General features: G+C 42.7%; 1 long non-coding RNA gene across 1 annotated transcript; it reads left to right on the top strand.

Annotated features, from left to right (window-relative positions):
- The first annotated feature begins 40,296 nt into the window (after nucleotides 1–40,296).
- On the top strand, nucleotides 40,297–66,958 carry LOC142827151 (uncharacterized). The gene is made up of 3 exons (XR_012901610.2): nucleotides 40,297–40,495; nucleotides 40,780–40,910; nucleotides 66,499–66,958. It is a non-coding gene; the product is annotated as an uncharacterized LOC142827151 (long non-coding RNA).
- The last annotated feature ends 5,131 nt before the right edge of the window (nucleotides 66,959–72,089 follow it).

Genomic DNA, 72,089 nt, shown 5'->3' with positions numbered 1-72,089 from the left:
CCGCTAGGTCGAACTTAATTTGAACTAACAGAGCGCTTAGTTCGAACTAGGTAATCCTCATTCCACGAGGATTAAGCCTAGTTCGAACTAGCTAGTTCGAATTAAGGGCTTTGTAGACCCTTAATTCGAACTAGTGGGAGGCTAGCCCTCCCCAGGTTTCCCTGGTGGCCACTCTGGCCAACACCAGGGAAACTCTACTGCCCCCCTCCCGGCCCCGGACCCCTTAAAGGGGCACGGGCTGGCTACGGTGCCCGTGCCAGGTGCAAGCCTGCCAGCACCCAGCCAGCAGACCCTGCACCTGGTATGGCTCGAGCCAGCCACCCGATGCCCCCCAGCCCTCCCCTCTTCCCGGGACCAGGCTGGCGGCTCCCGGGAGCTTGCACAGGACCACAAGAGGTGTGGCCGTGAAAATCAAGGGGGTCCACTGAGACCCCCGACCCTGAGCCCTAAGCTTACAATGGCCGTCCTGGGTCAGACCAAAGGTCCATCTAGCCCAGTAGCCTGTCTGCCGACAGCGGCCAACCCTAGGGACCTTGGAGGGGATGGACCGAAGACAGTGACCAAGCCATTTGTTTCATGCCATCCCTCTCCAGCCTTCCACAAACCTTGGGCAGGGACACCACTCCTACCCCCTGGCTAATACCACTCCACGGACCCAACCTCCATGACTTGATCTCACGTCCCTTTAAACTCTGTTCTAGTTCTAGCCTTCACAGCCTCCTGCAGCAAGGAGTTCCACAGGTTGACTCTTTGCTTTGTGAAGAACAACTTTCTGTTACTAGTTTGAAGCCTGCTACCCATTCCTTTCCTTTGGTGTCCTCTAGTCCTTCTTTATGGGAACTAATGAAGAACTTTTCTGTATGCACCCTCTCCACCCAACTCTTGCTTTTAGAGACCTCTATCCTGTCCCCCCTCCGTCTCCTCTTTTCTAAGCTGAAAAGTCCCAGTCTCTTTAGCCTCTCTTCATATGGGACCTGTTCCCAACCCCTGATCATTGTAGTTGCCCTCCCCTCTCCCAGCCTCTCTCTTCCCCTCTCCCACCTCCTTTTCCCAGTCTCCCCCAGTTTTGTTCAATAAAGACAGATTCCATTTTTGAACACAATTGTTCTTTATTTTGTACGTCAAGAAAAGGGGCTAGGGAAGGGTAAGTGGAAGGAGGTGAGGGAGGAATGGGGCACGAGCCCCCGATGGGGAGGACTGGCCTGGCTCTGCGGGCTTCTGGGGGTGGAAGCTCTCCTGCAGCCCCCCAATTTCCCCCTCTCCCCAGATGGCAGCCTGCGGCAAGTGCAGCCGGTCTGATGGCCGAGTGCTGTGATGTGCCCAGTATGGGCAGTCCGGGCACTCCAAGCCAGGACTGTTTTGCAAGTGGGGCACCCCTGAGAACTATCTGTCCGGGGTGGGGGTCAGGACTCTTTAAGCGCAGCCCTTGGCTAGCCTGAGGCAGCATCTCCACGCTCTAAGTCCTCCTCTGATGCCCTGCCGGCACTGCTTCCGGCCATCCTTAACCCCGGTTCAGGGTCCACTTAATGTGGACATGCTAGTTCGAATTAGCAAAACGCTAATTCGAACTAGTTTTTAGTTCTAAACGCGTTAGTTCGAATTAGCTTAGTTCGAATTAACTAATTCGAACTAAGTTAGTTCGAATTAACGTTGTAGTGTAGACGTACCCGGAGGGAGCCTGGCAATGCAAATCTCTGTCACTCTCACACACTCTGTGTGTGTGTGTGTGTGTCTGTGTGTGTGTGTGTGTGTGTCTCATTCTCTCTCACACTGTCCTTCACTCTCATCTCCCAACCCAGCACATATGTGGGGGATTGTTGTTACTACTTTTATTGCTTGCAAAGTGGTATTTGTGGCTTTTGACTGATTTGTGCATTTCATAATTTTCATTTTTTTCTTATGTGTAAATTTAATTCTTTGAGCAGTGAGCTCTAAAATGTCTAACCTGTCATGGCTGGAGTAATTATCCCCATGGTAATTGCTGCTCCTGGACATGGCTGGCATGTCCCTGTAGCTCCTGAGAAAGGCAGAGCAGGGGGTCTCCACACACTGTCCTTGTCTGAGACACCAGACCTGCAGCTCCCATTGATCAGTATTGGGGAACTGTGGCCAGTAGAAGCTGTGAGCTCAGTGTCTGTGGATGAGGGGCAGCACAAGGCACCATGGAGCCATTGCTGTACATGCCAGCTGCTTTCAGGAGTGGTGAAGGGCCAGGGCAGGAGTAAACCTGCCTTAACCCCACTGCTCCACCACCCAGAAACCATCTCAGTTAAATGGTGACCAGACAGAGCCTGCTTCCTGAACCCCGGTCCCAGCCCTGAACCTTCTCCTACACCCAACCTCCTTCCCAGAGCTTGCATCCTGAAACCCCTCCTGGACCCCAATTCCCCTCTCCCCTGGACTGAGCCCAGAGCCCCTCCTACATTCCAAACTTCTTAGCCCAAGACCAGAGCCTGCACCCCCCGCCTAATGTAAGTGAGTGAGGATGGAGGAGAAAGAGGGATGGAATGAGCAGTGTGAGGTCATGGAGGAGGGGCAGGGCCTCAAAGCAGGGGCAGGAAGGAAGAGTGAGGTAGATCTTATACTGCACTTAAATTGAAAAAGTGATCTTGTGGTTAAAAAGGTTGGAGACCACTGGCTTATAGAAACAGCTTAATCATTTGAGGCAGATTCACTCTTTCTACTTTCTGCACTGGGATAAAATTTGACCAAAGCATAGACGGTGTCCCCTGCTGCAATTTCAGTTATATGGTAGCACTGGCAGCCAGAGGAAGTGAGAGCACCCCTCAAGTTGCTACTGCACTCACTTGTGGTTTCTCTTTCTCACCCACACTCATCTATCAGTGTGTCTGCCTGCCTGTATGTCTGTCTGACTGTTTGTCTGTCTATCTACCTAAGGGTGTGTCTAGACTACAGAGTTTTGTCGACAAAAGTGGACTTTTGTTGACAAAACTATACCTGCGTCTACACTACTGCTGAGTTCTGTCGACAGAAGGCGTTATTGCATCTAGGGTTGTGTCTAGACTACAGGGTTTTGTCGACAAAGCAGCTTGCTTTGTTGACAGAACTGAATGTAGTCTAGACGCTCTTTGTCGACAGAAGCTTTGTCGACAGTATCTGTCGACAAAACTTCTGTCGACAAAACCCTGTAGTCTAGACGTACCCTACCTAAATAAAATTATCCCTGTCTCCAGAAAAATCATGATCTAGGAGGGCAAATTGAAGCTTTATGTTGGCCTTTGTCTCCATTTTGGCCAGATCTGAGGAGACCCTTTTCACCATTTGAGCTGGAGCTGAACCCGAAAATGGAGCACAAAAGCCAAAATAGCTCCCCACTCCAAATCCCCATTTACATTTTCAGTCATTTTTGTTTTCTCAGAAAAACTGTCACTGGCATGATGCCTGAAAGCAGAGACATGTAGAATAAAAGCAGTGACTATTTGGTCACCTTCTTTGCATCACCATAATCAAAAGCATTGTTGGAACTCACCAAGAAGTCTCCAAAGTGCCTGGGAGGAGGGGGCGGAGGACGATAATTTGATTTACAGTGTGCATGTGCCTTTAAATAGATCCCTGTCACAGTTAAAAGGTGAATACTGATGGCAATGGTGAATGGTAATGATGGACACTATTCTGACTGCACCTGTCACGCCTTGAGCTGTACCTGTCTGTTTATGCATGTCATGAATGTCATAACAGCCGTTGTCTTCAGAGAAGCTGGCATAATGAGTCCTTTGCTAGGGTGATCTCTTGAAATGGATTATTGTTTACTTGTCAGCTTTTAAAAATGAAGTGCATTCAAAATGGCTGATGACTAAAATGGTATACTTTGGGGGTTATTAGCCATGCCAGAATAAATAACTCATTGCTGTATCAGAGCAACAACAAAAGAAAAAGGAAAAATATCGGGATAGTCAATACCTATCTGCAGGACTGAACTATCTTCTTGCTTTCCCCCTACTTGCTCAGAATTGGGAGCTACAAAGTACTATATTGTTGCTACTGCCATCACCTCAGTCTAATAGCTCCCATTATTCATAGGAGGGCAGCTGAGGTCACTTCCATGTGCTTTGTGCAAAGGACCGTACTATTCATCCTTTATAGTCCTCTAGATTGTAAACTGTGCCAGATGGATTAGGGAAGCAGTCTATTCCAACTGTATGAGATATAGATTTCACCTTGAGTTGTCCTTGTGTTTTCTGGCATGATCTTACATGCTCTATGAACAAGACTTTTCACCAGCCATAAAAATAAAATGGCTTTTTTTTTGTCTTTTAGATTAAAAATAAAACTAAGTTTAAACATCTGGATGATTTAAAAAAGCTTCTAACATTCTGATAGATGCTTGGGGCCTCCCCTATTGGAAGTGTGATAGAATTTTCCCTAGTAATTAGAAAGAACCCAGACACAGTTCAGACTTAGCTAGCTGACATAGAAATGAAAGGTTCTCTTCAGTAAACTGACAATACAGTTTGGCAATAGCTTGTTTATTGCAGCTGCGTACTATGTTGTTTTTCTTGTCACTGTCTTTTCAACCTTGATACTTGGATCAATAAATGCACATATTTTCCTAGCTATTGTAACAAAAGACAGTCATTTCCCCTCAGGTTCCTGATATTTACTAGTGCATCAAACATTAGCTGAATTCTGCAGTATCTTCTACTCAGTTGGAGACCAACCTTTTACGGTCCCCGTACCCCCTTGGCTTTTAGTAAACCTTCCCGTACCCCCTATTCAATATGAAAGGAAATAAATTCTAGACTCTAGAATCTACAACTTTTTTCACTAACACTACTACTTTGGGAATATTTCAATTAGGATAATCTAGTTATTTACCAAATATTCCCCGTACCCCCTTGACAAGCATCTCGTACCCCCTGGGGGTACGCATACCCCAGGTTGGGAACCCCTGATCTTGAGCTTTGAGTTCACTGGCTGCATCTTAGTGAAGGATTTGGGGGCTGGATGGGGTAAATTAAAGGAAATATGTTAAGACTCTCTTGAATGGGAATGTTAAGAAGGGAGTACTCTCTGAATGCTTGGCTAAACAAATTTAGGAATCTGGTATTAAAAAGTATTGGACTGAGATATGTGTTTTCTTTTAGGGGTTATTTTGAATAATTTGCAAATGATGTGAAAATGTAACCAACAAATGTTTTTATTCAGGAATGGAAGGTGTCTGGATTTCAACCTACACAATGAAATTAATGACAAAGGACATACAAGTGACTATGAAAAATAACAACCACAGAGGAACCTGTGGAGGCACTCATTGAAGCTGACTCTTTGATTTTCCTGGAGCTGTTCAGATACCTGTATAGGCTTTGTTGCTTTTTGACCATTCTTTTTCAGATCTTCAGTTCTTTGCAAGTTAAAGCACATGTGAAATATTCATCAGAGGGGTGTGCAAATCAGCCACAGAGGCATTTTTAAGAGCATAATAAAATCTTGTTACTTCAAGCTCAATTATTGAATAAGTAATAATATTGGTACATTAGACCTAAGAGTGAGTTTCTACATTTCACTGAATAGATATGTAGATTTCCACATCCTTTCGCTTAAAAAAAAAGTAGCATTCCTTTTAAGGAGCTAGAAATAAAAGTTATTCTTAAAAAGCAATTTTAATCAATGGAAGAAACAAAAGTTTCAGATTGGCTTCCGCACCGGCCAGCAAAGGAGCAAATGAAAGGAGAGTGAGGCCAGGTCTACACTAAAGGGGAAGGTCTGATTAAGATATGCAACTCCAGCTATGTTCATTACCTAGCTGGAGTCAATGTACCTTAATTAGACTTTCTGCTCAATCTCCACAGTGTGAGGCTGACAGGAGTGTTTGCTCCCATTGGCTTCCCAAGGAGTGCTGGCCACTAACTGGGATGCCCTCAGCATTCAATTTAGTGGGACCTTACTGCATCCGTTAAATTGAACCCCATGAGATCGATTGCAGAAGCATCAATCTTCCCTGTAGTGAAGATATACCCTCAGACAATTTGGGGCTATAGCAGAGGGAACGGTCAATATGCAAATTCAAGCTGTTGCTGTATACTTCCATTAATGGAACAAAGTGAGACATTAACGATAGAGAAATAAAAGGAGTGGTTCTCATTTCCTGTTCTGATGGTGCAAAGGAGCTTTAATATGAGTGCAAATACAATCGGTTTCTGATTTATGTCTGCTTTTTGCACAACTAGTGAGATTCTTTGTCTTGAAGTCTCATGTACACTAGGGAACACCGAGATCTCTTTCCACAAATGAGAACTCCGGCTATAGAATCTATCTGACTCTTTGTGCAATGCTGTAATGTAATGGGAATGGAAATGGGAGATTCTTTCCTGTCCTGTGCGGTGATCAGTTTATGCCCTGAGATGTGAAGGTCTCATCATTTAGGGTGTGTCTAGACTACGTGCCTCCGTCGACGGAGGCATGTAGATTAGCCAGATCGGCAGAGGGAAATGAAGCCGCGATTAAAATAATCGCGGCTTCATTTAAATTTAAATGGCTGCCCTGCTCTGCCGATCAGCTGTTTGTCGGCAGATCGGGGCAGTCTGGACGCGCCGCGCCGACAAAGAAGCCTTTCTTGATCGGCACAGGTAAACCTGGTTATTATTTTAATATTATTAAATTATAATTATTTTAATCGCGGCTTCATTTCCCTCTGCCGATCTGGCTAATCTACATGCCTCCGTCGACGGAGGCATGTAGTTTAGACGTACCCTTAGTGATAAAATACCACTGTGATGATTGCATTATTAATACCTCAAGAAGACAGATGAATAAGTAGCTAATCTGATCAGAATAGTGCAATGGGAAGTTATATATTGTATTGTGCTTCTTTTTATTGTGCTTCTATTAAGTCATGTGGAGAGATATCATTATGTGTTTTTTCTTGATCAGGTGTTTTTACAGTGTATAATTTAAAAGGTGTTAATTTTCTTTTATAAATCTAACTCACAGATCCTATAGTTGTGACTTATTAAAATGGTTGAAAGAAGGCTAACAGAGAGCCTTGTGGAACTATCATTATTCAACATTTTAGATACCCAAACTGATGTTTAATGGCACTTGACAGTCCATGTTCTTGTTAGACTCATTCTGTTAGGCTTATAGCCTGCAGTATTCACACATGAGAGTGTTATCAGATTAACCTGTTACTGGTGAAGGGCTTGTCTACTCTGGGAAATGTACTGTAGTATTTTGGTATAAGCCAATGGATGGATGATCTTTCCAGAATAAGTGTGTCCACAAGGGGAGTTATTAGAAAATAACTATGTTGGTCAACTTCCAAGTGTAGAGTAATCCTAATATGTCCAAATGCTATGGTGTTTTTTGAAAATCAGGACTTTCTGGTTACTGAGGGGCACTACAAGGCATTATCTTAGGGTATGTCTACACTGCCACCTTAGTTCGAACTAGGGTGGTTAATGTGGTCAACCGAAGTTGCAAATGAAGCCTGGGATTTAAATATCCCGGGCTTCATTTGCATCTTGCTGGGCATTGCCATTTTTAAATCCCCGGTAGTTCGGACTCCGTGCCCACGGCTACACGCGGCACGGAATAGGTAGTTCGAATTAGGCTTTCTAATTCGAACTACCGTTACACCTCGTTCCATTTAAAAATGGCGGCGCCCTGCAAGATGCAAATGAAGCCCGGGATATTTAAATCCCGGGCTTCATTTGCAACTTCGGTTGACTACATTAACCACCCTAGTTCGAACTAGGGTGGTAGTGTAGACATACCCTTAGAGTCTTTGGAGAGAAAATGACTTGCTTTCTATCTTTATTTGTGTCAGGAGATAACATGAGTCACTGAGATTACTGCCTCCTCCTTTTGGCAGAAAAGGGGATTTATATACATTTTTAAAATGCTCTTTACCATATGTGGCCACATATCAGCTTGCTGCTTTTTACTGAGCCTGGGAATTCATACCATTTACAAATACAGACTTCAATTCAGAAAACCGGAAATGTGAGAGTACTGAAAATGCATTTGTCTGGCAACTCTAGACGACTGTGTCATATATAGTCAATTTAATGAACAGCCTTTGTACCATGGGAAAATTAAGGCACAATAAAAACTTTATAGTAATCATCTGCTTCCAGAATGAATTATAGATAGCCTGGTCCCAGTAGTAGTTTTAAGGCTGCTATAGGATGTTAAGATAATAGAAAAATCACAGAGCCTTCTTTATTTTATGTGGATGATGTGATAATACTCACCTTATTCTAGCTGCACAAGTGACCTGACCCTTAATACAGATCTGAATGTTAAATATATCGTGAGGTTCCTTTCTTGGATCATGGAAATAAACCACTTGTGAGTCAGTCTTGAGAATGGTTTTGGGCTTTAACAGTACAGATTTTCCTGGATTTCTGGGACCTTGATGTTCTTTGAAATAACAAATTTATACAAATAATTAGCTAAATAAACCATGCAAACATGCTGCATTCTGTCCCGTTTAGAACTCTTCATGTGGGCTGTGACCAAGGTACTCACTTTTTTTTCTCAGCAAATATTCAGACAAAATTTCCACTCAATCAGCAGCTTCCTTCACAGCCATGGGTCAACCACACTGGTGCAAAGTGCATATTCCCATTGACTCTGGGAATTTTGGCCAAGTAAAAGGTGAAGTAGGGCACCAAGGTCTGACTCTAAAGGGCATGTCTACACTAGGAAATAATTTCAAAATAACTTATTTAGAAATAAGAATTCCTGAAATAACTATTTTGAAATAGGATGTGCATAATACAGGGAAGCTCGAAATTAGTCCGAAGCAGGCTCCCTTAATGTAGACACACTACCTCGACTTGGAGCCCCAGGAAGTACTGGGAAATAATTACTGTGAATGTTTCTGGGAGTTTTTATGTCAAAATAGCAGCAGTGGAGCATCCACATAATCACCGTTTCTAAATAAGCATTATTCCTCATAGAAAGCAGGAGTTATTATTTTGAAATAACCAGCCCCTTATTTCAAAATAACAGGCTTGGCAGTGTGGACACTCTGCCTGTTATTTCGAAACTAGCCCATTAGCCCATCATAAGAAGGGATTTTCAGGTCTCTCCTCCACCTTGGTCTTCTGTCCTGAGCCTCCGGTCTCTCGCTCCGTCTCTCTCTCTCTCTCCTCCTACTGCCTCCCCCTCTCTCTCTCAGCTCTCCTCCACCTTCTGCCTCTCTCTCCGTCTCTTTCTTTCTTTTCTCCCCCTCCTGCCGCTCACTCTCCCTTTCTCTTCTCCTCCTCCTCCTGCCTCTCTCTCCCCTCCCTCTCTCCATGCCCCCGTTCCCCTTCCCCTCCCGCCATGGCGCTCGGCTGAGTGCTGCCTGCTCAGCTGGGCCACCACGAGGGAGAGGGGCGGGGCAGTGACATACACGGCCTGGGGGCTTGGCCATGTACGTCACGGTGGGACCCGCCCCCTTCCCCTCCCCCTCCCACCGTGGGGGAGCTCAAATGGCCCCTTGCGCTGCTGGCTCCCCTGCAGCGGCCTGGCTGAGGGGCACAACGCTCAGCTGAGCACCACAGTGGGAGGGAAATGGGGGGCAGCGACTTACACGGCCCCACCTCTTGGCCATATACGTCACCACCCCACCTCCTTCCCCTCCCTCCATGGCAGCTTAGCTGAGTGTTTGGCGCTCAGTCAGGCTGCTGCAGGGGAGGAGGGGCAGAGCGGTGACGTATACGCCCAGCGGGTGTGGCCGTGTATGTTACCGCCCCGCCCCCCCCCATTCCCCTTCCGCCATGGTGCTCAGCTGAGTGCTGAGCGCTCAGCTGGGCTGCCGTGGGGGAGCCCAAAAGCTCCCCCATGGCAGCTCGGCTGAGGGGCACAGCACTCAGTGCCATGGCGGGAGGGGAAAGAGGGATGGGGCGGTGACATACATGGCCACACTCCCTGGCTGTGTACGTCACCGCCTCACCCCTTTCCCCTCCTGCCGTACATGGGGAGCACGGACCCCAAATGGCCACTTTCCGCCGCTTGCTCCCCTGCCGCGGCCCAGCTCAGAGGCAAAGCGCTCAGCAAGGCGCCACAGGGGGAGGGGAAGGAGGGCGGGGCAGGGTGGTGATGTACACAGCCAGGGGGCATGGCCGTGTACGTCAGCATTACAGACTCACAGACATTGGGCTACTATATATTTCGAAATAAGGGGAGTTATTTCAAAATAACTCCCTAGTGTAGAACAGGGCTAACAGTGAGTGTTATTTTACCAGCAAATCATCTGCCAACAAAATCATAGCATAAGACTAGACTTCAAGAGAAATAATGTATTGGTGACTACTGAAAGGACAAAACTCTCTCAATCTTTAACCGTGCTAATGTATGCCAGAAGTAACTGAAATATGGAATTACTGTGGTTTTGTGGCACATGGCATGATGATCATGTTGTTTTAATTAGGAAACTTGTTTTGAAGGATGTCTTCTCACTCTATTCATTCAAATATACCAGTTTAAAAAGAAAAAAAAATTCCCTCACATGTAAACTAGTGGATTCCCACCGCAGTAGACAGGCCCAGACCCCCATAAATGGCTTGAACCACCTCTTAGTTAATGTATTTATAAAATGGAGAGACTAATAATGGCTTTTCTCAGGGATAGGAGACCGTATTTAAAGGCAGCAGTTTTGAAACAGTAATATAATCAGCTGTTAGAGAAGATGAGCTTAGAACCTCTGGCTTCCTTGGCCTTCAGCCCAATGGTACTCCCAGAGGAGTACTAAACTCTGGGAGGAGCTTGCACACATGCTCTCTCAGATTAACTCTTTCCCTTGTATGTCCATGGGTAGTGCTTGGCTTGGCACTGCAATAGAACATGGAGGCTGATTCACTCAAAATACATAATGGATAGCAAATCCAGCATATTTCAGAAGTTTGGTGGGGAGGGAAAAAGAAGTCAGCTGATAGAAACTAAAACAGAAAAGATAACTGAATAAAATAACTGATTATATGAAATCCTGACATATGGCAATATTGCTGAATGACGCTACCCATTGCTTCAGTCCTGATCTCAGGAGTTGCAGGGTGCCATTAACACCGTTTAAAAATCAACTTCCCCATTGAAGTTGGGAACACCCAGGACATCCCAGGAGAGGCTAGACTTTGCAAAATTGAGCCCTTGGGTTTTTTCCATTTCCATAATTATAAACAATGGACACATTTTTTCAGAGTAGAGTATTTTACTGTGGTTCAGGAAATGCACCTAGAATACTTTCAGTGAACTTCTTAGTTTCCTGTGATTTTTGGTATCAGAATAACTTTTTCCCCTCACAAAGGGATTTTACTATTTCTGAAATTTTGCTAACCAGCATTAAATTACTGGCTTACTGGCATACTTAAAGATGCATGATTTGTTAGTTGGAGTTATTTGGTATAAACATGATTTTGCCTGGCTTTGTATTTCTACAGTATATTATATTATCCTGTGTATTGTTTTTTTTACTGTTGGTTGATTGAAAAAAAATGACAAATAATAATAAAACAAATAGCTCTAGCTGTTTATATTGTCACGCCACAGAAAGCCACTTTGCCAGCCTCAATATGAATCAGCAGAAATGGTGCAATCAAAGCACAATTTTCCTTTTGATAGTGGAGCCAGAGCTGAATGTCGCCTGTCTCACACACAAGCTGTCTTTGCTAATGTCACTTTCAAAAATGAACAAGTTTAATTGCTCCTACAAAAATGTAAGTGCCTACAGCCATTTGAGAAGGGCCTGTGTTTGGAGCTAGTTAGACTTTTACTTGCAGGGTGAATAAGTTCCAAGAACAGTCTGTCACTGAGCCTTTAAGACTTAAATTCTAGTCTTTGAGTTTGTTCAGGTGGTATATAAATATCACCAGAGCTGTACTGAGCTCAAATCCAATGCAGATTCAAACCATGATGAAAAGCCCCTGGAAGCTGATTTGGGAAATAAAGGTGGCTTTGTTTTTCATTCCACTTTGCTCGAGTTTACTTGATTACTTGATTTAGATGAGGAAGAAAGGCCAGTGCCATGAGATGTGGCTGAGTGCCTCCTCTGAGGTAGCATTCCCATCTGTGCAGAGAGCAAGCAAAGGGCCTATACTCCACTTAAACTAAGCCTTATTTCTAGCACTTAAGTGGTGCACACTGATTAGTCCCAGGGAAACTGATACCGTCCCTTGCGTGCCTCGTCCACTTTCATTCTGAAGAACATACCTGAAACTGACACGAAGGCCTGGTTGTTAGTTTAAGAGAAAAGAGCCCAGAAAGAGGATGGAATTTTTTTTTCTGCGAGCTAACATTAAAAGCCAGGAATTGGGGATGGGAATCCACAGGTGGAATAAGGGAAGGAGTAGGAGAAACTTGAAATAAAATCCTTTTTATATCCCCTATGATGTACAGCTTGCATCTATCATAATGTAAGCTGTATGGCCAATAAACATGCACAATTTTTCATAGGAATGCAAGATGCACTACATCAGATTAAGCAACAAAGAGTCCTGTAGCACCTTATAGACTAACAGATGGATTGGAGCATAAGCTTTCGTGGGCAAAGACCCACTTCGTCAGACGCATGCATCTGATGAAGTGGGTCTTTGCCCATGAAAGCTTATGCTCCAATACATCTGTTAGTCTATAAGGTGCTATAGGACTCTTTGTCGCTTTTGCAGATCTAGACTAACACAGCTACCCCTCTGATACTTGTACATCAGATTAATGGGTCTTAATATTTGATATATGCCTCTGAGAGTGGTCGATGCCTGTTGTTTCAGAGAAAAGTCTTAAAAGGAAGATTATCTTTTACATTCCATATCCATGAGCCATCTAAAAAGCAATGCTCATTGGGGATTTCATCCTTGGTGAAGCTGTCAAGATCAGAAGGCAAGATACTATAGTTGGATGGCATTAGATTATGAAACACCCTAAAAGAAACAGAGGGTATGTCTACACTACCCCGCTAGTTCGAACTAGCGGGGTAATGTAGGCATACCGCACTCGTGAAATGAGGAGTAACGGTAGTTCGAACTAGGAAGCCTAGTTCGAACTACCTAGTTCGTGCCCCGTGTAGCCGCGCTGCACGGGGTTCGAACCAGCGGGGTTTTAAAAATGGCGGCTCCCCGCTTATGCAAATGAAGCCCGGGAAATTCAAATCCCGGGCTTCATTTGCAAGTGCGGTATGCCTACATTACCCTCCTAGTTCGAACTAGGAGGGTAGTGTAGACATACCCAAAGAAACTAAGCTAAAGATTATTCGGGGCACAATGTAAGATACCTCCTTTAAGTTTATTTGCTCCTCGATCAGATAATTTCAAGGATTTTTTCCCCCACAAAATCCATGTCCTCTTAGTAGCAGCAACCAGTTGTGTGGAGTGTGGTGCTTTATGACAAATTAAGGGGTGGAGGAAGGAGAGAATTATCTCCCTTGAGATGTTCAAAATGTGAAATTCCAGCTGTAGAGCTGAATGTTGCAAACAATCCCTAGCTTTATAATGGGCCAAACCCAAACCAAGATCCATGACATTTTAGGGTGCTCATAATCTGGATCTTGATGAGGGCTTGACCCGTCTCTAAAATACACTGCCCATATTGATGCTCAGAACTGGAATATGTCAAACTTTGAAGTGTGGAGAAAGGAAAAGAAACAATGTTTTTTTGAGATGTATCTACTTGTCCCTAGACAGAGAGGGAACCCTCCATCTGGTAGATGAAGTAATAAAAAAAGTGTAGGGAATCTTGAGTAATACAATGGTAAGAGATTTTAATTAAGGCTTTCCTTAGGCTTGCAAGCTAAGAGAAACTTCTATTTTTTTTGTTTTCATTTTTTAGATCTCTCATTTAGGAATTTGAAATAATAAAGCTGCTTTGGTGCTTCCTTATCTGCCCAGAAGTTTCTGAAGTTCATGTCAGCTCTTTGTTTGGGATGCATGCCCAGGATAAAGTCGCAGTGCTTTTATATTTGAAATCAGAAGTTCTTCTTTAGAGGAACACATTCTGATCTACACATTGAAGATTATATGATACTTAATTATTAAGGAGGCTCTAGCATTGTTATCCTTAGAAGTTTAATTGTATAATGTGAAAACCTTCCCATCCCCCTTCATGCATCCATAACAACAACTTGCAAAATATTTAAGGAATTGGCTGTACAGTATTATTTCTCCAGATTTCCATTGGTTCTAAGACTAGTGAAGAAGTTTGTGAAACACAAGTAATCTAGATATAGGAATTTGCTCTTAAGCCCACATCCACAAATGTACTAAGGGCTTAAATCCAAGTTTAGGCTCCATTAAGATCCATAAAACTCTTTCCAAACACTCACTTGATGCCTAAATTTTCAGCATAAAAGTTCCCTATGTCTTTGCCTATGAGCGCGCACGTTGCTGCCTCCATCTGGATGTCCAGGGGTATGTCTACACTGCACATTTATTTCGAAATAAATATTCGAAGAAATATTTTGGAAGAAAAACTCTGAAATAGCTTATTTTGAAATAGCATGTCTACACAGCAAATACCAATTGAAATAGCGCTGAGCTATTTCAAAATAGAGTGTCCACACTGATTGCAGCTTCAATCGCATTTAAGGCCCCCCTGAAGCACTTCAGGCAGGGCATCAGGACAGCAGTCAGGGTATGTCTACACTACCCTCCTAGTTCGAACTAGGAGGGTAATGTAGGCATACCGCACTTGCAAATGTAGCCCGGGATTTGAATTTCCCGGGCTTCATTTGCATAAGCGGGGAGCCGCCATTTTTAAAACCCCGCTGGTTTGAACCCCGTGCAGCGGGAGTAACGGTTTGCTAAGCCTACTTCGAACTACCTAGTTCGTGCCCCGTGTAGCCACGCTGCACGGGGTTCGAACCAGTGGGGTTTTAAAAATGGCAGCTCCCCGCTTATGCAAATGAAGCCCGGGAAATTCAAATCCCGGGCTTCATTTGCAAGTGCGGTATGCCTACATTACCCTGCTAGTTCGAACTAGCGGGGTAGTGTAGACATACCCTTGCTTCCTGTTGCTGCTGCTGCTGCCTCAGTCTATCTAAGGCTCATGCTTGAAGAGACCCCCCCAATATAGTCATATCTCAGGCTCCTCCCCTTTGCCTCCCTCCTTGAAGGACAGCCCTTTCATTGCCTATTCTGGTTGCCCTTGTGGTACCACAGCACATCTGCTGTGGAGCTGGACCTGCCTCCAAGCAGTTGAAGGTTTTTAGACCCCGTGCTGCACCTCCTTCAGGCTGCCCTTGTGATCCTGCAGGAACAGGACCTCCAGCTCATTGTGGGGCATCTCCTCTCTTCTTTCCACACACTGCTCATGAAGCACGACCCCTCACGCCCTCCTCTGCACACTGTGCACTGCTGCATTTGGCGATGGGACACAAGTTCCGACTGGTGGGACTGGATTGTCATGGAGCAGTAGGATGACCAGCAATGGCTCCAGAATTTCTGCATGTAGAAGGACATCTTCATGGAGCTGTGTGAGGGCTCGCCCCTGCCCTCAGGACACCCACATGTGGCTCATCCTCCCACTCCAGAAGTGGGTTGCTATTGCTATTTGGAAGTTCGCCATGTTGGACAGCTACTGCTCCATCAGAAACCAGTTTGGTGTGGGGAGATCAACTGTCAGGGCAATGCTCATGAAGGTATGGCGCACTTATGCTATTGTCCCAAGCGGGTGGTGAACTGCTGGAATGGGTTCCTTAGGAAAGGGCTAGGAGTGGTAGAGGCTACCCCCCTGGAAGGTTTTTCAGTCTCATCTTCACAAAATCCTGATGAGGGATGGGGTAAGTTGGGGGTTGGTCCTGGTGTGTCCGTGGGGGGAGTGGTTGAGCTTAGAGACCTCCTGAGAGCCCTTGCAATCCTGTGATTCTCTGTTTGTCTCCTTTTATAGTTAGCAAGGGCCATCAACACCATCCTGCTCATCATCCTGGGCGACGTGGACCTCACTGGTTTTGCTGCCATGGGCTTCCCCAACTGCGGCGGGGGGTGGGGCATTGATGGCACCCACATCCCCCTCTGGACCTCCCGACCACTGGGCCTCCAAATACATCAATTACAGGGGGTACTATCAATTTCTGTTATTTCCACTCCAATTCATCTGATGAAGTAGGTTTTGCCTATAAAAGATCATGATTCTATATATTTTGGTTAGTCACTAAGGTGCCACGGGATTACTCGTTGTTTTTAAAATTACAGACTAACATGGCTACCCCTCTGAGATTTCCCTATGGGAGCTGAAGTAGTGCAATTTAATTCTTGCACTATAGTTTTAACAAAAATACCTTAGGCCTGGTATAGTTATTAATAAGTGGGAAGTGGCTATAAAATGCCAGAATTCTTAGACAGGTCACATGTAATTAGCGAAGTTGAAATTTGACCTGGCATGAGGCTAACACGCCTAATTAGAGGGAATAAGTAGGATGGAATCATTAATGTTGACAAGGGGCAACAAGGAGCTCTCCGGCAAAAGGTATCACTCCTAGGAGCATGGTACTCTCTAATACTGTGGATCACAGGGGAAGTGATTTTTGTATACTCATCAGAGGGAAAGTTACCATGTTGGGTGTGCCTAAAATCCTGAAAAAAATGGTATTTCAGGGGAGACTGGCCCAAGTTCTCATTTGCTGAGTTTGAGGCATAATGAGAGTACATTTTCCTGGCACGTTAAAATTCTGCCTTCCTCACAGAAAAAGAGTATTTTTTATTCCCCTGGATTTGATGTTCTTTGGTGCAAATGCCCTTCAGGATTGATGGAACTTTAAGGCCCAGGCCTGTGTAGCCTCAAATGGTAAATTGATCCTAGCAAATGCATGTTTCCTGTTTGCTACCATAATTCCAAATCTCCATGGATGCAATTTCAGATGTAGTAAGCTAAGTCTGAAGGACAGCAAATAATTTGTTAGCCAATATACATGACTTGTGTTACTCACAGTGATGCCTGAATGTATTAAATATGTATGACCCTTTAACAGGGAACTCCAGCAGTAAGTGCATCAAGCTTCAGAAGCAGCAAGGAATGGTTTACAAGTTGGCACTCTGAAATATTTATTTTGTCCAATTTAAAATGTTTAGTCTGGAACATTTAAAATTATACTTTCCCAGGACAGATGCTTGTCCAAAGTTTCAGCAGTAGTAGACTTTTCAGGCCAGCTACAGACTACAAGTCCACACTGTGCTTATTTATTGTACAGAAAATCAGTGCTTATTTATTGTACAGAAAAAAGCCACAATCCCCTTTGAAAACAAGAGGGTGAAAGGATCAAGTTAAAAAAAAATGTGTGTGTGTGTGTGTGTGGGGGGGGGGGGAATGACAACAGAAACCCTATAAGCTATCCCTGATGTGTATGTGTGTGTGTGTGTGGTGGCGGTGGTGGTGTGTGTGTGGGGGGTGTAATTTTCTTTTAAAATCCAACCATAGTGAAGATGAACAAAGAATGCCATAGATATAGATGTGCATCAGCTGATGGACAAAGAAAGTCTTCTACTGACCCCATCCGAGTCCAGCTATAAAGTAAGGTATCTCATTTATGCTTCAACCATTCCCTGCCCTGAGATTTACCCATCATTCGTGATGTATATCCCCTAATAATAACGGAGCTATTAACTCATAATTACCTAACAGCCTTGCCCTTTGCAAACAGTGGGCATTTAAAAATCAATCTCTGAAAAGATTAGTGGGGGATTTACTGTCTCCAAGAAAAAATAAAGCACTGCAAAGGTATAAGAAATAATTATAGTTTAATTACCTATGGTAGATTGCCAGAATATGTGAGCAGGTATTGTAGCATCAACACATATTGCACTAGCATCGCTCATGAAAATACAGTGTAGCCATTTTTGCCTTTTTCGGATGTGATGGATCTTAATAAAAAACAGGACTATGTAGCACTTTAAAGACTAACAAGATGGTTTATTAGGTGATGAGCTTTCGTGGGCCAGACCCACTTCCTCTGAGGAAGTGGGTCTGGCCCACGAAAGCTCATCACCTAATAAACCATCTTGTTAGTCTTTAAAGTGCTACATAGTCCTGTTTTTTGTTTCAGTTACACCAGACTAACACGGCTACACTTCTATCATGGATCTTAATGTGCATCAAGCCTCACAATATTACAGGTGCAAAAACTGAGTCAGAGAGAGAGTAAATAACTGTCTTGAGATCACATAAAGAGTCTGTTGCATGTGTAGGAAGACACACCTCATTTTCAATTGTTCGCTTTAGTCCTAGACCTTGCTCCACCACTTTCTCTTTATTAGAACAGGCCCAGGTTTTAGTTGAATTTGCCTCAGTCCCAGCTGGTAGGCTATTATCTCCTACAATTAGCCCTGAAGCCTATAGAAACCATTTCTGAATACTTATTAGATAAATTAAGAAATAGTCAAGAATAGTAACCATAGTTGAGTTACATGTAACCCTCTTGTGGAGCATGACCACTCCTTGAGCTCTGGACTGAGTCTCTAGAGGGCCCTATAAGTAACATGGCTACCAGAGCTCTCTGAGAATTCACAGCATGCTGGGAGCTGGAGCCCTGGTACAGAAGGAACCAGAAACCTCTACTGAGGCTAGTACTGGGACTTCTGCAGGGAGTGATCTGGCAAGCAGGCAACTGGATGAATGAGAAGTCAGAGCTGCATAGCCCCAGTGAGGGGACAACTTGACTAAATATAAAGGAGAGAGTTTAGGTTCAGTTCTGGTTTGAAAGCCGAGAGAGAGCCCAGCCCCAAGCGTCCCTACTAAACTCCTACTTGGCCCCCAAAGAGACTTTTTGCAAATGCCCTGAGGCTTTATCTGCGTGCATCCGGCAGTTCCAGCACTGTAGCGACCAGCATGCAGCAGACAGAGAGAGATCTAACCTGGCACTAGCTACTGAGAACCAGCGAAGGTCTTCAGAGGATTCTAGACCAGAAGAGCCAAAGAGACCATTTGGAGTCAGGAGAGGATCTTTTCCCAAAATAAAGCGAGGCAACTTTTATTTAAGCTGGTCAATGTCACTTCAACATTCTGTCAGCACAAGCAGCCTCAATCTATCACCTGCTTGGGGAAGGTGTCAGGGAGAGGGTTGGGGTTTAGAGGAATTTGTGAATGTTAAGAGGTAGGGAGTTATTTTCTATTAATTTTTAGTTGGCCGTAGCCCTTTCCTTCCCTAGATCCTATTCTCTTCCTGTCTCTCCTTTGTTATGTTGATAGAAATGTAGCCGTGTTAGTCTGGTGTAGCTGAAACAAAATACAGGACTATGTAGCACTTTAAAGACTAACAAGATGGTTTATTAGATGGTGAGCTCTGAGGAAGTGGGTCTGGCCCACGAAAGCTCATCATCTAATAAACCATCTTGTTAGTCTTTAAAGTGCTACATAGTCCTGTATTTTGTTTCAGTTTTCTTATGTTGTTATTTTTGGTATCTCATTCCTCTGCGGGTTTTTTTTAAAATTTATCTTTATTGTACCCTGTGTAGTGGGTTTTACACTGCCTCCCACCTGGCAGTATTAGTTTTGATTTTCTTCACGGGCCACGCCTATGAGTATTTCATACAGTGAGAAGTCACTTCAGGTGGAGGCATCAGAAAAGAGCCCAGAATCTGACAATGAGGAGATAGATAAACTATGCCAAACATTGGTGACAGGAAACACCAGGGTTAGAAAAAGGAGCTGGGTTCGGCCACACCTTGGGAAAGGGGCTACATACTTATTATTTAATAAATGTTTTGGTTAAACCTTGAGCTAGTACTGGCAGAATACATTGCAAAACAATCAAAACATGAAAACATACCTGTTTGTGCAGACCCTGTGTGGCACCATCCCACTAAGGTTTCTGCAGGAGATGGAACTGATATTCTTATTTATATGTGTGGGAGAGCCCACACACTAACCCACCCAGCACAAAATCTACAGGGACAGGAAAAAAATATAGACAAACAACTGGCTCTTCCTAGTCCCCCGCTTTTCCTTCTGGTAGGATCCTCAGATTCTTACTCTTCTCAGGATCCCTTGGCTTGCTACTCCTCCTTCTCTATGGTCATCAAAGTTTTGATCTGTAGTTCCACTTAAGCTTCTGCTACTGGCCTCCTCCTAGAGATGCTGCAGCAGGGTCTTTAATAACTCACAATAGAATCTGCAGCAATGGAACAAACCACTTCTGACCGCAGCCAGTGCTTTTCTGTATTTCCCATGCAGAGGCGAGATGGCTTTCGCAATGTTTGTTTCTGTTACCACTGCTGGGACAAGATGGCATGTAATCACGAGAGAGGCTCCAAGCACAGCATGGGAAAGTGATTTCTCTTCCCATTTCTCTTAAGTTTTAGTACAAGTGAAACAGGATAGGATGGGGAATAAAATCCAGCGCCTGAAGTGTTTCCAGGCCTTCCCGTACACTTGTCCTTCTGTGAACAATGCTCACAAGTCATTGCTCCTGGCAGAACCCACTCAGTGCTTTATGAACTTTTACATGCTCTTGACAGCTAATCACGCCACTGAGGCTTTGCCTTTATTACTTCTCTGGTTAGAGTTACTGACGTAATAATTTTTGAAAATAAATTATTGTAATATGGATGGAGAGATTAAACTAGTTGTTCTGGGGTGTTAATATTACTTAGGAAAAGAGGACTGAGGGGATAATCTACTGTAATTGGCAAATAGCTTTGTGTGGCACAGGCATATCCAGGCAGGTCCGGTACACCTGTCAGGCCCACTGCTGGGGGGAGGAAGGGGGGAAGCTTTTCTTGGGAGTGCTCCACCCCTGCTCTGTCTGAGGCTCTGTCCTCACTCGCACAAAGCCCTGCCCTCACTCCACCTCTTTCCATGTTGTCCCCCAAAGACCTGCACTGCTTCTCCCTGTACCTTCTCCACTCCTTTCCCCAAGCATTCCCCTACTCTTGCTCTGCTTCTTCCTGCCTCTGTTCCTCCCCCTTCCTTCCCTGGCATCTCCTGCCCACCGACGAACAGCTGCTCAGTGGTGGGCAGAAGGCACGGGGGGAGAGAGGGAGGAGCTGATTGGTGGAACCACCAAACAATGAGTGGCTGGTGGGTGCTGAGCACCCACATTTTTTCTGTGTTTGTGCCAACCCTATAGCACCCTTGGAGTCAGTGCCTATGCCTGTAACTGTATAAGATCTGCAGAAATGGCACGAGCTGTTCTCTTTACGGAGGGGAGACTGTGCTGCAGAGCATTTCATGAAAGGTTTCTGAACTGGACAAGAACTGAAAGGACTAGCCATGGAGTGAGAGAGACCTTATTAGACAGAAGCTTCAGGGAGTAGCCAAGTTAGTCTGTTACAGAAAAAAACAACAAATGGTCTGGTAGCACTTTATAGACTAGCAAAACTTGTAGATGGTATCATGAGCTTTCGTGGGCACAGCCCACTTCTTCAGATGACCAGAGCTGAATCATAGAATACTAGGACTGGAAGGGACCTCAAGAGGTCATCGAGTCCAGTCCCCTGCCCTCATGGAAGGACCAAATACTATCTATACCATCCCTGATAGACATTTATCTAACCTACACTTAAATATCTCCATAGATGGAGATTCCAGAACCTCCCTGGGCAATTTATTCCAGTGTTTGACTACCCTGACAGTTAGGAACTTTTCCCTAATGTCCAACCTAAACCTCCCTTGCTGCAGTTTAAGCCCATTGCTTCTTGTTCTATCCTCAGAGGCCAAGATGAACAAGTTTTCTCCCTCCTCCTTATGACATACTTTTAGATACCTGAAAACTGCTATCATGTCCCCCCTCAGTCTTCTCGTTTCTAAACTAAACAAGCCCAGTTCTTTCAATCTTTTTTCATAGGTCATGTTCTCTAGACCTTTAATCATTCTTGTTGCTCTTCTCTGAACCCACTCCAATTTCTCCACATCTTTCTTAAAATGTGGCACCCAGAACTGGACACAATACTCTAACTAAAGCCTAGCCAGCGCAGAGTAGAGCGGAAGAATGACTTCTCGTGTCTTGTTCACAACACACCTGTTAATGCATCCCAGAATCAAGTTTGTTTTTTTTTGCAACAGCATCACACTGCTGACTCATATTCAGCTTGTGGTCCACTATAACCCCTAGATCCCTTTCTGCCATACTCCTTCCTAGACAGTCGCTTCCCATTCTGTATGTGTGAAACTGATTGTTCCTTCCCAAGTGGAACACTTTGCATTTGTCTTTATTAAACTCCATCCTGTTTACCTCAGACCATTTCTCCAATTTGTCCAGATCATTTTGAATTATGACCCTATCCTCCAGAGCAGTCGCAACCCCTCCCAGCTTGGTATCATCTGCAAACTTAAAAAGTGTACTTTCTATGCCAATATCTAAATCATTGATGAAGATATTCAACAGAACCAGTCCCAAAACAGATCCCTGCGGAACCCCACTTGTTATACCTTTCCAGTAGGATTGTGAACCATTAATAACTACTCTCTGAGTACAGTTATCCAGCCAGTTATGCACCCTCCTTATAATAGCCCCATCTAAGTTGTATTTGCCTAGTTTATTGATAAGAATATCATGCAAGACTGTATCAAACACCTTACTAAAGTCTACATATACTACATCCACCACTTCTCCCTTATCCACAAGACTAGTTATCCTATCAAAGAAAGCTATCAGATTGGTTTGACATGATTTGTTCTTTACATATCCATGCTGGCTGTTCCCTATCATCTTGCCACCTTCCGAGGCTATGTCTACACTGGCAGGTTATTGCACCAGAATATCGCCGAGCCTCATTTGCATACCTAATGAGCCACCATTTTTGTGGAAGAGGCTCTTGCACCAGAAGGAGTCTCTACACTGCCCCTTCTTGCGCAAGAAAAACCCTCTTGCGCAATGCCGTTATTCCTGAAAATAATCAGCATAGCGGCATTGCACAAGAGGGTTTTTCTTGCGCAAGAAGGGTCAGTGCAGACAGCTCCTTCTGGCACAAGAGGCTCGTCTGCAAAAATGGCGGCTCATTAGGTATACAAATAAGACTCGGCGATATTCAATGCTTAGCCTCATTTGCATATTTCTGGCGCAAGTACCTGCCAGTGTAGAAATAGCTCAAGTGTTTACAGATGATTTCCTTAATTACTTGTTCCATTATCTTCCCTGGCACAGAAGTTAAACTAACTGGTCTGTAGTTTCCTGGGTTGTTCTTATTTCCCTTTTCATAGATGGGTACTATATTTGCCCTTTTCTAGTCTTTTGGAATCTCTCCTGTTTCCATGATTTTCCAAAGATGATAACTAGAGGCTCAGATACCTCCTCTATCAGCTCCTTAAGTATTCTAGGAGGCATTTCATCAGGCCCTGGTGACTTGCAGGCATCTAACTTTTCTAGGTGATTTTTAACTTGTTCTTTTTTTATTTTATCTTCTAAACCTACCCCCTTCCCACTAGCATTCACTATGTTAGGCATTCCTTCAGACTTCTTGGTGAAGACGGAAACAAAGAAGTCATTAAGCATCTCTGCCATTTCCAAGTTTCCTGTTCCTGTTTCTCCCTCCTCACTGAGCAGTTGGCCTACCCTCTCCTTGGTCTCTTTCTTGCTTCTAATGTATTTATAAAAAGTCTTCTTGTTTCCCTTTATTCCTGTGGCTAGTTTGAGCTCATTTTGTGCCTTTGCCTTTCTAATCTTGCTTTCCTGTGTTGTTTGCCTATATCCATCCTTTGTAATTTGTCCTACTTTCCATTTTTTATATGACTCCTTTTTTATTTTTAGATCATGCACAATCTCGTGGTTAAGCCGAGACGGTCTTTTGCCATATTTTCTATCTTTCTGACACAGCAGAATAGCTTCCTTTTGTGCCCTTAATAATGTCCCTTTGAAAAACTGCCAACTCTCCTCAGTTGTTTTTCCCCTCAGTCTTGATTCCCATGGGACCTTACCTATCAGCTCTTACCAAAATCCGCCTTCCTGAAATCCATTGTCTCTATTTTGCTGTTCTCCCTTCTACCCTTCCTTAGAATTGTGAACTCTATGATTTCATGATCACTTTCACCCAAGCTGCCTTCCACTTTCAAATTCTCAACCAGTTCCTCCCTATTTGTTAGGATCAAATCTAGAACAGCTTCCCCCGGTAGCTTTTTCAACCTTCTGAAATAAAAAGTTGTCTCCAATGCAGTTCAAGAACTTATTGGATAGTCTGTGCCCCGCTGTGTTATTTTCCCAACATATATCTGGATAGTTGAAGTCCCCCATCACCACCAAATCTTGGGCTTTGGATGATATTGTTAGTTGTTTAAAAAAAGCCTCATCCATTTCTTCCACCTGGGTAGGTGGCCTGTAGTAGACTCCTAGCATGACATCACCCTTGTTTTTAACTCCTTTTAGCCTAACCCAGAGACTCTCAACACTTCCGTCTCCTATGTCCATCTCCACCTCACTCCAAGTGTGTTCATTTTTAATATGTAAGGCAACACCTCCTCCCTTTTTTCCCGTCTATCCTTCCTGAGCAAGCTGTACCCTTCCATACAAACATTCCAATCATGTGTATTATCCCACCAAGTTTCTGTGATGCCAACAATGTCATAATTGAGTTATGAGTTTAGGATGTGCAGACCCAAAATAAATAGGAGAGAGGAAGGGTAGGGGGGAAGGAAAAAAAGAAAAGAGGGGTGGGAAACAGGGAGCTAGAGGGAATCAGTAAGTATCTGAAGGCTGCTGAAGACTGGGTAGTTAAAATGAAGCAGATAAGAACCAAAGTCAATTGATAGTATCCTGCCTGACTTAGGAATCTACATAAAGAGCTGATTGAACCATTGAAGGGTCTGCACATCCTAAACTCATAACTCGGGTCATCTGAAGAAGTGGGCTGTGCCCATGAAAGCTCATGATACCATCTACATGTTTTGGTTAGTCTATAACAGTGGTCCCCAACACGGTGCATTTATGTGCACCCGCCAAGTGCTCGGGACTGGCTTGGCCCTGGGCACGTGGCACATGCATGGTGCCAGAGCCGGCCCCGGGCGCTTGGCGCACGGTGAGCGCTGGCCCCGAGAGTGCCGCAGATTGCTCTGGGTGCGCGGTGCTTGAAGGGAGCGCCAGCCCCGGGCAAGCGGCGCTTGGAGGGGGTGCTGGCCCCGGGAGCACAATGCTTGGGGGGGGAGCGCCGTCCCTGGGTGCGTGGTGCTTGGAGGGGGCACCGGCCCCGGGTGCACGGCGCTTGGGGGGGGCACTGGCCCTGGGCGTGCGGCTATGGGGGGGGTCTTGCCCCCGGGCGCGTAAGTGTCCCCGCCCTCTGGCGTCCGGCAGGCGAATGGCCACGCCCCCTGGCACCCGGCAACCTCCAATGGTTGGGGATCACTGGTCTATAAAGTGCTGCCAGACCATTTGCTGTTTTTTTCTTATTAGACAGGGAAGTCACTTGTTAATAAATATAGGCTAGAGATTTGAGTTTTAGGTTTTTCTTTTACTTGTAACCTTATGTTTCCAAACCTTAATACTTGCCTTTATTTGTACCTGTCAAGGTCTGTTCAATAAACTTAAATTTAATTTTACCAATTTAGTTTTACCAATTTACCAAGTGCTTGGTGCTAAGGAGAGAATTGAACTGAGGTAACCCAGAGAATTGGTTTGACTGGAGGTAAAGCAGTGCACTGCTTTAATGGAGGCAGCATGTCGGTGTATAATGTGTGTTTCCAGAAGACAAAAGACGGGGCACTGTGACAAAATGAGGTATGTAGCCATAAAGAGGGAAGAGCAGTGTTCACAGAGCACAGGTGGGGAGTATTTCCTTTAGTGGGCACAGATAGGGCTCCTTCCCACTGTGAGCAAGTGGCAGTGATTTGCCCTGGCCATCTCACATGAGAAGTGTCACACCTTGCCAAGTACTATCAAGGTGTTGTAACTGATCTGAGAGTCTCCTTTGATGCAGGAACACTAACACTGAGTGGGTTGTGCCCATGCAGTAGTTTTTTCCTCTTGCGACACATGCATGTATCAGGGGAGTTTGTGCATCCATCCCTACCACATTGCCTAAATCTGCATTTCAGGGTAATCTGGATGGTTATTTGTACTGCTTCAATAGGACATGGAGAGCTTAGAGGACCATATCTGGAAGCAGCGTCAACAGTAAATGAGGCAGAGTACTGAGATATCTTATTGCACTGACAGCAGAGAGGGAAGGAAACAGCCATTCTGACTACATAGAAGCAGTTATGAGTCTCTGTCCATAATGCTATCTACGGCCCCAGTTCAGGAAGTGCTAAAGGAAAGTATTGAACTTAAGTTCATGCTTCTGTCTGTCCCAATTTAGAAAAGGATTTAATCAGTGGTTCTCAATCTATTTACCTTTGTCAGCTGCGTATGTATTATGTGGGCTGTATCCACATGATATAAATATGCTGCCTGTATGGCTTTGAGGATGTCACATGGGCCGCAGCTGTGTGCTGATTGGGCCACAAGAGGATGTGGGTTGATAAGGACTGATAAAACACGTGCTTAAATGGTACATCAACACGTGTTTAAAGCCAAGCACTTACTTATGCACCCTTCTTCAATAGCGAAGCTTCCCTGAATCGAGGTTAAAGGATTAGCCATGGCCATAGAAATATAACTATATACCTAGGTGTCAGGGAAGAGTGGGGAGTCCTGCGCTCCCATCCACAGACAGATGTGACCCTAAGTCAGCAAGTATAGCAGAAGGTTTATTCGTTTAGAGGAATACAGCATAGCACAGACTTATTAGCACAGGAACCAGGAGCAGTCAGTACAATTCATCTTCGGGAGTGAGGGGCCCAGAGCTAGAGCCATGGGCCCCCTCCCTGCATCCTAAGCCAGCTGAGACTCTCACTCACACTCAGCAACCAGTTCCAGCCCTTCAGGCAGCCCTGCCTCCTCCTTTCTCCCCTTCTGGGAAAAAGGAGTTATCTGGTTGCACTCCCCACCTCGGCTCAGGTTATAAGAGAGCCTGAGCTATATCATGCACCTGCTGAGCTGAGGCAGCCTCCCCCTCAGTGAGAGTCACACCCAAAACTCTCATCCCCAACCGGACACCGATGCAGTGCCCCGGGAAACTGAGGCACACACACAGAGTTACAACAGAGCAGCACAGGATAGTAGGAATCACATACAACATGACAAACAGAGTGAATACAATCCCCACTTCATCCCACTGGGGTAAGAGCAAAACTGATTAGCTGCATCCAGTTACGAATCAACTAAGTTGTGTGTGAGTGTCATGTAGAGAACCAAGCATTTTAAGAAGCCATTAGAAACTTGGCTAAACACTGTACTGTGGAAAAAGACTAAGGTTTCCAGCCTGTGAGTTATACTCTCCTTTCCATCTATTTGAAAGCAGAACTCCTCGCTAAATTCAGTGGGGGGAATTCTGGCTTAACATGGATGGGGCAAGATAACCTCACATTTCATGGAATAAGAACCATATGGATCAAAGTTACTGTTTTATTTTTACTCAGAAATGCCAATGACAAATGTTCATAGTAAAATAACATTTCATGACAGGGTGTGTACTTGTAGTGAAAAAAGTGAACTCTGGTGCCAGAGATATTTTGGCCTCTGTGATGAAATCTTAGGCAGAGTACTTCAGATATTTAGTATGTGGGGGGAGGGGGAGGAAAGGGGAGAGGGTCTAAGAGTTTTAAGCTCTACCATGTACTTTTCCTTGCTTGTCATAATCTTTTCATCTTTCTCTTCTATCTGTCTGCTGCTTTTTCTTAAGCCCTAAAATGAGAGAGGGCTGTAATTGGGCCACAATTCATAGCAATCAAGATTGGGGTGTTTGGAAGGAAGATTGCCCAGTTCTGCTACAACTAGAGCCTGCCTGAGGACAAAAGAGGCATCAAGGTTTGACCCTAAAATTAGGCCAGTAATATACGAAGCCTCTTAATGGTGGGTTTAATGTACAGCTTCAGTACCATTAGTAGAACAGGGCAAATGATATGGTGATATTAAAAACCTTTTGTTCCTAATTGGAGCTCTGGAAACTAATTGATCAATAGATCAAAAAGGTGATGGGAATACATGCAATATATTTTCAATATGTGAAGTGCTCAAAAAGGTAAAGCTGATGAGTCATTGGAAAAAGAAAAGGTAGCCATTGTTTCAGAACTAGCATTAGCAGTTAACACTTGGATGTCAGTATTTTGTCCAGTGGAACTGGGAGAGGAATAAATGCAATAACTGTTACATAAATTCCACCTGGAATGCACACTCTACTTATTATAACAGCATGTTGCTTAAGTGACATGAAGTGTTTAGAAGAAATATGGCTGCAGACCCAGCCAAACAGTGGATATCCATTTATAGTTAGAAATCATGCACTAACATCAGCTGTTACATCATGCATGAGTTTGGCCAGGAAGCTAATATACTGGAAGCCTGGGCTATTGGAGTACAAAGTAACTAGGCCATATGTTCCCAGCAATAAAACAGGTTTTAAAAAAAAGTTTCAAATTGACAGTTACCAAGGATCAGCATTAGCATGAGCAGCAAATGAATTGCGTGTTTGAATATAATAGTTGTTCTGAATGCAATGGGTACCAACAAGGAAAGCAGTTGACATTTTGGAAGTATGAGGGATAGACAAAAGGTGACTTATTGGAATTTTGAAGTGCCACATTGTAAAGAGATTTTGGAGAAGGAACCGGGCATGTAATCTCTGTCTCTTTCTTTCTCTCCTGTTTGTTCAAGAACTCCTCCTAAACTAGGGGTGGGCAATACTTTTTGATGGGGGGGCCACGCCAATATTTTGGAAAGTGGTCAAGGTCAGTACTTTTCCATGATATTAATGGAGGAGGTACGGGGTCTAGGATGGAGGTTGGGTGCAGAAGGGAGGTTGGGCTAAGGGATTGGGTGCAGGATGAGGTGTGGGATCTAGGAGGGAGTTTGGGTGAAGGAGGCAGTTGTAACCTGGGGCGTTGGACTGGGGTGCAGAGGGTTTGGTTTTTGACCTAGGACAGGGGATTGGGGTGCAGGGCTTTGGGTTGTGACTTAGGGCAGGAGGGGGTGGTGGCCTCAGGCAGGGGACTGGAATGAAGCATTTTGGTTTGTGGTTTGGGAGGGAGTATGGATTCAAGAGGGGGACAGAGGTTTTGACTTATGTGGGGTAGGGGGCCAGGAGCAGAGAGGCAGAGGGTTCAGAGGAGTGGGAGGCTGGGAGGCAGAGGCAGGCTCTGGCTGGGAGGCATACCTGAGTGACCCCCTGACAGCAGCCGTTCTCAGGCAGCTTCTCTGCCTGCCTTGCCCTTGCACAGCCTGCAGGGGCCATGTGAGTTGGTGAAAAAGAGCCCAGAGGGAGTGGGGAAGTGCTACCAGTTCTTCAATCAGGCATCTCCCCATGGCCAGAAATCAGCCAATGAGATTGTGCTGGGGGTGGGAGTAGTCCTCCTCCCCCGGGCTCACAGCTGAGAAAGAGAAATGGCTGTGGCAGTTGTTTTTCTGAGAGGCTCCCCACTGCTTCTGTGGGCTGTAGGTTTGACAGGCCAGATCTGGCCCCCAGGCTCTATTTTGCCCAGGTCTGTCCTAAGCTAGGACCACCAGCTTTGATATATGACTCTTATCATAACTGAAAGCAAGATTAAGAAATTGGGGTCTGATTGGAATGGGATTTCTCCTCATAAATGAGATGTGCCTGGAATAGGATTTCTTCTCATAAAAGCTATAGAGGTGAAAGGAGCTGGCTAGGGGTACAGCCCCTCTCCATCTGGGACTACCCTAGTCCTCAGCTTCCCACCCCCCAGGCATTTTTAGGGAAGGTTGTGGGGACAGTTTGTGTGGGGACATTGCTGTCTGTTCCTCTTAGTCAGGGGAAAGGACATGGTTTGCTGCATGCCTCACCCTGGCTGGAGAGTGCAGGGGGCATATGAGCTATGTACTGGGGATCTGTAGTTGCATAAGTGATGTTCAGGAATGATCTCGAAAAAGATTTAAACTATGAAATGGCAAAGTTTTCTGACAATGAACTGTTACCCAAAATAGTTAAGCAGGGCCAGACTAACACTTCTGGGGACTTGGAACTATTAGATGTTATGGGGGGCCCTAGGCTCTGGGGTGGGGCCAAAATGAGGGGTTCAGAGTAGGGATATAAGTGAATAGTCGACTATCCGATAAGCATAAGCTTATTGGATGGTCAGCTAGTCCCTTGACTAGTCACTTCACCCTCTCCTTGCTGCCTCCATCAGAGGCAGGAAGGGAGGGGAAAGTTGAAGCCGGTGCTGGGGGGGGGGGGGGGGGTCAGCTTAGAAGTCAGTTCTTCCCACCTCCATCTCTGCAGGGGGCAGAGGAGACAAAGGGGTAGTAGGAACCAGTTGCGAGCCGGTAATCAGCTGATTCCTGGATCACGCCCAGTCTCAGACACTGCCTCTTTTTTTTAAAATTTATTAAGATGCTGTTGGCTCTTAATACATTTAAAAAGCAGAGGTGCAGTGGGGGCGGGGAGGGGGCCCAGCGCGAGCCAGGAAGCAGCTGTCCGGGCTTGCACCAGGTCTCCCATGCTGTGCTTCAGCTTTTTAAATGTGTTAAGAGCCAGCAACTAATCAATTAGTTTATTAAACTAAATTTAACATCCTAGTTCAAAGTGCGGGAAGGGGGGCTGTGGATTGAGGCACACGGTTGAATGAAGGAGGGTGAGGAATGGAGGGGTCAAGTGGAGCTGGGAATGAGGTGTTTGGGGCACAAGAGGGATCTCCAGGCTGGGAAGGAGCACAGGGTACAAGGTAGTGGTGCAGGGTCTGGGTGCGAGTTAGACTCAGAGGGCAGAGAGTTCAGGGCTGGGGCATGGGTTCGGGTGCAGCACACTTACTCGGGACAGCTCCCCTTTGGTGTCACAAGTCCTGAGGATGGGAGGGAGCAGGTGGCTCTTTGTGTTGTCCTGTGCTTTCCTGCAGGTATTGCCCCTACAACTCCCATTGGCTGCAATTCCCAGCCAATGGGAGTTGCGGGGGTGGATCCTACAGGCAAGTGAATTGTGTGGATGGAACTTCCTGGTGCTTGCAGCTCCAGCCTAGTGTGTGGGGAGAATGTCAGCATGTGGAGCCATGCCCCATCCCCTACCACCAAGCAGGGCTGGAACACAGGGGCTTTAATGGCTGCAGTCCAGGGCCCTGGATTAAGGAGGCCCTGCAAAAAGATCTGTACTTTTGACAGCCTGGAAATCTTTGGCAGGGCCCCTCTTACCCTGGGGCCCCAGACTACAGCCTCTACAACCCCTTTCTTAATCAGGCTGTGTAGTGAAGTACAAAGCTAATTGCAAATAACTAAAAAGGGATTCCACCAAACTCTGTGACTGGCCAACACAATAACAGTGTTGATAAATGCAAAATAATGCACATTGGAAAACATAATCTCAACAATATATACAAAATGGTGGAATCCACATTAGTTATTGCCACTAAGAAAGATGTTTTGTCTTTTAATAAATATATTGACTGGCCTGTTCAGAGAAATTAAACAAATTATTTTTCTTCTGCTATATTTAAATGTTAATGTTCCAAACAAGGCACAATATAACTGGTGTCATTTTACTTTTATTATGTACATTTAATATTTACACGGCCAGATTTACTCTGCTTTGCTAAGCTCTTGCTCTGAAGGCACAAGGAAGACAAGAACTGGCCAGATCTCATTAACTGAGCTTTGGAAAAGTGCTCAACTAGCACAGAGGCAACATTGTCAGAGCATACTGTGCTCTGGCTAGCTCCATCTGAAGGCTAGACTCTGAGGAACCATTGCCCTCTGGTGTACTTTAGAGCAGTCCATAGGCTATTCTACACTCTGCCAGGGATGGTGCAGAAGGGAATGTATCTGAGGTCCCCTCCACCTCTTCCCTTCTGAGCCAAGCAGAGCATTGATCCAGTGTAGATTCTTTGTCCTAGAAGACTGATGATAGGATGTAGAATTTATTGTAAATTTAAAGACCAGGCTAAAAACATAAGACTTGCCATACTGGGACAGACCAAAGGGTTCATCTAGCCCAGTGTCCTGTCTCTGACAGTGACCAATGCCCCAGAAGTAGTGAACAGAAACAGGTAATCATTGTATACACTACATGGCTCAGTTGACGGAGCCATGTAGATGAGGGTTGTAGACATAGCAAAATGAAGCGGTGATTTAAATAATTGCTGCTTCGTTTACATAAAAATGGCTGCCATGCTGTGCTGATCAGCTGTTTGTCAGCACAGCGTGGTACACTTGGCAGTCGACATCAAAAGACTTTGTCGACTGTCCCGTTATGCCTCGTGGGATGAGGTTTACCGTGGTGGTCGACAAAGACTTTTGATGTCGACCGCCGGGCGTCCAGACTACCGCTCTGTGCCAACAAACAGCTGATTGGCACAACGCAGCAGCCATTTTGATGTAAATGAAGAGGCGATTATTTAAATTGCCACTTCATTTCGCCATGTCTATAACCCTCATCTACATGGCTCCGTCGATGGAGCCATGTAGTATAAACATACTCTAAGTGATCCCTCTTCTGTCATCCATTTCCAGCCCCTGACAAATAGAGGCTAGGGACACCATTTCTACTCCTCCTGGCTAATAGCCATTGATGACCTAGCATCCATGTATTTATCTAGTTCTTTCTTGAACCCTGCTGAAGTCCTGGCCTTCACAAAACCTCCTGTGGCAAGAAGTTCCACAGGTTGACCATGTGCTGTGTGAAGAAATCGTCCTTTTGTTTGTTTTAAATCTTCTACCTACTAATTTTGTTTGGTAATCCCTCATCTTATGTTATGGGATAAAGTAAATAATTTTCCTTATTCACTTTCTCCACACCGGTCATGATTTTATAGACCTCTATCATATCCCTCTTAGTCTTCTCTTGAAAGCTGAATAGTCCCAGTCTTTTTAATCTTTTTTCATATGGCACCCGTTCCAAATCCCTAATCATTTTTTGCCCTTTTCTGAACCTTTTCCAATGCCAATATATCTTTTTTGAGATGAGGTAACCACATCTGAATGCAGTATTCAACATATAGGCATATCATGGATTTATATAGAGGCAATAAGATATTCTCTGTATTATTCCTTATCTCTCACTTTTTTTAATGATTCCTAACATTCTGTTTTCTTTTTTAACTGCTGCTTCACACTGAGTGGATGGAGAACTATCCACAATGACTCCAAGATCTCTCTCTTGAGTAGTTGTAGCTAAATTAGTCCCCGTCATTTTGTATGTGTAGTTGGGATTATTTTTTCCAATGTGCATTACTTTGCATTTATCAACATTAATATTCATTTGCCATTTTGTTGTCCAATCACTTAGTTTTGTGAGATCCTTTTTCAAGCTCTTCACAGTCCACTTTGGTCTTAACAATCTTGAGCAGTTTAGTATCATCTGCAAATTTTTCCACCTCACTGTTTACCCCTTTCTCAAGATAATTTGTAAATAGGTTAAATAGGATTGGTCACAGGACGGACCCCTGAGGAACACCACTAGTTACCTCTCTCCAATCTGAAAACTGACCATTTATTCCTACCCTTTGTTTCCTGTTCTTTAGCCAGTTACCCATGAAAAGACCTTCCCTCTTATCCCACGACAACCTACTTTACGTAAGAGCCTTTGGTGAGGGACCTTGTCAAAGGCTTTCTGGAAATCTAAGTACACTATATCCCCTGGATTCCCCTTGTCCACATTTTTGACCCCCTCAAATAACTGTGGTAGATTAGTAAGGCATCATTTCCCTTTAGAGAATCCATGTTGACTTTTCCCCCAATAAATTATGTTCATCTATGTGTCTGACAATTCTATTCTTAACTATAGTTTCAACTAATTTTCTTGGTACTGACATGAAACTTACTGGTCTGTAATTGCTAGGATCACCTCTACAGCTCTTTTAAAATATTGGCATCACATTAGCTATCTTCCAGTCATTCGGTAAGGATGCTGATTTAAAGGATAGGTTACAAACCACAGTTAATAGTTCCACAATTTCACATTTGTGTTCAAAATAAATAGGTAGGTTTTTTTTGGCATTATATATGCCAGTTAGGTGGAAAAAAACCCAGTTTCATGTAGTATGGAAATATTGTGTCATGAGCTTATCTTTATTTACTTTTGAGTGATATTAGAAGCTGAAGCCTGAGTCTTGAGGTCAACAGCTCTGTAGCTCAGATGGTTAGTAAAGAATTATCTAAAGAGTTGGAACCGGGAGGTAAGGGACTCTGTCTGATCAGACACTGATCGATCACTAGAAGACCTCCTCCTTTGGGAGTGGTTGTGTGATAGAAGTTTCATCTGTCATCTGTCCTGCACAGATGGTGAGTCATTGAATGCTTTGCTGTTGTGTTCAGCTTCATTTGATTAAGCAATTGGGACTGTGAAGTCATGTGGAAGGAGCAGATATTGATGTCAATATTTGAAATGATGCATGGGCATTATTGGGAGCTGTGCAGCTAGCTATCCCATAGCAGCTTGAATATTTAGCTCTAAATCTGATTAGAGAGATTTTAATTGGGTGCAGAAAAATATGGAATCCCTACACATAAAGAAAAAGGGTGTCTGTGAAGGTGGATGTGAGAGATGAGTAGCTGGCATTTGAATGAGATGTAGTTCTGTGCACTGGTAATGTTGCATTCTGTAAGCTTATTGACCTATGCTCTATTTTAAATCTACTCTGACATGGTGGCATTATTCCTTTGACTTTTCTGCTGTTACACCTGTTCAAGAAAGCAGAGAATTGGGTCTAAAATATTTAGTGCTTCGAATGAAACTGCTTTCTTTCATGGATAGTATATATTTGAGATGTGAATAATGGACAGATGGAATCTGTGGGTACATCCACACGGGCTAAAGTCGAATTAAGCTACGCAACTTGAGCTACGTCAATTGGGTAGCTGAAGTCAAAATAGAATAATTCGGCTTTTGGTGCTGTCTATACAGCAGGAAGTCAAAGGAAGAACGCTCTTCCTTTGACTTCCCTTACTCCTCATAAAATGAGGGTTACAGGAGTCGGAATAAGAAGTCCTCCAGCTCACCATTATTTTGAAATAATGGCTTGTAGTATAGACATGCTCTTGGTATTTCAGAATAACATCAGTTAACTGCTGTGTAGACATAGCCTATGTTTGGTATGAACACCCAGCTACAAAGCCTGTGCTAGACCACAAAAGAAACATAGGTAATTAACAGGTCATTAGACCTGGGCTATAGTGTAGCAATTTTAGGCTATCGTCAGAGGCATGTAGATTAGACACATAGGCAAAGGCAAATGAAGCCACGATTTAAATGATCGTGGCTTCATTTAAATTTACATGGCTGCCGCGCTGAGCCAACAAACAGCTGATCAGCTGTTTGTCTGCTCAGCGCGCTAGTCTGGACGCTCCCCTGCCGACATCAAAGCCCTTTGTCGGCAGCCTCGTTATTCCTCGTGGGATGAGGTTTACCGGGGCTGCCAACAAGGGGCTTTGATGTCGGCAGGGGAGCGTCCAGACTAGCGCGCTGAGCCGACAAACAGCTAATCAGCTGTTTGTCGGCTCAGCGCAGCAGCCATGTAAATTTAAATGAAGTCACGATCATTTAAATCGCAGCTTCATTTGCCTTTGCCAAAACAACAAATCTACATGGCTCCGTCGACGGAGCCATGTAGTTTAGACGTACCCTTAGAGATTCCCATTTACAAAGACAGCTAGATAGGTGGGTGGCAATGAAGCAGCAGTCATCAGGGAAGATGGGCAAGCTGTGGGATCCTGAAAACCCCTGGCTGGGATATGTGTAAGAGCTGTGGTGGCCAGGACTGAGGAGAAGGTTCAGTAGTCCACCCGCTGTGCGCAACAGAGGACAAGTGTGTCAGAAGTTAGGGAATAATGATAAACCGACAGCTCTGAAGAGGCAGTCTAGAAGAGGACTGTCTGCTTTGTGAAAAGAAATGGCAAGAGCATGGGGAGACTACTAAAGGTTTTTGATCCCTGAGATCCTTTATAATGCTACCAGCGAGATGAGAGGGTTAAATAAAGTGTTGTGAGAAATTCTAGGAACATTTTTGTGAGGAATGTTTTATAATTATATTTTGCCTCATTTTTGCATATTTGAAATTGTTCAATTTTGTGAGTCTTTGTCTCATAAATATAAGAAATGGATGCAATTAAAGCAATTTTGTTTGAAAAGGGATATGTAAATATATGCAAGTGCTAAATTCTTCAGCAAATTTGAATTTCATTACAGATATATCTCACATTCCATTAGGGAGATGCAGGTAGCAATGTATTAAACTATATATACTCATTGGATTGATGCAGTCCTGCTCATAAAACCATACACAAAAGCAACATTGTTAATATTAATATTGGTTATCCTTCCAAAATTATACCTTGGAAAAAAGAGTGGAGTTGATCATCTTTGATTTAAGAAACAACAGAACTCATGACTGATACTCCAGTTATTAATGATGCCAAATTAAGAAAACTATGAAAAGTTTATATATTAAACTAACAAAGAAATTGTAACAGTTTAATTGATTCTTTCTCTAAAATTAGCTCTCCAGACTTTTATCAAACATTCTCTTAAGACATGCTGCAGTTAATAATGAGACTCCCAGACAATATTGTTTTTTAGGAAGTATATAGCTTAGGGAATGGTAACGGGATACAAGGCCTTCACCTTTAGTTCATTAGTGTGAATGTAGCCATTGTTGGTGTTCATGTAAAGCTGCTACCATCTGTTGGGTGTTAGGTAACCTACACAAAATGAGTTGGCCTCAGGTTGATTCCAGTGGACAGCTGTCCACATCACAGAAACCAACATGACAGTTGGCATTATTTCACATTACTGCAATAGACTCCTCTGAAGAATGAGAGCCATTGGTAGCCTCATCAGAAACTCATCAAGGCGTGAATGGGAATGGGGAGTGAAAGAAGCCAAAAAGATCTGAAGAAAGCAATGTCTAGTGGTATTCAGAATCAGGAATACTGGCTCTGATTTTTCATTCCTTATTCTGCCACTAACTTGCTATGTGATTTTTCAAATGAGGAGGGTAATACCTACCTGCCACAGACTGGTTTCGTTCTTAATGTTTTTAAGTAGTTAGTGTTATTTAGTAACAAAGTGCAAAGTATTTTATCAGGCCAAATTCTATAGTTATTGCTTAAGAGTTACTCAGGCAAAAGCCTCTGACTTTTGAAGTTGAATATGTTTGGAGTATCTTGGTTCATAGTTGTTACCACCATCACATGCACAGGCTGGTCTAGTCAAATTGAACTTGAGGTGCATTAATGGGTTAGTATACTCATTGTGTTGTTACTGCTTATATAATGCTTATCCTGTGCATATGTAATAAGTAATAATAAAGAATAATAATAAGTAAGATAAATCCTGTAAGAATTTATCTTAATTTTAGTTACTGTTTCCTTCACAGAAGTTGAAAGGCTAGGCACCCTTCAAGGATGAAAGACCAACCATCAGACATCTTCAGCAATGGCAAATTCACTGGCAAATTACAGTTGTTAAAGCATTATATTTTAGATCTAGAATTGCTCTCTGTGCAGATGCAGCTCTCTCAGGTTTTTACTCTTGGTTCACTTCATCTTTATTTATGTGGTTGAACTTCTGGGTCCGACTTGTGCTTCTTTCAGAAAAGCTGGCTTCTTGCCTTCCCAAAGGAAACCATTGATAGTCAACTGTAAGAAGAGCCACAGCATCTCTGCACTTTCCTTATCTATTTGAGAGGGGTGGATCCCATTTCCAAATCATAGCCCATGACTCCTCAACCTGTCTAGTCAGTGAGCAACACAAGCAGGGAAGCATTTCTGATTGAATCTACCACACAGTGAGACAGACACCCTAAAGTATTTTAGCCACAAAATAATCTGAAAATGTCAAAAGCTCTTGAATGGAAGGGTGCAGATTGGATTAATCAGATTGTTCAGGACTTGGAATTGTTTTTTGATTGTGGTAGGTCACTTGGCCCTTGAGACCCTGATGGTCTCTCCAGCTTGTGTACTGATATAGCCCCCATTACCATTGTATGCTCCATGGCTGTGTCTACATTGGCACCCCTTTCCAGAAAAGGGATGCTAATATAGACTTCGGAATTGCAAATTCCGCGGGGGATTTAAATATCCCCCGCGGCATTTGCATTTACATGGCTGCCACTTTTTTCCTGCTTGGGGATAAGCCAGAGAAAAGCGCCAGTCTAGACGTGATTCTCCGGAAAATAAGCCCTTTTCCGGAGGATCTCTTATTCCTACTTGAAAGGAATAACTTGAAAGTAGGAATAAGAGATCCTCCGGAAAAGGGCTTATTTTCCGGAGAATCACGACTAGACTGGCGCTTTTCTCCGGCTTATCCTCAAGCCGGAAAAAAGCGGCAACCATGTAAATGCAAATGCCACAGGGGATATTTAAATCCCCCATGGAATTTGCAATTCCGAAGTCTACATTAGCATCCCTTTTCCGGAAAGGGGTGCCAATGTAGATACTTGAAAGTAGGAATAAGGGATCCTCCAGAAAAGGGCTTATTTTCCAGAGAATCACGTCTAGACTGGCGCTTTTCTCTGGCTTATCCCCAAGCTGGAAAAAAGCGGCAGCCATGTAAATGCAAATGCCATGGGGGATATTTAAATCCCCCGCGGAATTTGCAATTCCGAAGTCTACATTAGCATCCATTTTCCGGAAAGGGGTGCCAATGTAGACACAGTCCATATGTTTCGGGGATGTTTAACACAATTTCTAATCTTTATCACTCCTAATTCAGGCACCCAGAAAAGCCTGGTTTCTGTGCTAAGGAATGTTTCAGTTCACCCTATGTTGTTAAAATTGAGTTACCTATGAAAAATTGCACTTATGAAATTCAGATATCTTCTTGTACTGTAACAGAATGTTTATGACCAGAAAATGACACACGATTATATAAAATGTGTGATCTTGGAATGTTTGTGCAAATGGCTCTTGAAAAAGCCTGGAAAGAATGTGACTTGACCACATGGACTGTCTTCAGTAGGCTGGCTTCACACATTTTTAAGTATCATGAGATATCTTTCATCGCAGCATTGTCAGTGATGATATTGGGAAAGATACTTTAAAAAGAGAACAAAACAACAAAAGGAAGCAGAATGAAGTTGGAGGATGGGGCAGGAATGCCCAGCCTAGAGTCAGTATGTCTATGCTATAATATTTGTCCCTTCAGCGAACTGAGGAAATTCTGCTGTAAAACTGGAGTAACTACATTAACTTCAAAATAATTACTCTGTAAAGGGCCAATCTAATGCCCATTAAAGTCAATAGAAAAGCTCCAATTTACTTCAATGTGCAATGTATCAGGCTTTATGTGAGAGCAGGACTTGAGTCAATTAGCTTGACTTTCCTCTCCATTACACTCACGTAAGGCTATTGACTGTAACGTGGGTTGCAAAGGAGTACATTATGTGTAATTGGGTAAAGAATCAGGCCAGTTGACTCCTAGGAGGTATCACTGAATTTCCTAACAATGGCTGCTATAAAGAATATAAAATATATGTACATGTACTTTATGTTCCTCTGTTTTTATATAAATGCATTGATTATAATGTGTTTGATTTTGTTTATATTAACAAGGGTTATGGCAGAAGTAACTCAGTTCTTCTTGTAATCCTGAACCAAACACTCCCCTGTAATTACAGTGCATACTACACTGGTCTAAATGGAAGGATAACAATTTGCATATTTTAATCTGGAGATTAGGGACCTCTGTCAGATTAACAGCCGGGTCCAGGTCAGCAATGGAATATAGAAAGCAGTAAAGTAATTGAAAAGGCAGTTCACAACAAAATGAAATTTGCCTCATTGTCACTTAAGGTTGTCTTCGTGTTTGTCTGTAGGAGAGAGAGGTCTGACTAAGAAGTAAGGTAGGCAAGAATTGAATAGATCACTAAGAACCAAAGGATAGTTTTCTTTTTCTTAATAACTGCTGTAAATGATAATAGATCTTCATGAATAAGACTGGGTATGGAGCCCAGGTAGTGTCTCCCCTTTAGAAAACAGCAGGTGTCTTTTGAGTAGAAATAGCATCAACATTTGCAAGGTGGATCTAAAGTTTGTCCTCAAAGAGGAGTAGGCACAGAGTACAAGAATTATTTAACAAAATAATTTACTATTGCATATTGATAGTGAAAGCTAGCAGGCAGGAAGGGTTTGCAACAAAATTAAGGTCTCACATTTGAAACAGCTGCAGCAGCCATTTTCCTGAGACTCACATAAGCTCTTTGTCAGAAATAACAGAGAGCTGAAAGCCTTTTTTCTTCCCTGAACTTAGATATGGCAAAACGTAAATGTCAATGCTAACGTTTATATATGGGACCAGACACACATTCCTCTGTCTTGAAATTCAGGCCAGGAGAAAGTAGCCTTGTGAAAAATCTCCCCTGGTTTTGTTTGCTGTGTGTGCTTTTGTGTGTTCAAATTCTTCTAAATATCATGTGTTTTCAATTGGGCTTTGCATTAACAAGGCTATGGCAACTGCTGAAAGGAAGGAGTGGAATTTTACTTTCAACTGGATGGGTTTTAGTGAAAGCTATCATCTGGGCATGTAATCCCCCCCCACAAGAAACAGTAGAATTCCAGATCTTTCCATGGATGGGCTGTGAAAGCCATTTCTGAAAGTTGTGGATTGCTAGCCCTGGAAAAAAAAGAATGATATGGGTTTATTAAAAGAGGGCTTGTTTTCCACTGGTGAGAAGCCTTTGCTAATCAGTGTGTTTGCTTTTGCAGTACATCTTTGTAGATGCTATGGCAAATCTTGCTAAACTCAAACTGTTGAGACTGTCTCCTTTCTGTTAAAGGGATGGGTTTTTTTAGTCTTGTTCATGAGCAATGGGGTGGAACAAAGTTAGCTATATATCTGTGTGTGTGTGTGGTGTCTCTGTGAACTGCTGAAAGCTCTAGAGTTCTCATAAAGTGTACTATGTTTTAAGTCATTAGATCTTCATTCTTATTGTCTCTGTTCTTGCACTAAGGGAAGAAAGAGGTGCCCACTTCTTCAGCTGAGATGAGCGTGAATGGAGAAAAAAAGGGGGACCTCAGAATATGTTCCTTGACTGCATTCTTTCAGCAGCATGGTGTGAAAAGATGGAGTGGACACTCACAGGTACGTGCAAAAATCTTTTAGCAATAGTGCAGATAATTCCTGCCATCCACCCCAAGTAAACTGGCAAAATCACTTTGCATTAGCACTGAAGATGTGACTACTAATATACCAAACAACCCTAAACCAGGATAATCTTCTACAAGAGCAGTGATATGTTATACTTGGGAGTGGATCACCACAGAATTGGTATGTGTGGATGCCACTGTTATGCAAAATACTTCTTTGGTCAAATATAACTCAACAAAAAAATTCTACTGAATTATTGGGAGGATGAAATGAGAAAAATCTAGAGAAATTTCATACTCTTTAACTTTTTTTAAATTGAGAAACTGAGATGCTTGCATAGAAGTATCTGCTAGAAACAAAATTATTAAGAGAATGCTAAAGCTTCAATTGTTGTTTTATTTATTACTAATTTGTATCATGGATTGGTGGCACTTAGAAATCAACCAACATCAAAGACTATTAGGATAGCCACTGGACAAACACCAAGTATTAGTCTCTGCCCCTCAAAGAATTCACAATCTAAATATTAAGTATTGAAAAGTCATTACATGAATTTATGTTCAACCTCTGATGGCCCTGTTTACTAGGTAAAGCAAAGAATCTGAGTAAAGAATCTAAGTACCACACAGCAGTTGATGTAGTTATCTTTATAACATCCCTTAGGGTTTGGAAGTACTGTTTTCCTTTCTTTTTTTATGGTTTGATGGGACAGTAAAAGTTAGGTTTTTCTTTGGGTCTATCTCAGGACAGGTCTACATTGGTGTGAATGCAGCTCATACCAGCAAAATTGCACTTTTGCCCATGTTTGTTTCAGCCCCAACCAAGCAAAATAAGCTTTAATAATAAAAATGCAGTTTTGCTGATTGCTACATCTGCATTAAGGGCTTTTTCTGGCACCATTATATTGGTCAGGAGATCACACCTCCTTGGGTACAGAGAATGTGTATATATTTCTGGATACAGAGTAAAAAACAGCATATGTAACATCGTTAAATATTGGAGAATATCTCAGTCTATTTGTACTAGAGTTTCAATGGGGTACAAAGCATACATCTGTTTTGAAATGTTTCTAATTACAGGATACTGGCCAGCAAGTTTGTTTCATTCTATATCTCTGCACAAGTTAAACTGATAAAGTCACATTTCACTAAATGAATAAATACAAACAAATCTCTATTTTAGGGAGTAAACCTACTCTGAAAGATTTTGATAATATTCAGTTTAGGGGTCTATGTGGCTTGATGCCAACTTTGGGCATAACTTCACTATAACTAGGTTTGGAAGAACTTGATTTAAGAAATACTGATATTTAGTTTAAGCATTTTTAATTTGCTTTCAATTTTAAATGTTCACACTTGTGGGGAATTATGGGGAGGTGGGCCAGACAATAGGGAGCCAACAATAACAATTTATCGACAATAGATGCTGAGACTCAAAAAATTAAAGCTTTATAGCTTTTGTCAACATTGCTTGTCAAGCTACACAAAGTAAACATCCTTAAATAAAACTCTAATAAATTCTCAAGGAGCAGTTCTTACTTTGCCTGTCTACAAATAGTGATTATTATGAATGGGAAGATTTTTTTTGCAGGTTTGTGTATTGTGAAATTGACATTTGGCAACATTTAACAATTAAAAATCTAACCTTTCCAAGCCTACCTATAGGACATAGTCTGAAGCATACTAGTGTGGATTCTAGTTCTAACCACTTGACCATAGACTCATGGGAAACTTGGAGCCATGATTAGACATACAGTAGTTAGTTTCTGTTTAACATAAATTACTGCAGGCAGATGACAGTATTTTAAGACATTTATAGTGTGAACCAAATGTTTACATTACACAACTTCCTTCAACAAAAAAAATGTGGTTTGTGAAGTTCAGTTCCCGAATATTTATGTTTAATGAATGATATTGTGGCAACAGAATATTCCCAAAGCATTCTGTCACTTTAAATGTGTTATAAATGTGGGGATATGGCTGAGCAAGAGGATGTTAAAATGGTATATGATCTGGCATCCATTTAAAGAATTAATTTCTTATTAAAAGAATTGATGTAGGTGAGGAATTGAAAAAAGATGTATTTATTTGTTTATAATGGAACATTATAGCTAAAATGTCCCCATTCAATGCTGTCTTGTTTGCTGTATTTATTAACTTATTATGGTTATGAGGAAGCCCCCTGCTCCATGTAGGAGTGCTGTGAAGTCCATCCCTGTGACTGGTTAGAGGATGGGCCATACTTGCTGCTTTGAGCTTTTAAGGATGAGGATGCTACTCTAGAAGGGACTGTGCAGCAGAGGTGTGGCAGGCTCGGAGCATAAGCCCTTAGGGTGGGAGACAGACAGGAGTAACCTGGTTATGTGGCCTGTAGGAGTTGGTACAGGTGTGTGTGCCTCAAGAACAGGAGTTGATACAGCCCTGCCTCATTAGCTCAAGCCTTAGAAGTTATGCCTTTAGCTTGGAGATCCCTGCTTCAATCCCTAGTATGTCTGCCAAAAGGGCAACCGTCACACTTGAGCTACACTGAACATTAATTGTAAAGGGAGGGAAGTGTCCTCATCTAGGGATAAAGGCCAGAGAGAGTATTTAGATGGTTTGTGATGGATGGAGTTAAAGTTTCCTTTTTGAAGTATTAAGATTTTATTTATTGTATTATAGTCTTGTTTAGTGACTCTGTGCTTCATCTGATAAATATATTGGAACAGACATGTGCATTGGAGTGAGCCCTGGAGGAGAGATGGGAGATTATCTTTGACTGCAGAGCCTTCATCTCCAGAGATCACAACAAGGACTAAAACCTCATTGTGTTAGATGCGGTACAGACTCCTAGGATGATACAGGCTCTGTTCCAAAGAGCTTACAAATCTAAGTCTCTGAATCTGAAGTATGCTGTTCTCAACGGGGATGTGTGCAGGTGCTTGGGCACACTTTTGCTGAGCTTATTGCAGGATTGGGCACTAAGATGATAGCATGTGAATGGTGTTTGTACATGTGTGGCAAAGGGATCAAATATTTTCAGTTTTTGGCTATGTATATTTCCTATTGCAGTTTTTCTTCCTTCTGCTACTTATATGTAAAATACCAGTGGTCCCCTTCTATGCCCCCAAAATATTATTAAATGGCTGATTTTTTTGGAGATATGTGGAAGAGGTGGTTTTGAGAGAGGCACTGAAAGAGAGAGAGTTGGATACAGAAAATGCTTTGAACAGTCACTGCTATGCAGGGCTATTAGCTATTCCTTTTCTTTCTCTCTTCCTCTTTCCCCTCCTTCTCCACTATGAATGTGTGTGGGGTACATGTACATATGGTGGGTATTCAATTTATTCTATATGTATATTCAGGCCTTTTTTTTAACTGGAGGTAAAATAATACACTGAAAACCAGGAAGCTTTTCTGTCCTTCGTTTCCAACTCAGTGCAGTTTAATCTGACAGTGTAACAGACAATAGATTTAAAGGGAAGTTGAATTACGTTTTGCTCCCTTTCAGTTCAGGCCAATTTTCAAAATTAGGTGTTGAAATGCAGAGGTTGTAAGAATAAATTAAAATGCAGAAATTACCACTCACAGAAAGTCTGCACAATTCTAATTCTAAACATTATTTAAAAGAAATAACATTCTGTGCCTAAAGATCTTTTCTTCAGAAAGGGAGGTGGAATGGTTAATTTGAATTACAAAAAAGCCTTGATAACCCCCCACACATCAATTTACCTGTGAACAAAAAGATTCACACAGAGAAAATGGGACTTGGGACTATTTGATAAATTACTGCAGACTACTTGAATATTCCATTAGCAAAATAATAGCTCATTATGGAATCCAGAAGAATGTAGTGTAATTATGATAAACCCCCCCCCCCCGCACATACACACACTATGGGGCAAGAAGAATGCAAATGTTAGAAATGATAGCTATTTAACCAGAGTTTGGAGATAGAACCCTTCCATTTGTTTTCAGGCCTATGATCTCAGGCATTCACAAGGATTTCTCCAATGACAATGGCTTAAAATTGCTGAATATGTTCCAGCTAGCTGAAGGTCAGACATGCAGAGAGACTTTCTTCCCCTCCCCCTTACACACACACACACACACACACACATGCCAGCCAACCAGCCATCTAGCAATTATTTACTGTGGAAAATATTGGACCTGTGGCTCACACTACCAGTGCGGATTCATTCACGGAGCAGAGTTAGAACATACAATAGTAAAAATGCGTAAGCCCTACCTACATAACTCCCAGCCTCCTGTAACTGATGGAGCGGAACCTCTCATTATTGTTGGTAAATTACAGGTTACATTTTGCCAGAGGGGATGCAAGCTGGGCTTCAGAGTCATAAATTCCAGGGGCAGAAAGGACCACTGTGATCATCTAGTCTGACCTCCTGTGTAGCATATGGCATGGAATACAGAGTGAAAGACTCAGTCCCATTTAGAATAGATGAATTTGGTGTAGCATAGCATTTGCAAAAAGTTGCAGGTCAGGAGGATAATTCTACATACGTTTAAGAAGGTGGAATTGCTACAAAAGAACACTGTGTGGAGTACTTTTTTAGGTGACAGTCCAGGTACTGTTCCTAAGGAACTTCTTCCAGAGATACTTAAAAAAATTCCATGTCAAAATTTACAAGTAATCAGGGTGACATGTGCCTCTGGCATATGGGGAGGCTGGGTGTGGGGCTGGCCATGCCCATTGTTCTGCTCTGACTCTGCCTAATCTTCCTGAGGGCCCACCCACTCTCCACCCTATTCGTCCCCAGAGAACTCCCTCCTCCCCCTTTTGCCTGCCGACAGGTGGCAGGGCCTAGGGAAAAATGAGAATGGAGGCCTTTCGGCAGAGTAAAGGAGGCACTCCAAAAGCAGTGGGTTGGCTTGTTTGTGGAGGCTTAGCCTCCCCTGTCCTATGATACCTGTATAAATAATATACATTTTGGCTGAGACTGTGCAAATGAATGTTGGCATCTAAATAAAAATGTCCAATGTATAACAAGAGCCCGTCTCGTGTTCCCTGAGAAAATAATAGTGTTATTCCTTCAAGGCTGCAAGAATTTAGCTTCCTCTCTGAAGTGCCAGAATGTTAAATGTGACATTCAATAAACCACCTAGGAAATGCTAAACAGGGCTAATCAAGCCATTTAATCTTTTAAAGTTAAGAGCTGCTAAAGGAGAGTAAAAGGTATAATTAATAACTCCAGCTGGGAGAGTGAGGGAGAGTAAAAACAGGAGCGGGGGCAAACATCTGGTCTTTATTTCATGCAATGTTTACCATGAAATAAAAACTTTTCCCCTTCTTGTGAAATATGCAATATTTCTTGGATTGTGAGCTTCTCAATTAAAATAGCTTTGCACCTGCAAATCAATGAGACTGCCCTGATGTACCTGAATTTGCCCATGCAAACCAAGAGTTTCTATGTGCAAACATCAGCCTCTTTTTGTGGGGTTAACCTTGAGTTGTGAATCGTAATAGAGTGCCACGTTGTGAAAATGTGCCCTTCAACAGTCTCTTGGTTGCTTCATGTCCTGTTGAGCTACAATAACAAACAGGTAAGGTTCAATAGCAAAATGTTTAATAGCAAAATCAAAGCTGCCTTTTTTTGAGACACTCTTCGTTCTCCCTGTACTTCTGTAGCTCTCATTGTGATTTATCCATGGGTCAGTCTACACTGTGGTAAATGATGCAGCATTGCAGGCCTGAGTCAACTAACTCAGCCTTGTGGGGCTATAAAGTTTAACGGTCAATTTTTGGGTATGGGCCAGAGCCTGGGCTCTGTATTGCTATTTGCTAGACCAAGAGCCTCAGCTGACCTGAGCCCTGAGACTTTTCCTTTTTTTTTTTTAATTACAGTGAACACATACCCCAGGAAGAAAATGGCTTAGCTAGTAATTGAATGCAACTCTTTATATTGCTCTGGCCGATCCACTAACCTACCTTTCCTACCTGCTTCAGTACAGCTAAATGGGGTTAATATGATGGCATCCTTATGAACTAGCAGCTGTATATGTGTTTGGCTAGGGGCATGTAGCATCCTGAGTTGCATTTCTGAGTCCCAGGGAAGGATACTTTTACCCCATGAAAATCAGGGGGAAAATGGGCAGGAGAAAAATAAAGCTGCTCAGGGTCCCCAAGATTGTTATTTTCTGGTCAATTGGGTGATCCATTCTTGGTCTGAAGGGCTGCTTCTGTCAAGTGGGCAAATGGGATCCAGGGAGCCCCAGCCTCAGCCTCTGGAGAATGACTGCTAAGCATCTCCCATACTGACTATTAACCCTTCCCTACTGCTGCAGCCCAACTATTACACCTTCTGTGACTTCTCCTGCCAGAAAGCACAATGTCCACTGGGACATGGTTTGGGGGACATGCTCACACACAACGGAATTCTGACCACTGGGCTAATCCAGATCAACCAAATTCTCCAATGAGTGGGTTTATAGACCAATGGGGCCGCCTCTTATAGCTGTCAAATAATGGAGACCGCCAGAACCTGTGTGTTCCAGGTATTCTTGTTGGGATCCACTTCCACACCTGGAAATGGGTAGATAGATGGTGGGTATGCTGTTGTAGGTATGAAGCAGCATTTGAATTGGTCTGTACAACAAAAGAGGACCAACATTTCTGAGTAACAAAACAGACTGAAATAATCCATTGGGGGGAGGGAGGGTTAAATGAGTTGTATTTACCCTGCACACTAGTATATCATTCAAGAGTAGTAGGCCGGCTGTAGCTGTGAAGTTCTGTCTACTGGAGGCTGGTAAATCATTCTCACACTCATCTTAAAATAATAGGGGTTGAAGAGGAGGTCATAGAGTGCAACCCCCTACCCAAAGCAGGACCAACCTCAACTAAATCATCCCAGCCAGGGCTTTGTCAAGCTGTGACTTAAAAACCTCTAGGGATGGGGATTCCACCACCTCCCTAGGTAACTCATCCCAGTGCTTCACCACCCTCCTAGTGACCTAGTTTTTCCTAATATCCAACCTAATATCCTAATATCCAAGAGCACTTTCAGAAAAGGCTTCTTTCTTGTAGAAAGAGGTTTACCAATGTCGGAAAAAAACCTCTGTTCTTTCAATTTTTTTTTGAAAGAATGTTATTGCAGTGTAGACATAAGTGAAGTTTTTCAGAAAATGGCTGTTTTTCTGAAAAAAATTCTGTAGTGTAGACATAGCCTCAGTAAAGGTTCCACACCTTCCCTGACCTCCTTTTTATTGCTAGCATGCCTGTCATATGACGTGGTCAGAAAGGCAGAACATGTTCTAAAAGGTCTGCCCAATTGGATGTGGAGGAAATGTTTGGGAAGCAGCTGTAATGTGGACGTGCCACACTGCATTGAAGTGGCTACTTCACCGTTTTTCCCTCCTCATTCCCATCCTACTTAATCGTTTGAGTGCTGCAAAAGGCAAACAACTTTCCTGAAAATGTTGTCAGGCTCCACAGCATTGGTAACAGTGGTAGCCTTCAAAAATGTAACCTATGGCATAAACTAATAATTAATGCCAATCCCGGCCTATTGTGCATCCCCTAACTGAGTTAGTGAAGAGTTAGTGATTTCTGGACCTACGTCCCTGTTATTTCTTTGGATTACCCATTTTTCCCATCCAGACAACTACCGAGGAGCACTTCTGTATCATTTCAGCCTCCATGCTGGGCTGAAATTCCAAAGGCTGGTGGCAAAAGAATAACAAAAGCCAGCCCCTGATGTTGAGTGCTCTCACACAGAAATGCAGTAGCTCTAAGCAATGCCCTGGCTCCCAACTAGGAGAACTGGTTTAGCAGGGGAGAGGTTGCCATGGTAATGAAGTCACCTGGCAGGATTCTGTGGTCACCTGTTGGAGCTGGCCCTGGATAAAGGGGGCTCCAAGTTATATAAAAAAGAGAAGGTGAGTGATCTGGGGTGGTTTGTTGGCCAGTTTATCTCCACTTCAGCTTAGGAAGACTGAGAAGCATCGCAGCATGTAGGGACCTGTGGAGGCAGGGATCCCTGCCTGCTTTTCTGAGTCCAGATGATTTCTTAAGAGAAGGGTGAGCTTGTGAGGGGTATTGTGGTTACAGTGGTGATTGTTTTCTAAATGATCTGTTCTCTCTCGTGCTTTATATGGTTAAGTGCAAAGGTGTTAGGCTTCCATGCAAAGTGTGTCTGCCATTTGTTTCACAGTTGCATATGCCTCCTGAGAGAGTGATGGTGTAACCCAAGAGGCTCACATCTTTCAGCAAGATTCTGAAACAGGGTGTGTTTAAGCAACTGAGAAGCTGAGGAGTACCATTTCCATAAATGGGTAACTCATCAAGTCTGTGCCCAGGAAATGTGCCAGAGACACCAAAGGAGGAAACAATACTGCGGCCTGCCAAGATCCAGGGCTGCCTAAGCCACACGGGGGTCCAAGATTCCAGAGTTTTGGATTACATCCCCAGCAGTCTTGTGTGGGGTCAGCTGGGGGCACTTGGCTGAGCCAGTTACAGTTTACTTTACAGTGTATCATTGGTAATTCCAACTACTTAATGATGATGATGACTGAAATTAAAAAAAAAATCATTTGGACCTTTAGCTAATGCCTGAGAAGCACAGCTAACACTAGGGATGTTAGATATCAGGTAATAGAATAAGTAACAGGTAACAGTCGAGTAACTGTATAAAATATTGTTCCTGGGGGTGGGGCCAGCAGCCCGGGGCAATCCAGCCCCACTCCCAAAGAGCCCCCTGCCACGCTGCATGATGCTGTCTCTGTATCAGTAACAGTAGTGCAGGGTGCAGGCGGGAGCTGGTCCGTGACAGGATCCAGTTTAAAAACCAGTTCTCTGCACAGACCAACTGCCTGCTGCCCCATGCTGCTGCTTCTGATATAGAGCAGCAGTGCAGGGTGGCAGCAGCCCCTGTTTGCAGCAGGGTCTGAGCTCCCCACAGACAGATGCTGCTGGGGAGGGGGGGGGGCAGGCTGACCAGAGACAGAGGCTGGTCCCTGGCAGGAGTCTCTGTCCATGGAGAGCTGGGTTCCCCCGCGGACAGGGGATAGGCCTGGGTTCACCGTGGACAGAGGCTGCTCCGTGGGATGTGGACAGACCAGCCTCTATCCACAGGAATCTTGGACACTCCCGTGGACAGGAGCTGCTGCCGTGAAGCAGCCTCTGCCCATGGTGGGCCCAGGCTTGTCGCAGGCAGAGGCTGTTTCACGGCACCCTCCCCTGTCCCTCCATGCTGGTGCCTCCATCAGCAGGAGTGGTAGGTGGCACTGAAGAGCCAGTGCTGTGGAGAAACAACTTTTAAGCCAGCTTTCCCCTGCTCCCTTGCTGTCTCTGACACAGAGGCAGCAAAGGGGGAAATGTGAATAGTCGAGAAGATTAACCAATGAACCTAGGCTTATTGGTTACTTGTATACTTGACTACTCATTTACAACCCTAGCTAACACTGTTTGGGAATTTTCCAGTGAAACTCTTTCCCACTAGAAAAGTTAATTCACGTCCAGTGGATAAGGAGCTCACTCGATGTGTGGCAGACACAGGCTCAAGTCCCTACTTTGTTTGTTTGAGATCAGGCCTAGAACCTGTCTCCCCCAAAATCCCAGTGGATGCCTGTTCGATGCAGAACAAGAACTGCAAAATGTAATTCCTGATTTCCAGCCAAACCTTTCAGTTGCCAGATATGCTGTTTGTGCCTTCATAGTCATTGTACACATTGGTGGGTAGGAAAAGCACATGCCTGTTCATTGAATTGATTAAAGTTTTTTTTAGTTTTACAAAACTATTGGCAACTTGGAACACTATCTTAGACAGCTGTTTTCATTCTTTCCGAGGGATGTTCAAACTAGTTTGGGTAAACAGGGACCCCTGCCCTTCCCTTGAACCTTCACCCAGAACTTGAACCCAGTGTTCAAAAAAAGTGTGGCTCACTTCCCTTTCCCATTCATTACTTCATGTCTACGTACTTGTGAGATCCGCTTGAGCCAGATGTGAAAGTGTTGAAATACCTCATGAAAGGAAATTTCCTCACTCGATCTGTAATTATTGTTTTTATAAACGCACAGGTTGAGAGTGCATGCTGCATGCACAGAGGGTTGTGTCTGGAGTCTTCTCAGAAAGGGGCCGATGAGGTTTGCTTCTCTAGTCCAGGGTCAGACTATGAGTTGTACCACAGGGACATGTTCTGCTTTCATGGCAAAGAGCAAAATTTCAGTTTCAGTCTGCCCTCCCCACTCACCCTATTACTTGATTCTCCTGATAAGCCTTGTGGAGACCAGCGTTCCTGCATTTTGGTTCAGAGAAGATTATTTGTTACCTATCAGTGGATAATTCCACAGCTAAGCTACACTGCTTTATTTTTTTCAATTTAGGTCTAGCCATTTCCCCTTTATAATGGACTTAAGAGCCTTAAAAAACAAACAAACCCAACCCACCAAACAAAAAAACCCCAAGCCCAGTTCTGAGCTCTGCTGGAACACTTTTATATTCACCATCAAAGAATAATTCCAGACCCAGCACAGAGGCAATGCGGGCAAAGTCAGACACAGGTTATTCCCTGACTTTTCCCACAGCAACTATTGTAGGGGTATAATGGGTGAGAGGAGTGTCACAGGGGCAGTAAGGGAAGTAGCCTGAGAGCTATACACTTGAGATTCTAACCTAAAGAGCAGCCCACTTGTGCCTGTAGATGGCTACTTTAAGTTAGAGCCAGAGGTGAAAGTAAGCAGGTGCGCCCTGGTGTTCAGCTCCAGCAAGAGCTGGCTGAACTGCAGCAAAAGCCAGCAGGGAGCTATTTAAAGAGCTGGCAGGGACCCGGGCTGCAATAGGACGATACCTGTAAGAAATTTTAAGTTCCTTAACCCCCAGTAAGAACTGACCCTAGCAGCAGTGGTGGCTCAGCTAAACCATGCTATGTATGTGCTTATCTGTGTCAGGTTGAGTTACACTTGGCTTGGTTCAGCCATGGTTCCAGTGCTTCTACCAGTGCTTCCTCAACTACACTACTATTTATAAACATGCTTGACACTGAGAGCTAGCGCACATGTGTATGTGACACAAACAGAGGAATCACTCCAGCTCATAGGTTAGACTAGTTTGGGGTCTCAGTTTGTTCCTTTGAGCTCCTGTTCTGTCCAAACAGCTTGGACACACATAACCTCTGAGGAGTAAGCCCATGGAAATGAATGGAATTATACCAGGAATCAATTTGCCCAGGCCTGGTTTTGTCAGGAACAAAATATTTTCTTTCTTTTCTAGGCCATCAGGGTCCATGTGTGAATGTTTTCAATGGAATAGTGTCTCACCCATACCAAAAACAGAGGACAAAACTTCAGTAGTAAAGGCCAAGTGAGTCCATGTTTTAGTACTGGGCTACTCAACTTTGGAAGCTCTGGGGGCCACAATGATACTCTCAGCACATGCCGAGGGCCGCAACTGAAGTGTGGTTGCATATTCATGCAAATATATATGCAAGTAGCTTCTTTCACACTGACAGGCATGAATACCAAGATTAAGGCAAGACTACACAACACGCAGGCCCCTTTTAAGTCAGTTCTGCTGATATTAATAAAATGCAATGTTTACCCGATTTTCACCCATATGACAGCACTTTTAATGAGCAACAACAGTTCAGGAATTTACCTACTAAAACACTTATCAACAGAAGATGATTATATTGACTCACCGTTGTGGAGCGTGCTTTCAGTGGCTCTGAGAGCTGGGGGAGGGGGTGGTGTGACATGCTCCGGGTGACATAGAGGGCTAACTGCCCGCGTCCCCGCCCCTTCCAGGAGCACACTGCCATCTTCCCACCATACCCAGGGGCTGCCGGAGGCTCTCATCACCCTTGCTTGTGGGATAAATGTTCCTTGTTTTTCTTTTTCTTTATATCAATTGCTCCTGTATTATCTTCACTTTGGATTTGCATCGTCTTCTGTTGTACAATCTCCACTTGCCCCATCTCGTTAATGTACTGGCAGGGCTTAATAACGCTTCTCACAGCTAAGGAGAGTAGTGCTGGGTTGCTGGAGCTTAGTGGGGGGTAGTGCCTCATGCAGTCTTGAGGGAACGACAATGCCTGATGTCTGAGTGGGACTACATGCTACATTTTGGGACTAAAACTTGCACAGGCTGCAGATGCTGTAATGCTAGCTCTTTAATCTCATGCTCACCATTCACGTTTCTCCAGAGCCTATTCCAGCAATCCAACTTCAAAACAGACTCTAATCATCAGTGACCTGGTTCTTTCACTCTCGGGCATAGCTTTGAGAGGCAACATGAAAACTGAGGGAAACTGTGTGGGATTGTTTTGGTTTTGGTTTTAAACGCTTCGATCCTGCCGGAGCTGTGCAAGAAACTCCAGAATGGACTGAAGTACTGCCAGCCTGAAATTGATTGCTCAAGAACTGCCTCACTTCTCATCTATCATGGAGCCCTCATGAGTGAAGCGATCCACCTGCTCACATGTGTATGTGACACAAACAGAGGAATCACTCCAGCTCATAGGTTAGACTAGTTTGGGGTCTCAGTTTGTTCCTTTGAGCTCCTGTTCTGTCCAAACAGCTTGGACACATATAACCTCTGTGGAGTAAGCCCATGGAAATGAATGGAATTATACCAGGAATCAATTTGCCCAGGCCTGGTTTTGTCAGGTACAAAATATTTTCTTTCTTTTCTAGGCCATCAGGGTCCATGTGTGAATGTTTTCAATGGAATAGTGTCTCACCCATACCAAAAACAGAGGACAAAACTTCAGTAGTAAAGGCCAAGTGAGTCCAGGCCCACACGCTCTCTCTCATTGCTCTGCTGCAGCAAAGTACATGCCGGGATGGTGTGCTCTGGTATTGCTGTGAGGGTTGGAATAACACGGTATCTCATCCACACAAAAAAAAAAAAAATTGTGTGACAACAGGAAGATAGGAATAGTCAGATGACGGCATCTTGTTCTAGTCCATTATCTTGGCTCTGACAGTGATGTGCACCGGATGCTCCAGAGAAAGGTGCAAGAAACCAACAAATGGTTATAGAATAATCTGCTCATAGGGGAAGTTTTTTCCCCAGCCTCAGCCGGTGCTTAGTTTATACCCTAAAGCATGAGGTTGCATAGTCCCAACCTTGTTTAATCATTTCTAATATAATGATGGATGTTCTTATTATACATACAAATGTCTAAACCATTTTTGAAGCCTACTAAACTCTTGGCCTGGATGATATCTGGTGGCCGTGAGTGTCATAGACTAATTATGCTTTTTATATTTTAAAAAAAATCATTGTATCCATTTTAATGCTATTGCTTTTCAGTTTCATTGAATGTCCCCTTGTTTGTGTATTATGATAAAGTAAATAGTAGCACTTCATTTATTTCTTTTAAGCAATGCATTATTTTATATATTACTACCCTGTCTCCTTTCTCAACTACAGACACCCAATCCTTTCAATTTTCTCTGTTAGTATGGAAGATCATTTCTACTGGGCAGAATGCTGCTTTGCATAATTGGTGAAACTCCACCCCAGTATCTTGGACTCTTATCAAAAAAGAGAAGCGTACTTAAAAGCTTTTTGGGACATGGACTGCTTCTTTTGTAAGACATATGGGCGCACTATTGAGCACTATGCGGTCTGGATGCCTGATGGTCCCACAACATGAACAATTCTCCTGTTCACTCTCCATAACCTCCAACAGGATTCTGTAGGATTTTGAAGCAGCCTTTCTTTAACATCTCTCTGCATGCTACCTTCAGGGAAAGTTTCCTTGTTATGATCCCTTCTGTCATGGTTTCTAGACAAGGTGCTTCATCCTCTCAAATGAGTTCTCTGTGGTAATGCTGCAAAATTAGGGTTGAAATAAATGTTACTGCTAATGCTTGCACAGTCCATTATGTCTTCACCCTGAGCCTGTGATGGAAAAAAACAATACCGAATAGCACACCCCAAGGAAAAATTCCCTGTGTGTGCTCCATAGTATGAACAATTCTGAAGTATGTTTTATAGCAGAGATCAATTATGAAATGAGTGATGAGAAGGGGAAAAACCTCACAACAGTAATCTGCAAAAAGGAAAGTGAATACCATGACAATAGATAGTTGCCCTGATGTGTTTGTTTTTACACATACAATACAAATCGTCTTTTTCTTTCCATTCTCTAGAATTGGGGTGATAGCTTGAAATGATAGGAATAAGATATTAGAAGTATTGGCATTAAGTGAGGAAAAAAAGTTCTCCTTATCGATGCAAACATTAATGGGTTTTTATATCATCAACAAAATAATGTAGGTTTGAATTAAACTGGAAAGAAAAGGAAAAGGGACAGTGAAAATGGTCTTGTTGCATTCAGTACTGAAGATTTAGGCATCGTCTACACTAGCGCTTTGCACCATTGTAACTTTCTGGCTCAGGAGTGTGAGAAAACATCCCCCCTGTGAATGCAGCAAGTTACAGCACTGTAAAGCACCAATGTGAACCAGCTGAGAGCATGGGAAGCCGAGCGCTGTTAGCTATTCCACTTGCGAAGGCAGTTTATGTAAAGCACTAGGAGATCTCTCTCCCAGTCCTTGTGCCATAGCCACATGTTCTGTTTAAAGCACTGCCACGGCTGTGCTTTCAACTTTTAAGTGTAGACAAAGCCATAGTCTTTCCAGTATCCCTCTAATGATGTCTATTCCCCTTGCAACTCGAGAAGGTGAACTGTTCTAGGGGCAACTTGAGAAGGTGCTCCAAAGCCAAGGTAAAGGAAAGTCTCCTTTTGTCTTTAGTGGGCTTTTGACCAGCCCCATATTACTTACAGTGAAACCACAGTGCACTTTCCTATTAATGGCTCCCACTGTACAGAGTGTAATTATAGATAGATAAAGAAGTGAGATCACAGATAATACAATTATGATTGTAGGTAATTCATTGTAATGAGTTTTTAAATCCATCTTTTTTTCTTAGTCTTTCAACTGATGGCTGGTCAGGAGAGGGGGGCAACTGATTAGGCCTACTTTATTGTTCTTTTGGGATATGACTCAGGCTGTTATATTCTGATTGGACTGCTTGCCTCTGTTAAGTGGCTTGAATTTTGTGGCGAATGATTGGTTTTGCTTAATGTAGTATCTAGAGCAGGAATGGGCAAACTTTTTGGCCTGAAGGCCACATCAGGGTTTCAAAATTGTATGAAGGGCTCGGGGAGGCTGTGCCAGGCACAGCCTAGTAATTTCCTATTAAGTTACTCTCACCTTCTCACCACTGTGGGAGATGAGCCACATCCATTCTGATTTAATTAGCACTGTTGTCACACTCCCATCTCTTTCTTTCTATCTTTCTTCAGAGTTGTAGATCATGAAAGCGTATGTTCTAATACCCTAATACATGTGTTAGTCTGTAAAGTGCCACCAGACTCCTTGTTGTTTTTTCATGAACCAAGTTCAGCATGTTACATTTTAGCTGCATCTTATCTTTATTTCTCTTGTAACCCTTTTTGACTTTTACTACCTTTAACTTGTACTCACAACTTCTCTCTTTTGTTTTATTTTTAACCTAACCAATCCAATGCAGTATTTACAATGAACTGTTTGGTAACTATACGGTAGCAAACAGTTGAATAATGATTGTTAATGGGACCTTTGATTGTATAACTGTCCAGGCTGGACGGTGCAAAATGTACGGTTTTAGTAAAATTCAAGACTGGTAGGGTGTTGGGGTCACCCTGGAAGTAATAACCAAAGCTGCTGGAAACCAGACTGTGACTGGAGTGATACTTACAGGCTGTTGGAGCCAGAGCTGCTATATTAGGGTTATAGCTACACACAAATACTCAGTGTATGACCTGCAAGTTCTTAGGCTGTTTGTGAACAGCCCAAGTTGGGAGATAAAACAGCAAAGCATGGAGGGGCACCCAACGTTGCAGGGTAGGTGACAAAACAATCCTCCCCACCAGTAGGCTAGACTGCATTGGGAATGTGACAGTAGAATAACAATTTTTTCACAGCACTTCATCCTTGGTTGTGTAACAGGTTTTAGTGTCATGGTAATACATTAAAACATATATCACATTTTTTCAGGTTGTGTTGTGTAAAGTTTTAACTGATGAAGAATACGGAACAGCAAGTAGTTTAGTATACAGCATAATGGCTTCTCATTTGCACCAGTCTAAGGAATTTAATCTTGCCTATGAAAAATATACCAGTAGTCCTTCAGTCCAAATTGTCAATGTCTTCTATAACTACTATAGTTAATACACTATTAGCAAATACTAAATTAAGGAATGGGGAGGAAGCTGTGGTTTTTTTATTGAGATTCCACAATAATCAGATTTCTACATATTTTGGGGGACATTCAGCAGTGTTACAATGAATTAATTGTAATTAATACCTTAATGCTATTAGGATATTAATAACTATTAGATGCCAGGTAGCACAATCTACTCATAAATTAAGAATTAGGCCATGAGCAAGAATGCATTGTTATAGACAGTGGGTATGCATTGAGATATAAAGCTTGGAAATACCTGTGACAGATGGAAATGAAAGCAGTTGGAGAGTCCAGTTCTAATCTTAGTTTATACTAGTGTGTCACTTATGACTTGAGTGGAATTACTTCTGCTTTTGATTGGTGTAAGAATCAGAATTGATGTTTGGCTCAGAATTTCCCCACAGAGATACCTTCCCCCCCTTTTAAGAACCTGGCTGCAGAAAAGGAAGCTGTGACATTTGGTAACATCCTACACCAATCTTTCTATTTCCTCAAGAATTAATTTTTTTCTTGCCTTCTGAGGGACCCTCTCTTTGTATATGCCAGGATTCAAATCAGTTTATATACATAAGCCAGTAGAATAAGATGCAGAAAGCCAGCATGTGTACAAATAGCACATTGAGTGAAACATGTTTCCAGATTCTCAACAACACTATGAAGAGCAACTGGAGTCTTTATGCTCAGGAAATGTTCTGAGTTCAGTGTAATCACTGAGTTGAAATTATAGTGATGAGAATAAAGATCTCTCTTTACATCTGAAATTGTTATTCTTTTAGCCAATAAGTAGAAATAGGGCTAATCCAAAATATTGGATCTCTGTAACAGGTTGTCCCAAAAAACAAAAATTTGAACACTTCTAAACATGGGATGATTTGAAACACAATCTAAACCTAAATGGTACCAAATTTTACTGTACAAAAAGTAAAGGTAATTGAATATAATAACACTGAATTATAATGAGGATAGGTTTAGCTATAGCCCATAACAAAGACAACTGTGAAGGATTTGGGGATAAGCCATTTCTACTAAGATGAAAAGTAGCACTTAGACCATGCTCATATTTTGTAAATTCTGGTGAAAACAAATAAGCAAATCCAAAGGAAACTAACCTGTAGGCTAGAGAATGACAAAAGTGCCCAAAGGATGGTAGTCATATGTGTGTTTCATGAACAGAAGATTAATAGCAAAGCTTTGAAATATGAGTGTCCCTCAAGATGAGGTCCCATAAAGGAACTTTTGATCAGTGTTAGAGTTGGTTGGGAAATTTTGAAATGAGATAAAAATAAAAACAAACAAAATTATCACTATTTTTGCCATTTAAAAAAATATTTTTGACAAGCTGTAAATCATTGCTTATAATTTGGTTAATGTCTTGGTATCTTATCTGTTGAATGGGGACTTCTATATATATATATTATGTGCCTAACTTTTGTGATGGCAGTTCTGGAAAAAACATGGGTAGGTAGTGTAGTGTCACACCAAATTATTGATTCTTATTTGACTTTCATTATTCATTGGACAACTGAATTTCTGGTAGTGATATAAAGTAATTTAATATATTTCTATAACTTTGTGCCTGCCCAGATATTTCTAAAACTTCCATCATAGAAAATCCAAATTACCATGTGATGTTATAGAATAAAAACCCACTACCAACAAAATAAACTAAAAACTGACCAATCTACAACATCAAAAACAATACTGACCACTGTTTACGTTACATAGTGACAAGCATAATTTTGGCTGTCTCCAAATCCCTTAGAGGCACATGTACAGACATGAGGCTCACAGCTGGGACTAAACTAAGTCCCAAATTTGAATGCCCTGAAATTTAATAAAGTTCATATCTAACCCTCCAAGCAGGGCCTTTTCTCCATAATGAGCTAACTCCAGATCCAAACATCCTTGAACTTTGGAGCCAGATCCAAACTTTCTCAGACTTTACATCTTGGGCCCAAGTATCTGTAAGAGGATATATTTGTAAAATAAATGTGCTTCCTGTGGGAAAACATGGATGAGTCCTCTTAACAAAACAAAAGGGATGATCCTGCTCTCATGCTGAAAATGTTCCTTAATGTCTTCAGTTAATAAAAGGAAGATGTTCCTGTTGTGGGTAAAAACCTAAACATTCACTCATACCTAGCTTGCACAGCTTCTAGTATGGAGAAATAAAGTGACTGCATTCAAAGTTTAGAAATAAATTATATTCTTTGAGGGTGGGGAGGGGGGTGGGCAGGAGCCATATGCTGTATATTGTGACTATTTTCTGATGCAGAGGTTAAAGCCTTGGCCCTATTATAGTCATTGGCAGAACCCCAAATTGAATTCAGTAGGGTGAGGATTTCAGACCAGATTTTTAGTGCTGTATAAAGGGACTGACCTATTTGCTAGGACAGAAGAGCTGGAAAAACTTGCACATCTTGGAATGAGATTTTTGCAATCAAAATTAAGAAAAAAACCCAACAGAAGAAAATGATGATTTTATGCACCAGTGATACCTGTAAGCGGTGTGGTACAGTATGTATTCATTGAAAGCTGAGAGGGCAAGTCAGCACCTCCAAAGACAGCACTCTTTACTCGAAGAAATTAACTGTCAATTTGAGTTTCAGGCAGTTTATTAAATGGTCAAAGAACAAATTACCCACTATTACTAGTCCAGTCGATTAAATCCGAATTTCACCAGTTTATTTTAATGGTCTAAAATCAGAGACTTGCACAACTAAATGTAATCCCTTCATTGTCTTTGGAAATTCAGCTCTCTTCATTGGATCCTTCTATTAAGGGCACAAGTATATACTGCCATACTTGAGCAACAAAGGATTCCCCGTCAGACTTGCTCTGAACTTGAGTTGTTTCAACAGATGCCATTTTATGTTGTGCCTAAGAACCATTCTTTTTATTTTAACTCTAAATATTGTCTGCCTTGTAAATATTTTCTAATATTGAACTAATCCTTTGTGTCATCTTTTCTTCATGAGAGACTATAACTTCTCCTTTGGAATCATTATAGTCTATCACTTTAACAGAGAGTTAAACTGTAAACCTAATATGATTTACCTTTATAGTTTTTTGGCAGACTTAAGGCTCAGCGAAACTCTGCAGTGTCTGAATCAAAACATTTTACACATTAAAAATCATACATTTTAAAAATTACTTGATCACTGTCAAAACGGTAGGTAGCAGTAATAGATGTTGTACACTAAGGTGTACACTGTGTTCCATAAGTGAAACACAGTCCCTGGCATAAAAAACTTAAAATCTAAATAGAACAGAAAGGCACAGTGATACAAAAGCGATTTGCCCAATATCACTAGGCAGGCCAGGCATAGTGCCGTAAATAGAACCCAGATTTCCTGAGTCCCTGTCCAATGCCCTATCTGCTCACCCTCCGATTAGGTTAGGATTAAAATGTTCTGCCAATTGCTAAACCATGTTTATTATTTTTATTATATATTTATTAATATTTTTATTTTATTTTATCCATTTTATAAATGAGGAATCTAAGCTACAGAGAGGTGACAGGAAGGTAAAAATTAAGGAGGAAATTAATGTCAAAATTAAGAAGGAAAAAATCAACATTCAGGATTATTGGTTGGTATTCTGAATTCTAATCGGTTGCTTCCGTCTCTGTTATACAACAGAAACTAACATAGTTGTGAATCATGAAGCCACATGCATTTTCTTCATTTTGGGGATCACAGTGAATGGCAGAAGTTTAAAGTAGTTTCTGGTAGGCTGCTTTCAGAGAACAAAGAAAAGTGTTGGGAGGAGAGGGAGACCCTAACTTGGCAGTCTAACTTTTACATTAACATGTAATATTGGGTATATCCACAGGCAGCTGCCTGAGTACTATTTAAGCTGGGTGCTGAACTAGGTGCAGACATTGACAGGCAGTAGTTAAGCTGCTCTTATCTTTTTTCCCCCATGTCACTGATAATGATACTGTAATTCTCTGCAAACTGTGGTCCTTTGGCTATGTTTTGACAGCATGGTTGTTATTCTACTGGTCTGTGTTATTCTCTGACTGTGTCATTTCTGCTAGAGACATTTTTCTCCTTTAATTTCTCTTTGAGACCCTGAAAAGTAAGCTTGTTTTCCCTTATATCTTCTAACAGTTTGCTATTACCAATATATGTTTTGTTCAGATTAAAAACAAGGGCTCATATCCTCAGCTAGTGTAAAACGATGTACCTCTATGGGAGTCAATGCAGCTAGGCTGATTTACGCTAGCTGAAGATCTGTGCCATATTCACTATATAGTGGAAACAATGGAAAAATGACTTTTTTCCTGCAAGGTGTTACAGTTAGTGGTTTGCAAAGTCTTGCAGAGACCCAAACAAAGCTACATGTTTAGATATTGCAAAATACATCTCACAGTGGCAGTGATGGTCTCACACACTGGTTCTTGAAGTGATGATCAGGCTCTGCTACATTCACCAGATGGTAATTGCCCAATCCCAACTAATGCTCTAAGACTGTAGAACTGTGCAGTCTAGCACATTAGCCAGGGACCCGGTAGTTCGAAATAAAGCCCTAGTTTGAACTACCTGTTATTCCTCCTAGAATGAGGTTTAACAGGTAGTTCGATTTAAGGGCTTTCTTTTGAACTACCGGGTCCCTGCCACATGTAGACGCGGGCAGTTATACCCAGAAGCTGGTAATGGGTGACAGGGGAGGGATCACTTGATGATTACCTGTTCTATTCACTCCTTCTGGGACACCTGGCATTGGCCACTATTGAAAGACAGGATAATAGGCTACATTAACCTTTGGTTTGATCCAGTTCTTATGGTGGATGGGAACTGAAAGGGATAGCAGCAGATGATAGAAGGTAGGGAGTGTTGATAACAGGGACAATAGCTTGAGAAGGGAGAATAGGGGCAACAGAAGGCACAGAGAGTCTGGGGGTACAGGAGTGGAAGACTGTCTAAGCACTAGAGCACATGCTCTCTCAAAAACTGGGCTCATTGGTGACTCATGAACAACTGGCTAGGTGGAGGCTAGCCCCAAGCCCCACCCCTTTCACCTCTTCTGTGCGCCCTGGAATCCAAAGTCCCAGCACTGTGGCCCCCAGTCCCCGCCTCCTCAGTTTAATAGCACCTAGTGATTAGTGCCTGCAGCCCCAAACTGCTAGAAGAGAGTGTGCACAGAAGCACCACTGCAGTCCCAGGAAGGTGGGTGATGTGGTCCAAGCCCCTGGAGCCCAGTGGCACCACAAAAGCAGGGCCCTGGGGGCGGGGCCACAGATGGCTGTTCAGCCTCCCCTTCTCACCAACCATACCCTTGAGTGTCCCGCAAATATCTGGGAAATCCTTATGCTTCATTTGTCACAGGAGTTGGAATGTCTGTACCAGGGGTCTCACACTCCTGGCCCCTGGAGCAGTTATGCAATCCAGCCCCACAGTCCTGGCAGGCTTGGGGTGGTCATGGTGGTGTCCATTCCTATTCCTTAAGCCCTACCCCTTCCTGACACCACCCACTTCCCCACACCCCCTCCCGGCACCCTGTCTCCTGAGGACATGGCTTTGGAGATCATGGGGTCGGGGGGAGAGGTCTGATATGGGGCGGCAGCAGTTGTCAGGTCCTCCCACATTCCCTACATAAGAACGACCGTACTGGGTCAGACCAAAGGTCCATCTAGCCCAGTAGTCTGTCTGCCGACAGTGGCCAGTACCAGGTGCCCCAGAGAGGGTGGACCAAAGACAATGATCAAGTGATTTGTCTCCTGCCATCCTTCTCCAGCCTCTGACAAACAGAGGCCAGGGACAACATTTCTATCCCCTGGCTAATAGCCTTTTATGGACCTAACCTCCATGAAATTATCTAGCTTCTCTTTAAACTCTGTTATAGTCCTAGCCTTCACAGCCTCCTCTGGCAAGGAGTTCCACAGGTTGACTACACACTGTGTGAAGAGGAACTTTCTTTTATTAGTTTTAAACCTGCTACCCATTAATTTAATTTGGTGTCCTCTAGTTCTTCTGTTTAGGGAACTAATAAATAACTTTTCTTTATCGGCCCTCTCCACACCACTCATGATTTTATAGACCTCTATCATATCCCCCCTCAGTCTCCTCTCTTCTAAACTGAAAAGTCCCGGTCGCTTTAACCTCTCTTCATATGGGACCTGTTCCAAACCCCTAAACATTTTACTTGCCCTTTTCTGAACCCTTTCCAAGGCCCTACGGTGACAGGAGCCAAAGGGAAGCAGAACACAGTAAAGTGAGTGTATCCGCTGAGTGCACGTCCTTTCCCCGTGGCTCCTGCCACTATGGGGAATATAGGGGGACTCAACCACTGATGCTGCCTGTGCTGTCCCCTCTCCCTGGGTAATCCCTAAGGTGCATCCTTGAGAAATGGAGGGCCATGGGTGTGGGAAAGGGTGAGATGGTGGTGGGAAGGGTGGGGGGAGCTTGGGGAATGGGAATAGACAGCCCTCTCACTCCCAGGCTGAACTGTACAACTGCTCTGGCTGGGTATGGCTTGTGGGCCAGGAGTCTGAGACCCCTGATCTATACTGAGTGAGATGGGGTTGCAGGAAAAGAAATGACGGTCTCATGGTTAATGCTGCCTTGGAGAATTGGATTCTATCCCTGGCTGTGCCACAAATTTCTGTGCAGTGCTGGACGAGTTATATAAATCAAAATGTTGTACCAGTGTCTGTGCTTTGCCTTTCTGGGTACCCAGCTTGACACTTAGGCTATGTCTACACTGCAGAGAAAAGTTGGAAAAAGATACGCAAATTGCAATTTGCATATCTTTTTCCATTTTTTTCCCCACAAGAGGCTTTTCTGAAATTTGATCCATCTATAGTCCTCTTTCAGAACATCCCTTATTCCTCTCACTGGGTGCATCTAGACTACATGGCTCCGTCGACGGAGCCATGTAAAGTAGTTTATTCGACATAGTCAATGAAGCGGGGATTTAAATAATCCCCGCTTCATTAAAATAAAAATGGTTGCTGCGCTGTGCCAACAATCAGCTGATCCGGCACAGCATGGCAGTCTAGACACAGCATGATCGACAAGGGAAGCCTTTGTTGACTGCTCCGGTAAACCTCGTGAAACGCTTCCCTTGTCGACCGTGCTGTGTCTAGACTGCCACGCTGTGCTGGATCAGCTGATTGTTGGCACAGCGCGGTGGCCATTTTTATTTTAATGAAGCTGGGATTATTTATATCCCCGCTTCATTGACTATGTCGAGTAAACTACTTTACATGGCTCCGTCGACGGAGCCATGTAGTCGAGATGCACCCAGTGAGAGGAATACAGGGATGCTGAAAGAACATGTCTGCCTTTTTCGGAAACTGTTCCAAAAACGTGGATGTGTTTCTTGGATGCTGCAGAGCTTTTCCAGGATACCTCCCAGAAAAGCTCTGCTGTCTAGACGCAGCCTTAGATTCTGATTTGCAGACACTGTATTCTGAGAATTTAAATCTAACCAACTGAGGTTATTAGAATGCTGCTCTGATCACGTAAAGTACTATGAAATGCTAAATACTCCGACAAGTCAAATCCTGAGCATCTCAAATTGGGCACCAAAAGTAGTAGGTACTTTTGATTGTAAGCTCTCTGTGCCTCAATCTTCTATCTGTAAAATGGAGATAAATATCACCCCTCCTCTACCAGAGGTGTTGTGAAGATAAATTCATTAATGTTTCGAATGCACTAACATATTACAATAAGAACACAATGGAAAAGCACCTTGAGGAAATTAATAATTTTGTAGTCAAATGCACCATTTGCATGATGTGCAATAAATAATACATAGGGACATACCTTGAATGCTGAGGTTTAAAAAGAATGTCGAATGACTACCCGTTCAGAAAACATCATCCATCCTGTGCTCAGAATAAAGCTGGGATCCCATGAAAAAAATGTTATGTGATCCTATAATTAGACTACTGATCATGGATAAATGCAAAGGGGCTGAATAAAGGCTTCACGGTCAACCTTAATTCTGGCTTTTCATAATTTTTGAATGCTTGGATTTGCAACTTTAACATTCTGTTAGCATAGTTCATTTGGATGTAATAACTATCCATAACACCTTTTATTGATGTACTTATAACTATCTATAATTCATGTTCATCATGCCTATTACTTCTATTCATTGTTTATTTCTTCTAAACCATTTATCAATAGAATCTTAAGATAAAATGCCACTTGAAAATCTGTCCATGAGTTTCTTCAAGAAAACACCACAATCTTTATAATTTTTCAGTCTCAAGGACAATATTTAGTAGTTCCTACCTTCAATAGCCAGTCACTGTTTAATGCAGTATATAAATTGTAAAGGCAGTTTTGGCATCACTTGTTTCAAGTGGTCAGAAGTCCCTTCCAAGTCTCTTCTCTCATTTCTAGGTTCAGAAAAGTTCAGACCATTCAGCCCCTGGGAATGAATTCCCCTGACCTTTTTCGCTTCTAATAGCTAGCACACCCACTCCGGCCAATCAATGCTTATACAGAACCCTTGCTGAAATTAGCTGAGAGGCCTTAAAATAGTTGTTTTATTTACACAGAAAATAGAACTGACGTGTGCTTTTCCTTTCCTGTCTCAAGATAAATTGAATGTCTTGTGTAGGTCTCAGACTTCAGCTAATTTTGTAATCCTAGCCAGGGCAAGGTGATCTGTAGTATTATAAACCCTATCTAGATAAGCTTTCCAAGCTGACACTTCATTAATTATCATTTTGGAGAAATTGGGTTGCTTGGGATTACAACAAATTGGAACATCCCAGTGAAAACAACAGTCAAATTCAGTGCTAGGAGTTTATTTTTGTAATATAAAATACTTGCTTCTACTGCTGTCTGACTACAGCCTTCCTTCAAGTCTGTGCTATGTAAGTTATGTTTCAGCCTCTGTAATGTTTGCAAGATATTAATATATTCATGAAGATAGCAGTCAGTGTAATTACAGTAGCAAAGTGATAAATGCATAGCCATTTTGCCTAGTAATATTATGTATTTAATGGGTTTGTTTGTTCAACAGTTCTGGCTTTAACTATATTTTGCCATTTGGGATTTTTAGACATATAACAATCATAGCCCTTTCATCAATATTATTCTAAGAAGAGTGCACGTGTTATTAAATATTTATTTATACAAAACCTATTTTTCCAACAGCAAAAATGTCTAATATCCAGAATTTCTTTTTCTAATGGTTCTGGATGAGTCATTGAGTGTCTGAGACACTGTAATATCACTTCCCTATATGCCAATATCCTTCACAATGACAGCATAGCTGCCTGCCTCAAATATTTACAAGATAATAGACAATCACCGGATATCAGCTCCCAAAACCTTGTCAGACTCATGCAGTTCATTCTTGCTTATTGCAATTTTACATTCAACAACAATCACTTTGTCCAGCAATGGGTCCTAACATGTCCTCTCTATACGCTAGACTCTTCATGGACCATCCTGAAGAATTTTTGGACAACTGCCCCACAAAACCAGTGAAATACCCACGATGTGTCAGTGTTGTTTCCATCCTCTGGACAGATGACTTAAACTCCCTCATAGATTTCCAACACAAAGTCAACAATTGCCACCTGTTGTATTAAACCTTCTTTGGAAAATGTCCACAAAATGTCAACTTCCTGGACACCCGTTTTAACAGTGGAACCCTACAAACAACTATATACAAGAACACCCAAGGATCAATACACCTGCCTCCAAAGACCTAGTCTTTTTCTTTCATGTGGTTTGTATAACTAGATTTGATAGCCGGCTGCTGGTAAATCTTCTCAACTTTACCAAGGCTGAGGTGTTTTCATTGTTGAAGTGGTGAATCAGTTATACCAGCTTGCACTACTCAAGATCTTTCTTGAGCAATTCAAGTCTATTTTTTCTGAGGTACAAATCTGGAAGTGTGTGTGTGTGGGGAGGGGGGGGGGGATTTGGCTGGTGGCTTGCTCTGTGCGATTCATGATTCATGAGTGATTCTGGGAGCATTCATGCAATCTAGCTGCTTGTGGGGCTGCACATGCAGGTGTGTGATAACAGGAGCTTATGGGTTATGCTTGTCCCTAGCAAGCTTTGTGAGAGCCAACCCAGAACAGTGAGTTAAGGGGGAAGCTGCACCCTAGGAATCCTTCCACACTGGGTAGCTCTTCTAATCTGTGGAGGCTGGATGTGCAATAGGACACCTGTCGACTGGAGTCAATCGGAGCATGGTATTATTGAGTTGAGTATCAAGGAGTTTCATGTGACTGCTATGAGACTACACTGGTGCATTGTATGTAGCTGCAGAATCTATCAAGGAAGTTTGTAAGGTCGGTAGACTGGAACCCCATGATTTCCTGATAAGCACGACACAAGACTTGACTGTACTGTGGGTACTCTCAAGGTGTGTATCATGGCTCCTTCCCCACTCTGGCACAATAAATGCAGAAGTGGGGGGCAGCAAAAGTACCCCAAAGCCTTATCTACCAGGCTTTGGTATAAAGCTTCCCCCCAAAATCTTAACAACCTAGATTTTGGGGATAAAATCTCTGCTGCCACCACCCAAAATGCTAAAGAAATCAGGGACAGACTACTTGGGAAATTTCACCCCTAAAGTATAAACCAGGACACACAAATTAACCAATACCAGGTTAATAAAAATAAAAGAGAAAGAACTTTTATTATCACCACAGTATTCCTGTTGCAAGCATAATGACTAGATGGAAAAGTAACAAAATAATATACTCATGGAGAAACTCTGCCATGGGCCTAGAACTTAGTTCCACAGAAAAGCCAAAACAATTTTTAAACGTGCACTGACATCAGATCCCATTTCCCAAACCATAAAACAATAAAACCTAACGGATTTATCTAAACTTTACCCTACTTACAGAAAGTGAAGAATGATTTCTTGGAGAGAGAGACATGTCTGTAGAATAGTAATAGAAATGTAGCCGTGTTAGTCTGGTGTATCTGAAGCAAAATACAGGACTATGTAGCACTTTAAAGTACTACATAGTCCTGTATTTTGTCTCTCTCAGTAACCGGAGAGGAACTACCCAGGGACAAAGGAGGGAAACCCCCCAACATTCCTTTGTCCCAGTTTGAAATTCCTACCTACATTTCTATTGACTGCCTGCCACCTGGTTTAGGTAAGGGACATAGTTAACCCCTTAGTCTCCATGCTGGCTAACCCTCATGATCACGACAGTGTGCTTGAAAGGTCAAACTTTGGTCCAGTGCAATGACAGATTAGCCTCATGGTTGACACTCTCATTGCAAAACTGCACATCATGTTTGGTATTAGCCATTTTGTTGTTCAGATGGAAAGGTCACCACAGGGTAGTATGTGTGTGTCTGTGAGATTAGGCCTAAATTTCCATAGTTGGAAGGCTAAGATGCACCTGATGGTTTGGAGAGTTGTGTGCGGAATGGCTAGGGCAATGTCATCCGCAGAAGTAATCACCACAATCTCTTATCTATAGTCAAGCACTCATAAGAACATAACATAAGAACGGCCATACTGGGTCAGAACAAAGGTCCGTCCAGCCCAGTATTCTGTCTGCTGACAGTGGCCAGCACCAGGTGCCCCAGAGAGGGTGGACCGAAGACAATGATCAAGCGATTTGTCTCCTGCCATCCCTCTCCAGCCTCTGACAAACAGAGGCCAAGGACACCATTTTATCCCCCTGGCTAATAGCCTTTAATGGACCTAACCTCCATGAAATTATCTAGCTTCTCTTTAAACTCTATTATAGTCCTAGCCTTCACAGCCTCCTCTGGCAAGGAGTTCCATAGGTTAACTACATGCTGTGTGAAAAAGGACTTTCTTTTATTCGTTTTAAACCTGCTACCCATTAATTTCATTTGGTGTCCTCTAGTTCTTCTATTTAGGGAACTAATACTACAGAAGGAGGAGAGAGTCTGAAATATACAGCTTAACACACCAAAGCCATCTTCAACAAACAAGGACAATCCACCAGAGAAGTAGATTGCATCATAGAAAGGGCCACCTGAATACCACAAAAGAACCTTCTTCAGTACAGGAATGAAATTCCCTCCAGCTGCACATCCCTAATTGGTCATCTACTACCTTCCACCAGAACCCCCATCGGGTATTAATAATACTTGATGGAGACATCATCCTGAATCCCCTCTTCTGGCCTTCAAACAAACTCTCAGTCACTCCAACTTCATTATCAGAGGAAAGCTCTCCACAGTGTAAGACATATCAACTCAAAGCAGCACCGGAACAATAGATGCCAACCTGTAGACACATTTCCACTGCTGCGCATGCACACACAGCACATCTTTCTAGATCCCTGGGTCTTACCTGCATCTTACACCTTCCTATCATATCATGTGGTGTACCTCATTCAGTGCAGTAAAAGCTCCAATAGCAAGAATAAGGCTGAAACTCTCAAATGAATTCTCATAGGAAAATGACAAAATGCAAAAACACCTTATCGCCTGTGGGTGAACACTTTTCACAAAACCTCTAGCTGATCTATCCATCCTCATTCTCAAAGGAAATCTGAACAACACTTTCAAAGATGAGCCTGGGAGATGAAATGTATAACTTTGCAAGATGCTAAAAATAACAGTCCTAATAAAAACATTGTTTCAATAAGCCATAAATCCAATCTGTAACCCACTAACTCACCCTATTAGCCCCTATGACTCCAGGAATGTTTATGGGTCACTTCATCTTTAATGATCTCTTAGAAAATATGCTAATTACTATCTGTTTGACCTTGTGTTTAGCTGTGACAAGCTGAGTATCTTTCCCAGCCTTGAGGAAGAGCTCTGTGTACCTTGACTGTTTGTCAGTCTCACCAACAGAACTTGGTCCAATAAAAGAAATTACCTCACTCACCATCTCTCTCATTGAGGCTTGCTCTGTCAAACCTTTGTGCTGTGATCTCTTGTACAGAACTTGGAAGTAAGTGCCATTTCTCAAGGTCATGGCACCAGCACATTTTGTTGGTCTCCTGAGCTCATAAAAATAAATTGAAATAAAATAAAGAAGCATTTTGTATTGCAACTGATAGCTAATTACAAAGGGACAGCATTAATAGCCCTTCTTACCACTAAACCAGATGGGAAAGCAAGCTGCATATTCTATGTAAATTTAGTGCAAACTTTAACATACTTTGTTTCCTCCAGTTTTGGAGCTCCGATCACTGTGCTCAGTTCATTCTTGGCACACATACATGTATGCAGACACACATGCTTGCAAAACAGCATTCAGAATGCACACTCCCAGAAAAGAGAGAGAAGTCCAGATTCTTAGCTGCTGTAAAGTGACAGCTGTAGGGATCCCAGTTCTGATTGTAACCTCAGGGTTGCCAGCTTTCAGGATTTTATTTGCTGTTTCTACTGAAATCTTCAGTCCTGGAGTCATGTGATTACATGAACATCTCAGCTTTTATTAAAAATGAAGTAAGCTTCTGGCCCTCAGGGGTAAAGAGGAAAGCTTGAAAACATTAACTCTAGCAGCTCAAAGTCCAGAATAAAACCAAAAAAAGTCCTCCACATTTATTATTAATTATTTAAATCCCACAATTTTTAAGACAATCTCACTGTTTGTAGGGACTTGATTCATTATTTTTGAACACTGAGGGTTGGCAATACAGTGATTTTTACCTTTTAGCAGCTCTGTTGGTTCCTAGGCTTGGATTTCTTTGAAATTTCCTCCAAGCTCAGTGGAACGGTTTTTCAGAGTGCCTCCTTCTGTGAACACTGATGGATGAGGAGACACTGAGCTCCATAACAGGGGAGTCATGTTTGCCAGATCTCAAATCCTTGGTGAACAGTCCACTCCAGCGCCAATTATAAAAACATTACAGTTCTAACAGTTGCCTGACCATGAATTATTCTGACAATGTTTAACCTGAAGATAAGAAACCACTATCAACCTGTCACATTTCCCCCACTAACGAGTTCAGCATCAGTTTAAAAGGAAGTGCAACTCATGAAGCAATGGTTCTGTGTCATAAATTATAGGTATCCGGCATGCAGTACAAGGACAGGAACAGTAAAATAGCATGGGACTCTTCATTATACATTCTGACTGTGACAGAAAAACACCACTCTGCAGTGTTTAATCTACCATAGCTTGTTTATTCCCTTTCACAGCTATGCCGATTTTGAAACGTTTGGTGCTACATTTTGCTGCCATCTGCAATTAGCACAAGTATTTATTTAAAGCCTGGTGAGCAGAAAAGAGGTTGACTATGATGGACTCTCTAATCACCCAGGCAGTAGAAAGTGGTATAGTCCTAGAAGGCCTGGGCCTATTTATCCTGATAAAACTTGTTGCTTTGGGTGAATTTCTTGTTTAGTATGTAACGATGTACATGGTCACTTCTGCAAGTGAAACCTTGTAACCAGATCAATTGAGTTGAATATCAACAGTATAAGGTCCCAGAATACAAGCTGTGCCTGTATTTTCCTCTAATGATAAAGTGAAAGAAAAGCTGATATGCTAAAAGGTGTGGTAATCTCGTAGGGTACATCTACACAGCAATACTTTTTCGAAATAACTAGCATTATTTCAAAATAACTTAGTCTGTGTCTATACAGCAGGCAGTTATTTCAAAAAAAGTCGAAATACTGTCAACCTGGAGGACTTCTTACTCTGACTCCTGTAACCCTCATTGTACGTGGAGTAAGGGAAATCATTGGAAGAGTGCTCTGTTTCAAAATAAGTGCTGTGTAGACACTTCCTATTTCAAAATATGCTATTTTGAAATAAGCTATGCAATTGACGTCGCTCACTTTGCGTAGCTTATTTCGAGTTAAGCCCTGCTGTGTAGACACCCCCAGAGATAGCTGATGATTCAAAATCTGACATGAAAAAAGCCACTATCAGGAAGCAATGTACAGTAGACTTCCGATAATCCGGAACCTATGGGACCTAGGTGGTGCTGGATTATCAAATATGCCGGACTATCAGGAGGTACTATAAACTGGTTATATATATATACTGTATACATTATATACTGTATATAGAGTGTTCTTAACCCTTTTTATTGTGCATACTGTATA

This window comes from Pelodiscus sinensis, chromosome 2, assembly GCF_052426305.1.
Source record: "Pelodiscus sinensis isolate ZL-2025 chromosome 2, ASM5242630v1, whole genome shotgun sequence".
Taxonomy (NCBI): domain Eukaryota; kingdom Metazoa; phylum Chordata; order Testudines; family Trionychidae; genus Pelodiscus; species Pelodiscus sinensis.
This window is presented reverse-complemented; position numbering and strand designations above follow the sequence as displayed.